This window comes from Populus alba, chromosome 5 (assembly GCF_005239225.2).
Source record: "Populus alba chromosome 5, ASM523922v2, whole genome shotgun sequence".
Classification (NCBI taxonomy): Eukaryota; Viridiplantae; Streptophyta; class Magnoliopsida; order Malpighiales; family Salicaceae; genus Populus; species Populus alba.
This window is the reverse complement of record NC_133288.1, coordinates 17,411,316-17,463,256: the sequence shown is the minus strand read 5'-3', so window position 1 is coordinate 17,463,256 and position 51,941 is coordinate 17,411,316. Positions and strand designations below refer to the sequence as shown.

Genomic DNA, 51,941 nt, shown 5'->3' with positions numbered 1-51,941 from the left:
AATAATCAAAATTGAAATCGTGGGTTGATCATCTTAAACTCTACTCTCTTCTCCAAAACCAAAACCTTCACCTGACGTGATTGTTAAAAAAAAGAAGCCTAGAGGGTGTCTACCTAAGGGTCAGGCACGTGTTTTGCCCAGCAAAAATGAAGTCGGCACGTGATTGAAAATCCATCGTGATGGCCTCCTCCCAACGAACCCCCAATTTTGCTTTGACATGGCCAAGGTGGGTGTTTTTGTAGTGTTCTTAGTCAAACGATTCTCCAATGACACTTCACCCACCCTCCCATACGAGGTTTATGTTTCACATTGAGGGTCGATAACCAATAACTCAGGGAGACATGTAATTTTCTCTTGATACAACGACGCCTCGCGGTCAATTTTAATGTCAAACCTAAAAAAAAAAACCTCAATCCATAAGATAATCCTCAACTTGTTTTTTCTTAATTGAATCTCTGGTATGTCAATGAATTATCAGTAGATCCTTCCAATAATCTTAAATATTAGTTAATATGATTGTTAAGTAATCACTTTAAAAATATTAGTAAATTTATTTTAAAACCATGACTGATAGACGTATTTAATATCGAGTTTACAAATGATTCCATTCTCTTTTAAGGTTAAAATCTTATTAGAAATTATTCTTTTATATAAATTTTTTAACAAAAAATGGTAACATGATCAAAATAAATTGTGGGTGAATAAAAAATTAATTAAAAAAAATCTTGATTGAAATGTTTTTGTGAAGCTTAAAACCTTCACAAGATTATCCTAAAAGTTTATATAATAGAAAGTTGAAGAGTTATTAATGAGCCTAACCAAAATAGTATGAGTTTAATGAATACGCATGCACTTGGCTTGACTTAGGCCATGAGCCTAGGATATATTTATTTTTTTGCTTATTTATTTTGAATTTAAATTTGAGTTTATTACAAAATAATTCTTTGGTGTATAAATTACTTTTTTTATCATCCCACTTATATATATACAACCCATGAATAGAGATTTGGGGTAGTCTTCTTCCTTCAAAATAGTTTATTTTCAAAGAAAAATGTTTGTTAGTTTTTCAAGGCAAAAAGTTATAAGGTTTTTTTTATGATAGGTAATTAAGACAAATAACGGGAATTAATTTTGATAATTACCTAAAATGCATGCTAAGTTTCTTGTTTAATTCTATTTAAAGATCAATTAACTTGGTGAGATATAATTGCATGTTTATCTAAACTAAATGAACTACAAGAAAAGTGCATGTTATATAAACTAAACAATTATTATTTCTAGTCTTATCTATATCTCAAAACAAATAATCCTAAGGCTTTATTATTTTTTTAGTTTATATGTCTAATTATCTTCAACAAGTTTTTTTTTAAGTTGTTAACATAATTAATTTCAAGTTAAGTTTACTTTTAATTTAGTTTGGTATGTTCAATCAATTTTATTAATCTATACGCATACTATATGGATATGATGCATGAATATCTTTTGAACTAAAACTTGTTAAATAGTGATTAATATAATATTGCATAATTATAAGACTTTTGTTTATTAGTTTGTTTAGTATCTTGTGGTTGTTTTTATATATATATATATATATATATATATATGTTTTATACTTGTAATTGATAAGCTAATTTTTAATTATAAAGTTTCCGTTATTATTTATTTAGAAATATACCATGACTTTGTTAAGGAGGACTTCGCCATCATATTTTGTGGTGCATTGTGAAAAACTTGAAAAGTTTAGTGAATTGAACTATAAGAGATAATAGCAAAAGATATTATCCAATTTGATTACCTTTAACTTGGCAAAGTTTGTTATTGAAAAAGTGTTAATGTTGTCAAATAAAGAATATGATCCTATAACTATGGTAGTTGTAGATGCATGGAATTGCAATAATTTCTTGTGTACGAATTACATCTTAAATGGATTGGATAATACATTATATGATGTGTATAGTTTAATCAAGAGCGCATAGATAATATTAGATAAAACTACATATGTTGGCATGAAAAAAATTCGCAATCAATAAATTTATAGGCTTTAAGATGGTCGACTCAAAGACTATTATAAGTCAAGTTTAAGACTTTTAGATCATCTTACATGATATTCATGCTAAAGATATGACTTTGAGTGAATCCTTCTAAATGGCTATAATTGAAAATTTGTCACTATCTTGGAAAAACTTTAAGAATTACTTTAAGCATGCGTAAGGAAATGGAAGTTAAAGACCTCATTTTGAGGTTAAGAACATAAAAGGATAATAAGTTGTCCAAAAATAAAAATTAACTCTTTTGACATGGCCCAAAGATAAATATTATGGAACAAGTGGCAAAGACCTATAATCAAACTAAAAGAAAAAGGCGTGTTGTTAAATGGAAAGGGATTGCTAAAAGGTTTAAATGGCACATGCTTCATTTGCAATAAAACCAAGCACTAAGCCAATAATTACATAAATAAAGGTCAACAAGGAAACTATAAGAAAAATATTACTCAATCCAACATCACCGAGAGGTTGATTACCTAATAAATAAAGATTTATAAATGAATCTATTTGTTGCTATTTATGATGTCAACTTAATCAGTAATTCCAAGTAGTATTGGGTTGATACTTGTGCAATAAGACATATATAAGTCGAGAAGATGATGTTTTTCACATATAAAAAAGTGAATGATGAACACTTGTACATGAGAAACTCTTCAACCTCCAACACACATGAATATGACTTTTAAAAAATTTCTTACCGTCAACAATGTGATCCATGTTGCTAATATGAGGAAGAACTTAGTGTTTAGTTTATTGTTGAGTGAAGATTATTGTAAAATGGTCTTTGAGTGTGATAAATTTGTAATCTAAAACAAGAATATTTGTAGGAAAGGAGTATGTTAGTGATGACCTTTTCAAAATGAATATAATGATCATTCCAATAAGGGATGATGATGATGTCGACGGTGATGTCTATCATCATCATCGTCATAATAATAATAATTTTTTTTCTATTTTCTTGAGTCTTGTTATATGTGGCATAAAAGGTTAGAATATGTAAATTATAATTATATATAAAGGTTAATTAACCTTGAATTATTATCAAGTATGGTTTTTTAGGGAAAAAAAAACATAAGCACAAAGTTTGTGTAGAATTAAAATTCACAAAGCATTCTTTTTAAAAAATTGAAAAAAGGCAGTAAACCTCTAGACTTAATTCACTTGGATATCAGTTATTTAAAATTTATGCAAACTAGATATAGAAAAAAGCATTACATTAGTTTTATAAATGATTGAATAAGGTGTTGTTTTACCTATTTTCTTAGAATAAAAAATGATGCTCTTGGAATGTTTAAACATTACAAGAATAAATTTAAAAACTAACTTAATAAAAAAATAATTGTAATAATAAGTGGTATATGTGAATAATACGAAACTCTTTTTGGTGAATTTTGTTTTTAAAATGGTATTATTCACTAAGTCACTACTCTTTATTAACCTCAATGAAATGTCATTACAGAACATAAAAATAAAAATTTAAAAGAAATAAAGAATATCATGTTGATAAGTTTATAAGCACCTTAAAACTCACGAGGGGAGACAATTATAACTACTAATTATATACTTAATAAATTATACTATAAAAAGTTATAGAATAAACTATATAAATTGTGAAAAGATAGAAGACCTTCCTATAAATATCTCAAAGTGTGAGGGTGTCATGAAAAAATGATTGTACTCGATCCCAAAAAGGTCAAGACATGACTTAAAACTATGGAATGTGTTTTTATTAGATATGTTTATAACAATAGTGCATATCAATTTCTTGAACACAAGTTAAGTATTAATGATATTCATCACAATAATATAAATGAATGCTATATTATTTGAAGATGTATTTCTATTAAAAGAAGAATAAGAAAATTATTAATTTAAGAGAACAATTGGGGTTGACTCAAGTAGTCATCATCATTTGAAAGATAATGAAGTTGAGCCTAGAAGAAGTAAAAAGAAAAAAATAACCAAAATATTCGGTTCTAATTTTCTAGCATACTTGGTAGAAAATGAACTTTGGATATACTTCAAGGCAATGTCATGTCTCGAAGCTTTCTTTCGGAAAAAAATGGTCAATAGTAGAATAAAATCTATTATGAATAATCATAAATGGAAACTAGTGGGTCTTCCACCTATCAATAATTTATTAAGTCATTAGTGGATCTTTAAAAAACAAAAGATGAAAGCTGATGGAACCATTGACAAATATAAAGCAAGACTTATTGTTAAAGGATTCAAATAATAATAAAGTATAAAAAAAATCTGACACACATTCGCCTATGTCAAAAATAATTTTTATATGAATATTAATAGTCAAATAGATGTAAGAATAACTTTCTTAAATGATGACCATAATGATGAGGTTTATATAAAACAACCTGAAGGGTTTGCTGTTAATGAGAAATAAAAGAAAGTCTATAAGTTTGTGAAATTATTATATAGTGTGAAACAAGTAATAAATAATGGTATGAAAATTTTGATGAGGTTATTTTATCAAATGAGTTTTAAATTAATTAAGTTGATAAATATTTGTGTGAAAGACACAAATAAATATTATGATCAAGTTTACTAAGATAATGATAACTAGTAGGTTTGACAAGACATGAGTGTTACAAATATCATACTAGTAGATTTGATGGGTTGATATTGTTTTAATCTCATTATATTGATAAAATTCTTAATAAATTTTCTAAATATGACAATAGCATAATCAAAACACCAATGGACATAAGTGTGTTTCTATCTAAAAATAAAGGAAAAGAAAATAAATCAATTGAAATATTCTTGAACTATTGGTTATTCAAAGGAAAATATTATGGATTTGCCAACTAAAAGTTTGTTGATAGAGCTTATACATAATTCATTAAAGAGAATAGACTTACAACCTTTAAAAATAAAAAAGGTTGATAATTATACCCCTATTTAGTTGATTGAAGATTCCAAGATTTAGGTTCAAAGAAGAAACTAAGTCACACAACATTTTTAAGCACTTGAAAATTAATTAATTTCTTCATTGTTCAAATGATGACATAGGTGTTAGTTGTTGCGTGATGAAGGATAAGTTATGCTCTGAATGATTTTTGTATCTTTGTATACTAAATAAAGTATAACAAAATATTTTTAATAAAAGATCATCTATATGAGTGAAAAAAATATATCAATTTTTATTAGAATTAAAAAAATATAGAATTATCTAAAACACTCATGAATATAAAGTTACTTGGGTTCAAAATAAACACAATCGTGAGAACCATCTAAAATATTTAGGTGAAGAACTATGAAAGTATTGTTGTCATGGTCTACATAGAAAGCTGAATAGTTCCAATATATTATGTTCACAATTTAACTAAATAAATTTGATAGTATTTTATTAAAAAATATTCAAAGCCAAAAACTATTTATCATCATATAGTGATCCATTAAATCACTATCTCTCTATAAATCTTAAAGGTTTTTTTCAACTAGTTAGAAAATTTTCATTTATATAGGGAATTGTTAGTAAATTTGTTTCAAAATCATGGTTAATTGACAAATTTAAGGCTAAATGTCAAGTATTTTTCACCCACTTTTTTTGTTAAAACTTTGTTAAAAATTATTCTTCAACATAAATTTTTTAACAAGAAATATTAACATAATTAAAAAAAATATGGGTGAATGAAAAATTATTCTCAAATAATCTTTGTTTAGCATGTTTTTGTGAAACTAAAAGCTCTCTATCTCAAAAAAAAAGAAAAATACAAGATTGTCTTATATTTTATATAATAGGAAGTTGAAGAGTCATAAATTAGTTTAAGCAAAGTAGTATGAGTTTGTAATAACCCTAATTATATAAACTCAAATTATATGATATATATTCATTGTTACCAATACACACACACACACACAAACACATACTAATGAAATTTCAGTAAAGTTTTCTTGGCATTCTTTCAATACCAAGCTATCGAATCAATTATTTCTCAACCTATAATATCAATCACAATTTTCATCTCATCATTTGGACTTTAAAAGTCAAGCATATATCAATATCTCATTTCATTTTTTCTACAGAACAATTATTTAAAGCTAATTAATTCATAGCATGCATTGTTTGTGTTTGTGTTTTTAAATAATTGTTCTCAAATATGCCAACAACCAACCGTAATTCAACCTAATAATAACAACATCATAAATTATATCATACATAAGTTAAGTTAAACATTACAATTCATAAACATGAAAATGTATTACAACAAAATATTAGTTCTTTCAATTGCATCAATCACTTAACAAAATTATTTATCTATACATCTACTTTTCAATATGAGGGTGCGAAGTATCTAAAAACATGATTACGTTAAACATGATTAAAATTGCACATTTCAACAAATAATTGATGAAAGAATAATTATTCATGTACATTGAAGTAATTATCACATCATTGAATGAATTATCATATCCTTAGTAATTTAATAATTTCATAAATTATTTTCCAAATTAAAAGATAAAATTTAGAAAAAAAATATATTAAGAGTGTTTTCAACAAACCCACATATTTAACTTCAATATAAATCAATTAAATTTTACAATTTATATATTACACCAAATAATTATCCCATTAACCCGAAAGTTAATTCTCTTAACATGTCCATTCATCAGAACATTATTTTCAATAATTAGAAAATAACCTTCTTGACTCACCCATTTAACAGGGCATTATTTTCAGTAATTAGGAAATAATTCTCTTGACTTGTTCATTTAACAGGGCATTATTCCCAGTAACCAGGAAATAATCTCCTCGACTCACCCATTCAACATGACATTATTTTGTCTCTCTCTTTTTTTTTTTTTAACTTTATACTAAAATTACAATCTACAAAAATTTCTTCTACAATCATTTAAAGTAAGCTATTTAATTACTTCAAGGTGTCAAACACCTACCTAGTGTGTGTGCATGTGAAGATGTCCCTTGTTATTGATTAGGTTATGCGGCCTTATCTGTACCAACATAATTTACTATGTCATTATTCATTCATTTGAACCGTTAAAATTCTAAAACCAATTATATATTTATTGATTAAATCCAACACCCTTAATTAAGCTTAATTAAACTTTTTAATTCGAGGAGGATAAAACCCTCCTTTTGAATTATTTATTTATTCATTAAAAAATTCATTATTCAATTTAACCTATCAACATCAATTATCTTCAATTTAGCAAGATTTCTCAATAATATTATCAAGACTCAATTTTCTAATTTTCCTTTTCTTTTAGTTGAAATTAACCTTGCTAAGGAACAAAGTAAAGATTTTTCTTTTCTCTTTGAAAAATTCTTACTCTTTTCATATAATAACACTTATAAACCTATATCTTCCCATATTTTCCAAATAATTGTATTAAAACAATTGAAAAATTACTTATGGATTCATGATCACTCTTTTCAAGATCCTTCAAGCTCCTCACCTTCTCTATCTAATGAATCAAATTTGTAATCTATTTCTCCTTGTCTTTTATCATAATTTTTTAACACCTATTTTCAATTTTGCAATTCATCTCAACATGTTTTCTATCACTAGTTTTTAAATGTCTCTTTCTTGAAAGAAAACCTCTCCATCCCCTCATATATAAGCACATCTTATTTTGCTATTTCTTTCAATCATTGTTATTCAAGCACACAGTAAGCAAATAACATCTGAGATCATTAGGCTCTTATACCAACTGACACAAATAGAAGCAATACAAGAAAACATCAAGCTAGAAAAGGCAAATTGAAGCCGAATAAGGCTATCATATAGAAGCCTAATTTATAATTTTATTATTGAATATTTCTCTTTCAGCAGTCTTCTATTTAAAAGGTTTATACTTCCTTAGATAAAACTAAAACCCAACCTAAACAAATTAGATCCTAGAAGTAAAGGAAAGTAATAAGAGTCCTAAACAATCTAGGAAAAATAAAATTATTATGCATAATATTTAATTTTCTAAACTAATAGGAAAAAAAAATATCTAATAAAACAAATAACTTTTTTTTTCTAAAATATCCTTAGGCATCAATTTCTCTAATGTTGTCACTTCACAATTATTTTTTCAAATGCATTTTAATTTCTTAAACCAAACAAACAATTAATATTCAAATAACATAAAGAGAGTGATTTTTCATAACTAAATTCAAAACTTTTAATTAAAAACCCATAAATCTAGACCATGTCATGCTCTTTGATGTATAATGTATTTGTTGGGATGAAGTTAAGAAATATATCATAAGCATTCTTTTTATTAAAAATTCCATAGATTTATCGAGAATTTTTCCACACTTTTGAAAACTCACTTTTAACAACTTCAATTAATTTTTTTTACATTACTGAAAAAACTAAAAGAGGTAAGACATCTCCTATAAACTATAGACTATGAGAGAGACCATTGTGGATTCATATATTGATTTATTTATTTATCTTATTTCTCATTTTGTTTCCTTAATTCTCTATTCTTTTTATTTAGTCCTCTATCATTGCATTGATTTGAGATTGATCTTGGTGATTTGTCTTTTATACCTATGTTGGGAATCTCATGGTGTTGATAAAATGTTCAGTCGCTTGGTTAATGTTTGGTTTGAAAAAAAAAACTCAATTTCATTCATTTAAAAGAATTATAACTTTATGGACTGAATTTAAAGCTTAAACAAATGTTCAGTGTCTTTTTTTGTTGCTAAAACTAAGAAGAAAAAAAGGATAAAAAATCTCTTGTAGATTGTGAGAGATATCACTATGAATTCACACAATAATTTATCTCTATGTTTTAATCTTATTTATTTTGTCCCTCAATTCTATTTATTTTTTATTTGGTCCTTTAACACTGCTTTGATTTATGATTGATTTTGGTGTTTTGTCTTTTATGCCCATGTATGGGAATCTTGTGGTGTTAAGGAAATATATTGTCATTTGTTTTTGTAAAATAAAATGTAATTTCATTAATTTAAAAGAATTAGAGTTTAAGGGACCAAATTTCGAGCTTAAATAAATGTCAAATCTCTTTGTGTTTTTTTAACTGTAGTTAAGGAATGATTTGCTCATTTCCAGGCAAATTTAATATCCTTTTTTTTTTTGGTTACTCAATCTTTTTTTTAACTCGATCATTTCACATTGTCTTTATTTGAAATTTCACTTGATAGTTTGTTTTAGTTGCTTGGATAAGGGGATCTTGCAATAAAGTGAGGGAATCTTGGCTCTCAGTTAATGCTTGATTTGTAAAAATAGAATAAAATTATGTTGATGTGAAATAATGCCAAAATTAAAACTAAAACTAAAACTAAAACAAATATGACACGTTGAAATCAATGGGTAAGGCAACTTGGCTAGTGCTTGCATTTTATGCACTAGCATATGGAGACAAATTGCCATGTTTTGGCAGCGTTTACAACTTCCTCTAGTGATCAAATAATGATTTTCTTGGTGGTGTTAGAAGCAGCACAATGAGGACTTTTGGGAGAGGCGTAACATATTAGTAGGGCTTTGACGACATTTGTTTCTTCTTCTCTCCATGGGATTCACGCTAACCTACCCAAAATCAAAAGGTATCTTGTTATTTTGTTTTTATATCAAATTTGATCCTCATTCTTTTCATTGCTATTTTTTTTTCTTTGGGTCCTTTTTAAAATTATTTCTTTTCAACTTTATCATTCAATATTGAATTTGTTAGGAATTGATTTTCATGATTTTTTTAAGGGATGATTACGGTCTTATGATCGAGGTCACAAGTTTGAAATGTTAGCCTATATTGACTAAAGTCCCTTTTTATATATCTTTTACACTGATTTTTTTTTTTTTAATTTCATCATTCAATATTCAATCTGTTCTAAATTTGAGCTTCGTGATTTTCTTTATTTTCCTTTCTATAGAGTTATTCATGTCTCATAACCTAAATCATGAGTTTAGCGGGTTAACCCGATTTAAATCATGTCTATATTTTGGGTCACTTTTGTAAGATTTGATATTTTTTTATTTCAGTTTTAACATTGAGTTGATTTAAGAATTGAATTTTATAATTTTACCCGTTTGTCTTCTACTAGATTATCATGTTCAGGGTTTAACAAACTTACCCATGTTTTTAACAATGTGTTTTTTGGTACTTTTTATTATTTTTTTCGGTTTCATCCTCCTATATTTGGATAGTTGGAAATTGGCCATCATATTTTTTATTTGTTTATTTTTTTTATAGAATTATTATGGCCTCACAATCTATGTTATTTCTTCTAGCCCATGGTTTAGCGTAAACCACCTATTTAGTTTATAAACTAATTTTTTATTGGATGGACAAGCACCTCTATATCTATATTTTTTTTTGAAAACTTTTAAATTTTCAAAGATAAATTTATAGGAAATTGAAGTTCACATATGGAATCACTTATATAATTAAATCATGTTCACTTCTAATAAACATGATAAAATAAATAACAAAACTTAGAGTCTATTTGAAGCATGTTTGGCACTACAAGGTGCTCATATTTTTCAAAAAATATTCTTTTGTTTTAAATTAATTATTTTTAATACTTTTAAATTATTTTGATATATTAACATTAAAAATAAATTTTAAATAATAATAAAAAATATCATTTTAAAAAATAACCAGTAGTCAATACTATTGTAATATACGCACCTAATTAATTCTTACATGGAGGGTGTTTGGGAATGCTTTTTAAAAGCGTTTTTAAAAAAATTTGAATTTTTTTTTATTTTTTTTGCTTTAAATTAATATGTTTTTGCTATTTTCAAATTATTTTTATATACTGATTTTAAAAATAATTTTTAAAAAATAAAAAAATATTAATGATATGATTTTTTGAGTGAAAAACATTTTAAAAAATAAGTAACCATGCTATTAAATAAAAGGTGTATGAATTGATCGATCAAGCAAAATGACAAAAAAGCTACTTTCAATGACAAGTGTCGAAAAATCTCCACATAATATCTCATTTGTCACCAAACGCAGGCGAGTAGGGCTGAAACGGTTACTGCCAAGCCATTGCAAAGCCAAGCCATTATAAAAGAGAGAGAGAAAAAAAGGAAAATCGATAACATTTTTTCCTCTCTCTAAGTTTCTCTCTCCGGCTCCCCCATCGCTTTTCCTTCCCGTGCGTCCTATTCCTCCTTTGACATCCCCATTAGCAATTCTCTCTGTTTCTTTCTCTCTCCGAAAAAAAAAAAATTATATTAAATAAAATAAAACAAAAAAACAACCCTTCCCTTTCAGTTCTTCAACGGCCCGATACCTCTCTTCTTCACGCAGAGGTTTTTTTCGCTTCTCTAATAATCCTTGTTTCTGTGCTTCAAAAAAGATATGGATGCTAAATTATTATATATTCGTTAATTGTTTTTTTTATTTTTTTATATCTGCATTATCCTTGGGCTTATTACACAGGCTTTTGCTTTTGCAGAGAAGGTGGATTCTAGGGTTTTTCTCTTCTAGCTTTTGACCAAGGTATTGTTTTGCCGGTTTTTGCTGCTTTTGTTTCGAGGGAGATGGTGAGTGAATGAAACAGAGGCTAGGTTTCTTTTTTTCTTTTTGATTTGGGGGCGATTAGGGTCGTGCATTGTGGTTGGTTGCAATTTGGTGTAATTTTGGTTTATTTTTATTTTTATTGCTGTCTTAGAGATGGGTGCGTCTTAATTGGGTTAAAAGAATTGGTATACTGAGATGGGGGCGTGTGAGAATTCGTTTGAGCCACACGAGCCCTTGACTCATGCTGCCACCGAGCAGCATTCGTGCTTGGAATTTATCAAGGATTCTGAGCAGCTGCCAGTCTTGGAGACTGCTCACAGTCTAATTGATTCTAATGTGGAACCGTCTAGTGCGACTGATGGGTTTGTGGACTTGTCTCAGAAAGATAATGTTGTTTGTGCCAGCCACTGTGATGTTAAGGCTGTGTCAGCTGATATGGGAATTGGGTTGACGGGTGAGGGGGAGAGTGTGGTTGGTTTGACAGCAGGGAAATTATTGGAGGATGAATCTGGGGTTATTGGGGGTTGTTTGGATGGGAGGCAAAGTGGGATAGATGATTGTAATGGGGAAACGGATAGATCACGGGAAGAAAAAGCAGGGCATGGAGTCAAGAATGGTGGACCACTAGACTGTGAACGGTCTTTGGAAATGCTGGAGAGAAATTGTGATCAACAGGATGGCCGAGTGGATGATAAGAAAACGGGTGTTCAAGGTGTTACAGAAGAGGAAAGTGATGGTTTAGTTACTGTAGAGGCTGATACTTCCGATGATGTAGTGCCATCAACCTCATGTGAAACATCTGTAGAATCGATACTTGCGAATGATATGACTAGAAATTGTGATCAACAAGATGACCAGAATGATCATGAGAGTGGCAGTGTTCAAGGGGTTATGGAAGAGAAAAATTATGGTTTAGCTGCAATAAAGATTGTTAATTCTGATGAAATAGTTCTTTCACTGGGCAGTGAGATGCCAACAGAATTAATGCAAGCAGAGGATTGGAGCAGAAATGGTGATCAACAAGATGACCAGAGGGATGATAAGAATGTCAGTGTTCAAGGGGGCATGGAACAATATAGTAGTGGCTTAGCTCCAATAGAGTTTGATGATATACATGATGAAATAGTGCTTTCATCAGGTCAAGGAATGCCTGCAGAACTACTACCAGAAAAAGGTTTGCCTAGCAACGGCAATGAACAGTACAAGCATGATTGTGGTGCCTCTCAAGAAGCAGTTATGGAAGAGAAAATTGACAGTTTAACTGGGCTAGAGAATAGCGACCTTCAAGCTGTGATGGAACGGAAAAGTGATGGTTTGGTGGCAAAAAAGACTGCTGATACTTGTGAAAACATATCGCCTTCATTGGGATATGAAATGCCTGCTGAGCGTTTGCCTAGAAATGGTGTTGAGAAGGGAAAGCAGGACAGGAACACCTCTATGGTGCTGACCATGGAAGAGAGAAACAATGATTTAGCTGGGATAGAGAGTTTTAGTATGGAAGGGTTCATGGAAGAAAAAAGTGATGGTTTAGCTGCAATAGAGACTGCTACTCTTAATGAAATAGGACGTTTGCCAGGCTGTGAAATCCCTGCTGGATTAATTTCAGTGAATGGTTCACCTATAAATGGTGTTGAACTGGACAAGCAGTATGATGGTAAGTCTCCTGCTGTGGTTCCAAAAGAAAGAAGTGTTCTTTTAACTAGGTTAGAGACTGATAATCAAGACCAAATATTGCCTTCACTTAACCATGGAATGCATTTGGAATCAACAACTATTACATGTCCACCAAGCAAGTGTCTGCAGTCGGATGACCAGAAGGGTGATCAGATCATTAGCTGTCTCATTGCAGGAGGGGTTATGGAGGAAACAAGTGATGCTTTAGATGTGACAGATACTACTACTTCCAATTGGTTGTTGTCATCACAGGGCCTCGAGAGGACCTTGAAATTAATGCCCACGACTGGTTTGCCAGAAGAAAGTGTTCATCATGATGAGCAGAAGCTGATACCAAGTGAACTAGATTCTAAGGCTGTCAATGGTCTAGCTATAGAGAGGGTTCCAGAGCAGGAAAGCGATGCCTCAGCCAGGATAGAAGCTGATATATATGCTCAGGTATCACTACATGGTGCTATTGACTCTAACAGTGCAGATGACTGTTCTGGAGAGATGATCAATGAAGGAAAGAATCATGTCAGCATTGACAGTGTTTCTGAAACCAAGTGTCATGACATTGCATCACCATCTTCAAAAAGGAGCAATGGAGCACGTAAATCAAGCCGGAAGGCCCAGATAAAAAGGGCTGCAAGGAAATCTAGAAATACAACCAAAGTCCGAAACCTTCATCCAGGTATTGAGACTGTCTTCAAAAGTGTGACAAGGAAGCGAAGCTGTTTCTCCAAACCAGCTCGGTCTTCTGCTTGGGGATTGTTGGGGAATATTACACATGCTTTTACAATGATTGATGGTCTCAGACTTGATGAAATTGAGAATAATGGATCACAAAAAGCAAGGGGTGGCCGAGGAAGCAGAAAGCGGAATAATCGTGCTGGTGGAAGGTCACAAAGGTCTAGCAAGAAAGGCTGTGCTTCGGCTAGTTGCATTCGTTTGAAAGTTAAAGTGGGAAAAGAAGCTTGTCAAACTGAAGGTAATCCGAAGATTATGATCCCAGAGGTAATTGATACAAAAGCATCTGCTGAACTTGTAAGCAATTATGGGGTTGAGTCATACCAGGAAACCAGTTTTGAAATGTCAAAGTTGGTCCATTATGCTGAAGATAATGTGGCTGAAGAGGGAACTGGGAAACAGCTTCAGTCTTTTGATATTAAGTTGAAAAGGGCAGAGTTACATTGCAATCCTTATGTCATGGATGTAAATCTTGCAAACAAAGACATGGAGGGCATGGCGATTTTTGAAAAGTCACCTGGAGATACTGTGGAAGATTATATTGGGGTTCCTCTCCATACAGAGGTTGAAGCACTGGGAGCAACAACTGAGAAGAGGTATACAGATCCTGGAACTTCACCAGATTCAGAAGTTATCAATTTAGTTGCCGAGGGCCAAGTCGATGCAAGATGTCCAGAAGATTTTCATGATGCTGTTCTGTCTTCTTCTAATTTTGCTACAGATCAAGGGGGTAATGGTAAAAGGAGGGGAAAAAAGAAAGAAAGGCTCCCTCAAGCCGCTAACTGTTCAACTACTGCGGCAAGCTTAAACAAAGTTAAATTGGCAAAGAAACGTGGGGGCAGGCAGAGAAAGGCTGATGGCCTTTCCTCTACCGAGATTCTTACTTCATCCAGCAGTGTGAATGGTTTAATCAACACACCAAGCAGTAAAGAATGTTCCGCAGAACAGGTACCTTTGTCAAGAGAGACTGAACTTGAAGTCTCTGGAGAGGCTTTGAGAGAAGAAATCAGTGTGGAAACCAAAATATGTGTTGGTGGACTGGATGCTGAGCTTAGGTCATCAGGATCACAGATTTCAAAGAATCCTCTTCCTTCAACTAAATCCAGGGGAAATGGAGTGAACAAGGGAAGGTCCAAAGTCTCCAACTCTGCAAAAAGCCGGAGGGCAAATGGTTGCAAGGATAGAGGAAATGATAGGAAGTCAGTTAAAAAGAACAAAGCCAAGGGGAAGAGTGTTTGTGATCATGTTTTTTACAAAGTTGATGATGATCCAGAAATAGGTACTGAATTGTTTATATTGCATGATTTGATTTTTTTATGCTTTTGCAGTCATGCCCTCATGGCACTCAATATACGCTTTTGTTATACCAAAGGTCAAGAAGCATTCTGCTCTGACATGAAGTATCGCTGTAATCACACTGCAGATGAAAATGGAAAAATTGATGCTGGCGAGGATACTGCTGCAGAAGAGGTAGCTGATTTGGACATGCTGTCAAGTGGTGTAATGGAGCAAAATTTATCCTCAGATAATGCTTGGGTTCGCTGTGATGATTGTCTTAAATGGCGGCGTATACCAGTTCGACTTGTAGAATCTATTAGTCAAACACATTGCCAATGGTACTTTATCTTTCACATTACTAGTCATTTTATTTATCTTGTGGTTTTTTTTCTTTTTCTGCTGCATGCACACCCCTTTGCGTATCTATTCCTTTTATTTGCTTAAGAAAAAAAAATATTATTAGCACGAGATTAGGTTCAATAAAGAGGTTAAGAGCTTTTCCAAATTAGCATGAGAATCTTAATCCACAGGAGCCATCAAATCATTCTGAAAAAGAACTAAGTGTATTTAAATGTTCCAGAGCAGAACACCATGCAGAGGGCATGACTACTAGGCGATCCCAAAGACAATTGGTTGAATAATTGAAAAATTCTCTTGTTGACTCTTGCTGATGGTTTTTTTAGCATTTCTCTTCATTTGAGCTTCAATACAAACACTGTACAAGTTCAAAAATCTTGCCATTTCTATCTCTCTCCTCAAACCTAGAAAACATATATATACAACAGCATTTCCATGGTTTTTGGACGTACACATTAATCGCTATTCGCTTTCTCACTGTCTACTTTTTGATTCTCTAACGTTGTCAGCTGTTCTTTTTTCTTTTGATTTCTTAGGATCTGCAAGGACAACATGAATAAAGCCTTTGCTGATTGCTCCTTCCCCCAAGAGAAGTCAAATGCAGAAATTAATGCAGAGTTGGGCATATCAGATGTTGATGAGGATGGTTGCGATGCCCCTTCGAATTATATGGAATCGGAATGTAGACAGACATCAGGTATGAAGCATTTGGCAGACATAGAAGAGAAGCAAGATCAAACACAAACTTGAAGCAGGGCCTGTGCTTTGATTCATAAGGGTTTCACCTTTTCACCTAACATGATATTTTACTTCTTTTATAGTTTCCAAGGAGTATGAATTTACACGCATCACTACCAATCAGTTTCTGCACCGTAGCCGTAAAACTCAAACTATTGATGAGGTCTGAATTTGACTCAATTTTATTTTCGCCTATCAATGTTACAATAATTATGCATTGCTGTGTTCTGAATCACATTAGATTTTGAGAATTGAATCTTTTTGTTAAGTGGTAGCTGGCAGGAAGGACATGTGCTTTATCTTAAGCAGCATGTGTGCACCTGATGTTGAGTTATGGCAAGGCAAACTCTATCTCAGATGGCTATGGGCTTGGTTTCTGGGATGCCTTGATGGCTATCATACATAATGGCTCACATTTAGACCTGGCTGGTTTAGTACTGTAACATGGAAAGTGGTAAAATTAGCAAGAAAATATGTTTATAAACATGGTAGTGTTGGTCCTCATATAGATCTAGATTAGCGTATGTCTCAAGGAATTGTGTTACTCTGGGAAAAATGTCATGAATTAGAAAATATTTTGAAAAATGCCGAGTATGACAGGGTGCTAGTTTGCTGTTGCAATCTGAATAAAAAATGTGTAAATGTTTTCGTGTCATGCAACATATTTGATCAACACATACATTCATCCATTAAGTGTGCTATCCTAGGTCAAAACCACACTCCTTTGAGGATGATTGTTGCTGATGATGATTAATCTTAATCATGGCTTAGGCTATCCACAATCACTAACATGACAATTGTACTATCCTTTTCTTTTAGAAATCTGCTTTATACTTCTAATGCTACAAAGAAACGGTCTTCCTTGATACTTAATTTATTTTCTTATGATGCTGACATCTGTGTGCCTTTGGTTTTGCCCTTGGATGCTGTTGTTGTTCTGTACCTATTTATAATGTGCCAACTTTGCTAGTGCTTCTGCTATTCATGGTGTTTTTTCATCCCTAGTTTTAGTAGGTGTGATTGTGCTGAACTGACTGCATCCATGTATCTTCCCGTGGTTTCCTTCAAGAGTAAATGATATCACTAGTTTTAGGATAAGTGTCAATCCATCGTGTTTTAGATTTTATTTTTTTTGAAGAATAATTGACATGATTCTCTCCCCTTTAAAGTTGTTTTTGTGGTCAGTATTCTTGTTTGCGATTTGTCTGTCATTGTAATTACTCTCCCTCTCTTTGACACGTACACAATGGCAAACTTAAGGCCAAAAATATTTGGACCCTGGGATCAGTCCTTGACTCTTACATTCTAATATACCCAGTGGGCACAGAATGTTTTAAAAATCTTTAACATGTATTTTTGCTCATATGCCCCCCCCCCCCAATTTCCACCATTTCTGATCTTTAAAAATCTAGTTTGTAAATCGAGATATTTCTTTTTTAACACTCATTATGTTGGTAAAAAGAGAAACTTTTTTGGAAAGTTTGTTGAGGCCATGGCCTCTCTAAATTTTATGTTTTGACAAAATTTTCCATATTTTTTAAACAGATCATGGTTTGTTACTGCAAAGCACCTGTGGCTGGTCGGTTAGGTTGTGGAGATGAATGCTTGAATCGAATGCTTAATATTGAGTGTGTTCAAGGAACCTGTCCATGTGGGGACCATTGCTCAAATCAACAGGTTGCATAGCTTACCTTTCGCAGATAGTAATAATTATTTCACTTCTCATAATAGTATTTGTTTTTCTAAAAACATTAGTCTAAGTATCATTTTGCAGTTCCAAAAGCGCAATTATGCCAAAATGACATGGGAGCGATGTGGGAAGAAAGGTTTTGGACTGCGATTGGATGAGGATATATCCAGAGGGCAATTCCTTATTGAATACGTTGGGGAGGTAACTTCTTTTAATTTTTTGTAGGCTGCTGATCGGATGTGAACTTTGTCATGAGTTGGGCTTTGAGCCAATGTTGGAAGTCATAGGCGTACTGGGTTTTTTCTGATGCTAGTTAACTTGCATATAATATGTTTGATGCATGATCATATTAGGTGAGTAGTACTAGATCACTTCAAAACTTTCTATGAATGTATACTTTCCTGGCCAACTCTGATATCAGCTTAACTCAATTCACATTTGGAGTTAACTTTATCCAACTAGTGCTCAATAATTAAAGTTAATATGCCCTTTTGTGATAGTTTGATCTCTCTCGCTCTATCCACATGCATACATGGCTATTCCACCAAAAGAAAGATTTAGTTCAAAATGTGCATGCAAATTTCTTTCTATTTACTTTCCTCCAAATTTCTAATATAGGTTCTCTTTCAGGTGCTTGATGTGCATGCTTATGAAGCAAGGCAAAAAGATTATGCTTCCAAGGGTCACAAACATTTCTACTTCATGACATTGGATGGCAGTGAGGTTTGCTGAAGCTCTTCTTCTCCTTTAATAATATTTCTTTCATTATTTACAAGTTAATTTGCTTTAATCAACACTAAAACACTGGAATTGAAAGCCAATGATCCACGGCATATGCATCTGATTTTGAGGCAGCTTCTAAATGCTGTGATGAAAGTACTGGTGGTAGTTTCTAGGTCTTTAAATCTAACTTGTCACCAGACAGAACTTTTGGCATTATTTAGTATCTACTGCCTTGTCAACTTTTGAGTTTATATGTTTGGTTAAAATTGCCAAGAGGTATCTAATGCACCTGGGCCCTCTAATTGTTAGATTTGTAGAGATTATTTATAAATGTGTTAGGTGTCCTTTGATTGCTGACATCATTGATTGAAGGTTCACTAAAATAGCAATCATTTTATGATTTCAAATATTAACTTCTAACTTATGCTTGTTACTAATGATGCACCTTTAACTAGATGTACCATATAATTTTCTTGCAATGGCTTGTGTTTTATTTTTTGTCTCATTTCTCTATGCTGAATGGATTTATAGTTTTGTTTGATCTCTGCTGTTTTTTTTTTTTTTTTTATCTAATTATCTCGCCACAATTGTTTCATGCTGTTCTGTAATCCACATTTTCCCTTCTTTCAGGTAATCGATGCATGTGCGAAGGGAAATTTGGGGCGTTTCATTAATCATAGTTGTGATCCTAATTGTCGTACTGAAAAGGTGATTAATTTTGATACATGCCTCTCTTCATTTTTTTCTTTTATTTAATGAGATTCTATTTTACACTTTGCTGCACATTGTTATGGTTGGATGATGCACTTTGAATATGCATTCTTGAGCTTTGAGTCATTGATGGAAATTTTTATTTCTTCCATTTCTCATGCACTGTTTCTTCAGGACTATATTCCCAAGTCTACTGCTGAAGTTCTGTTTTTTTTCACTTCTCTCTATTGCACCTCTTTCTCTGGATCTTTTCATCTTTTCCTTATAGCTGGGTTGGCAACAGGCCAAGAAGAGCTTAACTATTTTTTAGTATTTGAAAAATTTTAAGAATTAAAAAATGATTAATGAGTTGACTTTAGTCATGGGGATACATGGCAGCAGCTCACAAAACCTTTTCTTACGAGGCACTTGAATCATGCCAAACAGGATACCTACTAAATTGGAAAAATTGATGTCACAAGTTATTAATTACTTTTATAGTATAATTTGGTTTCAGAAGGCTGGTAGGAAACCACTGAGAGGGCTATTGGCCATGTTTTGGATACATTTCCATGCTTCTTTTGTGCCCGGACTTCCGAGGCTTAGGCTTTGTGCTATAGACATTTTGTAAATTCACTGCCCCCTTGCACTGTCCATTTGGATTGCAGGATTTCCCACAATATACATTAATATATGTAGAAATCAAATTTTGAATTTCGCTCATTTCTCTAAACTATCTTTTTTTCTGATTGGTTCCATATTATATATGTTTTCCAATCAAAAGAACAAGAAAGAATTTACTTTAAATATTGTCTGTGATTAGAGCAATTGGAAAGATTTAAGTCAAATTAATTTTGTCACATTCTTTGTCAACAACAAGGCTTTATTATTATTATTATTATTATTTATCTCTGGGTCTATTTTTATGGGACAATGGAAATAAATTATATTATTTATTTTTAAATGTAAGAGATTATAGTGTTTAGAAACCTTGAACAGAAATCTTTAGAATATTCTTTGTACAACATGTCCTGTTTGTTTGGATCTCAATGGTTTTGGTCCATTTCTTTTTTGTTCAAGTATGTCCCACTTCTGTTTGGGTCCATCTGTGTACATAATCTTTATCACACATAGGGCTTATAACTATGTACCAACAGATAAAAATTTGTGACAAAACTATGACTGGCGACATGTTTCTGTTGGTTAATTTCCTTCAAGTACTCATTGCACTTTGGAGTGACATAGAATTCTTATTTGATCTCCTTGTATGATTTATGTAGTGTTTTGGCATACTCAATGACCTTCTATCCTTGCACAAGTATCCTTTTAATGTTATTATGTATGGTGCCAATTGCATGACCTTTAAATTCCAAACTTTCAAATCCATTATAACATTCTCAATTAATTTATTTTCTTGACTTTGTAAATTTTTGTTTACAGTGGGTGGTCAATGGAGAAATCTGTATTGGATTATTTGCGTTGAGGGACATTAAGAAGGTATGCTCACACCTTATGTTAAATAATCTTGTGCTTTTCCATCTGAGCCACAGTTGTCATAGTTCTTCCTTTTTTCAATCTCCGGTTACTTTCTACTTACCATAGAAGCACATGGAATCATGGTATGCAACTCTTGATGATCAAGGGGATTTTCTGAAAATTGAAAGTTCGCATATGTGCTTTTATTTTCACTTTTCCTTTCTTATTGTTTTATTTTATTAGTGTTTAGGTTTACTTCAGCTGTCCACCACTTGCTCATCTCTGCTAAACATTTAAAGGGATGGAAATGGTTGAGCAGATAATCTATATGAATATTATATTCCATGATTGGCAGGATTGCTACACAAAATTGATTGGTCATTGTGGGAATTTACATATTTATTTTACACTGTAGATTTGTGGGGAGTTCATAAATTGTGGCATTACCAACTTGATTGATCATGTTGTTACCTTTGTGTTTGGCTAATAGAAAATATTGGCTCCTTTAATCATTATGAAACAAGCTTCTTCCTTGAAGGGTGAAATTTGTGTATTTAAACGCCTCCTCTTCTTTTGTTTCCTTTTGAAGATTAAGCAATGTTCCTAGTTTGTTTCTGCTAAATCACTTGCTTGCAAATCAATTGATTGAAGATTGCCCAGCACAACTAGCCTTCAACAATACAATAATTAAACAACAGATGAAAAAAAGAAATTCAGTGATGCTTGGTGGAAGTTTCTGAGAAAGCATCAGAGGATGCAGTGCCTCACTACATGTATACCATAAAAGGCATCATTTGTCGCGGCCACACGCCTGCCTTTTCATTTTCACATACATGCATGATTATCTTATATTTTCATAACCATAGGTTTTTGGCAGGGTGAAGAGGTGACATTTGACTATAACTATGTAAGAGTTGTTGGGGCTGCTGCTAAAAGATGCTATTGTGGCACGCCTCAATGTCGAGGCTATATTGGTGGTGATCCAACTAGCACTGAAGTAGTTGATCAAGTTGATTCGGATGAAGAATTTCCTGAACCTGTAATGCTTGAAGATGGAAGAGTGGGAGGTGGCTTAAAAAATAAAATATCCAAAACCAATTTCTTTGGTTTGTCAAAAGACAGGGAAATACAATTCAAAACATCTGTTGGGAACTTGGAGGTTGCAACTGAAATTAAGGATTTGACAAACCAATTAACCCCTGCCATGTCTCTATCACCCAGTGCATCAGAAATGAATGGTTTACCTGGAGATTTTTCTTCTTCCAGTCAACAAGTAGAAACCTCCCCAAAGGCTGAAGATGTAATGACCCAACCCACACCTGCTGTTCAGCAAGAGATTTCCAAGGAAGAGACTATGAACAAATCCTTGTATTCCAGTCAAAAGTTGAGGACCTCTCCAACTTCAACTCCCACCAAAATATTGTCTGATGATGTTATGATTAACAGGAAGTCTAAGCCTGCCGCAGCTGAAAACAAGAGGGTTTTTGTGAAATCTCGTTTTATTATTAAAACTCCACACCAATCTAGTTTAATCAAGAAAGGAAAGTCTGCTGGTAATCTCATAAACATAAACAAGGTTCAGACAATGGCCAGCAAACCTCAGTTTCCACTTATCAAACCCAAAAAATTAATAGAGAGTGCCTCGAATGGCCATTTTGAAGCAGGTTAGGATCCTCTAACTGATCTTTTTGTCAAGATGGTATTGTCTGCAATACTTAAATGATTAATGCCTTGTAATGTTTTCAGTTCAGGAGAAACTTAATGAGTTGTTGGATTCCGAGGGTGGCATAAGCAAACGGAAAGTAAGTAACTCCTTGAATAGTGTTTTTCAAGTTTTTGGGAGTTTCTTAATGTTGTTTAATAGCCTAAAACACAGTGTAGCCTTCGGAGGTAGCTGATGTTTGCCTTGTGAGCTTTATTAACCCCCCCCCCCCCTAACTCTTTCCTGTTTTATTCTTTTTAGATTTTTAACTGTTAGCTCTTGCATCTGCCATACTTTTTTGTGTAGCTGTGCATTTTCATTGTGTGATGAAACCATGCTTTTTTTTTCATGAGAAAAATGTCTGCTTTTGATTTTCTGTAATAAAGATTCTTCAGTATCCGGATATTTCATTTCTTTATTTACCAAAATTACATGCAATGATGTGGAGTTGTTTCTAAAATTATTGAAAACTTTATCTGTTTTATACATTCCTGCTCAATTGTCCATGTAATTTTATTTTATTTTCTTGACAGGATGCTCCTAAAGGCTACCTGAAACTTCTCCTCCTTACTGCAGCTTCTGGTGCTATTAGAAGTGGTGAAGCAATTCAGAGGTAATTTACATTGTTTTTATATGTTGTTTCTGATAACTATTGTACATCAAGATCACCACCACCCTGTGCTTTAGGTATATAATATTCCTTTTCATATGTGAGATGAATCCTGAAAGGGACTCATGCTAGATGATTTTATGAGGTCTTGATTTAATAATTTAGCTTTTTTGTTTCGCAGTAATCGGGAGCTTTCAATGATACTTGATGCACTCTTGAAAACTAGATCACGAGTGGTACTGATGGATATAATTAACAAAAATGGTAGATTTCCCTCTTCCTTTTGCATGGCATACAAACCAATCTTGCGTAGGAATTAGTAAATTTGTTGATGTTGCACCTTTATTTGCTTAAAGAATAACCGGTGGTTGGTTTCTTTCAGGTTTAAGAATGCTTCACAACATAATGAAGCAGTACAGAAGGGACTTTAAAAAGATTCCGATTCTCAGGAAGCTTTTAAAGGTGCACATGTTGGCAGCTCTGTTATATAGACATACCACACCAGGCACCTTTATTATGCGCCCCAACTTGTGTCAAATTTCATATCCTAGTACTCAGTTGTTTTATCTGCAGAAACAGACTCGTAATAATGTTATACATTTTTTTTTCCAGATAGATACTCTTAGTCCTTCATGGTTCAAAATTGCAAAATTGTTAAAAATAGATGCTTTATTAAGCGTGGTGGCTATTGAAGGAGAAACTATAAACTATAATAGTACAAGTTAATGGTATTCCTTTTGAGTTTTGTGGATAAAATCATTTTTTAACCTCTGAACTCTTTCCATAATTTCTCATCTGCTCATCTTCAGAAATATTATTGCAACTTGATTTATTTCATGTAGACTATCTTGTAGAACATGACAAGCTAAGTTTTCTAGAATTTTGAGACTAAAGCGTTTTATTAACTGACTTTTCTGCAGGTTTTAGAGCACTTGGCAGTCAGGGAGATACTTACATTGGAACATATAAGTGGAGGGCCTCCTTGTCCTGGAATGGAGAGGTTAGATTATTCGTCTGGTTTTTATTTATACATGTATTGTCCTACTTTGCTGATGAAATAGGGGTCGTACCTTTCTTTTCTTCAACAAGGAAATGCATGGTGGATAACTAGTGATATATTTAGTTTACTTTACTTTGGGATCATTTGTGTGGTGGTCATATTTCTTCTCTGGTACATTTTAGCTGTAGGAAATCATCATGAGGGGCTGCTGATTCAATTTTGGTGGTCTGTAACTAATTATATATGGAAGTGAAAAGGTTGATAGGATTTTCTTAGGATGGAATGCTGATTTTGTGAATTGAAAATGAACAGAGGAATAATATTGTTTGATGTAGAGTAAAGAGAAGATAGGGTAGACTCTTTTGATTCACCAAGGGAATTGACCAACATCTGGAAGCAAATAATAAGTTAGAAAGACAAGCTTATTCTGTGGTTCTTTTCCCGAACAAGTGAGTCTATATAAAATGACTAAAAAAGAGAAGCAACCTTGGGATGAAAGAAGCTTGCATTACCCAGGAAAGAGGCCTGTTATACAATTGAAACTTCATAAGGTTCATCATGGAATAAATGTGCAAAGAATTGAATTGAAATTCTCTGTTTTTCACGAGGAGCCTTCATTTTTATTTTTATGTTTCCTAACTGCTGTAGGAATAGGGAATTTGATACTGATAAGAAAAGATAAGTTGGTGATTACATTTTGACAAAAGACCAGTGCTTCTATCCTAGGACTCGAAACCTCTCTTGTTCATTATCTCTATAATTGCCATCTGATCAGATGAAGGTGAGTTTGATTAGAGTGAGTAATTCGTAGGCCTTGTTTTTAAGGTTTATGTTTGGGAGGGTGGACGATAGGTGGAAAGTATTTTTACTTGTTTGGGAGAGGAAACGAGTAGAGGGGGAGAAATCATGTGGAAAGTGGGTTTTTCTTTTTCCTTTATATTTCTCTTTCCTTTCATTTCCTTTTCTTGTTTTTTTTTTTTTTTTCCGGTGCTGGGGGGTTGATTTTAGTTAAAACTTATGTTACTCATCACTGAAATTTATTGTGGTATTAAATTCAAAGGGCATAATTATAATTGCAACACAAATAATATTTTCCTTTGCTTTTGTGTACCAAACAAAGGAAAAAATTCTTTTCCTTTGATTCCATTCATTTTTACTCCTCTCTAACAAATGATGGAAAATACGTTCCTTTCCGATTATTTTCTCCTCTTATATGTTCATTTCCTCCATTTTCTTTCTTCCCCCATTTTACCCCCAGAGATAGCCTAAAGGACATCGCCAACTGGCTACAGTTAACTTTCTGGTTTCCTGTTCTATCTCTCAAGACAGCCAAATTCTTGCAGCTGTTGACTCATTGCATGCAATATGAAAATGCTGGTTTTTCTTGTCATATTTATTTTACTGGCATGTGTTCCCTGATAAGTTTTATTTATGCAGCTTTACAGAATCCATGTTGTCCCTGACAGAGCACGATGACAAACAGGTCTTGTCTCTGACTCTTTACTTCATAACCTGGTTCTAAATTCACATTTAATACTTGTGTTATGTGCCTCTTCTGTACCAAAATTTACTCTTCAGATTGGGGTGATTGCTTTCAACCCCGCAAGGATACATGGTTTAAGACCGTCTCCAAGCTCTCTCTTTAAAGTTTTCTTCAATTCGATGATAATTGAGCTTTGATTTCTTTTACAAGTATTGGAAATGCCAATGCTGACCTTGTATTTTACCATGCTGAGTAAAAAAAGGTTCCAACAATATGATAAGCCTTAATTTTTTTAAAAAAAAACTGTTGTGTGCATTAAATTTTGACGGTGGACAAATACTGCTGGATCAAACCAAAATAGAAAGGACTGACTTTGGACAAAAGGCTTTTTCTGACTTCATGGTTTTGAATGTTGCTTGCAAATTTTTAGGATGGCTTCTTGCAATTTTTATTGTGAGTCTGTATTAGAGATAAAGCAACGTGTAATGACTAATTGCTGTCCTTGGGTGTGGAATTTGAGCTTTAATGATTGTGGTGCATGTGTGCATAGGTTCATCAAATTGCAAGAAGTTTTCGAGATAGATGGATCCCTAGACATATCAGAAAGCATAGCTATATGGATAGGGATGATGGGAGGATGGAGAATCACAGAGGTTCAAACTGCAATAGGGTTTCAGCTTCTCATAATCATTGGCATGATCAGGGTGTAAGACACACAGAAGCACTTAATGGTGTTGTGGAATCAAACCTTGCAATGACTTCAGGGGGCACTGCTGTCCATGAGGACAGCTCTGTGAATCGTGTAGGCAGCGGTACAAGAACTCGCAAGCGTAAAACTAGATGGGATCAACCTGCTGTGGGAAATATAGCTTCCAGCTCTCTTCAGCATGTTAAACAGAATGTTAATTCTGGGTTGGTACAACAATATGAATCTAACCCAGTACTTGAGTTAAGTAAAGAAGTGCCAGTTCATGTGGACAAGGCAGGTGGAGAGTACAGTTATTGCCCTCATTGTGTTCGCAATTATCGCTGGCAAGATGAATCTAGTAGTGCTGATGACAGAAAGCAGAATATTCACGAGGATTTTCCACCTGGATTCTCATCTCCGATTAACTCTGCTCTTGCATCCAATGCTTCTTCCACCGTTGCTGAACCCCCTCAACAAAATGTTTTCCAATTGAAGTTTCCTGTTGGTATGGTTGTCGGTCTTCCACAGAAGAAATTCAATTCCCGCTTTCCTGTCTCGTATGGAATTCCCTTGTCTGTTATGCAGCAATCAGGATCACCCCTGGCTGAAACTGTAGAGAGTTGGGTTATTGCTCCTGGCATGCCTTTCCATCCTTTTCCACCATTACCACCACTTCCCTCCTGTAAGAAAGGGACCCAACCTTCCTGTGATGCGAGCTCTATGGAGGTTGATGGTGATGCAGATCAAGGGCAACAGGACAGCCATGATCCTACCACTTGTCCAAATGAAAATAGTCCAAGCATGAGTGGTGGTAACCAACCAGATGTGAATATTCCTGGTCCAAATGACCACCAAACATTTAAACGTGTGAGGGGATTTTCATATGATTTGGGAAGGAGGTACTTTAAGCAACAGAAGTGGAATAAAGTGTCTCCTCCATGGGTTCGGAATAGGAATGGGTGGGGATGTGTAGGAGACAACTCAAGAGGTGGAATGTGCAGCACTGACATGGGAAGTCTAACAAATGAACAGAGGAACTCATACTGTTGACAGGTTGTAAGCTGTAGACTGGAAAAGGCTGGCAAATACTTGATCAGCATGCACAGCGTCTAAATGAGCATTGATTTTTTAGGAAATGCTCTGAAGAGCTACTGATTATTCACCATACTTTTAATGTATTCTCGATTCTTTTTTCGGGTTTTCATTTTCAATGGGAAATTCATTCATTTCGGAATGTCAATCCTCATACTCAGAGTTGTGATGCTATAGCTGGAGGGAAAGCATTCTTCTTATCCGGCAATGTCTTCTGTTGGATGTTGATCCATTTTCTCACACCTCGAAGAGGTAGGTAGTCTTGTTTATCTAAAATTTTCTCATAGGATTAATATTGTTTATCATTGGAATTGATAACCAATTTATTGGCATCTTGCATTGGAAAAAAGAAATTCTTTGATGATATGGAAGGTGAAAGATGATTGTGTTTCTTCGATGGTTTCTCGATTCTTTTAAATTAGTTTTTGTACTTGGCTGGTGCAATTTCTCCATCGATTAGTTTCACGGATTTTGGAGTTTGGGTCTCGAGCTGAACTGTAGTGGCTACAGTCATTCGTTGATTTAATCAAGTCAATGGCTTGCAGTTACAATCAAGTGAATGCCTCGTTATTACAAAAAATAGCAAATTCTAATTGTTCTTGCCTTGACTTTTGTGATTTTGGAAGAACTTTTATGCACGTCGAGTTTCCACAACACATACGTTCATAGCAAAAGATTAGTGGTGTGCAGTGTGAAACTAACTTCTCTGTTAATTCATGCTGGCTGTCCTTGTCTCCTTTTCATCTTATGCATGAACACCGAGCTCGTAATCCTTAACAAATAAAATCTATTATAATATTTTGCCCCCTAGATTGCACTTCTTTATTAGCAGCAGAAAAGGAAAGCATTAATAGCACAATAAGATTGAAGTCTCTTAAAAGATAATATGTTGATCGGGCACAAATGCTTGACTTTTGATGAAAAGGCCTGCTTATGTCGCTTGGTGTGCATATACTTGTAGCATGCTGTGGTTAACATTTATGGTATGTCGTGATTTATTCTATAAGATTTCCAGTCTCACCAATTGTTTAGGTTTCGTCGGGTGTGATCACCATTTATGGTATTACTGCCATCATGATGTTGGATCTTTATCATGGATTTTGTTGGATCACTAACTAGATTTAATCAACTATGATCCTTGAGATGGTACCAAAACATGGAGAACATGAAATTTGTGTGAAAATGAATTTCCTTTTGCTGGATGTTAGTTTGGGATTTGTCAAGGACAGGCGGCAAGAAAGAACAATTACTTGAAAATTGTATAGTTGCCATGATTGTGATCCTTAACATTTTACTACAAGCAGCTGAATTGGATGACTACATGCAGGAGTAAAATCAGCATGTTTTCTTCGCTTGTTAATAGCCAGTAGGACATTAGGTCGTTCTTGGTCTCTACTGAACTGCTGATTGCCATCCTTCTGCTCCTGTAAAGATTATCTTCCAAAAAATAATCCATACATTTGTCGAGGTGATGGACGTTAAAAAAAATCCGATTTAATTTAATTATAGGAGCCAAAACTCATGTCCATGTTAATTCTACCAGATTGTCTCGTCAGCTTTTCTTGGTCCATTGAGTTGCTTGTAGTTTGGGTTTTTTTTTTTTTTTTGGGTAACAGGAGATATCAATTTCATGACCATAACATAGCATGAACCTTCCTGTTTCCTAGCCAAAGTGCCTGCCCCCACACGCTTTTAGACCTTCTTTCTTGCACATCCACATGAGAATAAATACTATATATATATAAACACAAAGAAAATGATGTTGAAAACTTTAAAATTTTTTATTTTTTATTTTAAATTAATATTTTTTTAATGATTTTATATCATTTTGATACATTAATATTAAAAATAATTTTTTAAAAAATAAAAAAAATATTATTTTAATATATTTCCAGCATATATCCCTCCTTAGATTAGATCCCTCTTTAGATTAGATGAGCTATATAAGAATAATAAAAAATATAATATAAATAAAAAAAAAACAAAAAAATTACAGAATATGGTATTCTATTTATACTATATCTTAAATAAATCTTATATGTTTATAAAAAACACTTTAAAAATCAACAATAACCACATTCTCAATTCAACCTCATTAACATTCAGATCAAAACAAATTCCCATTTCTATGAAAGAAAACAAAACACATTTTCTATTTCATTTTGCTAATACAAAAATCTCTTCCTGATTCACAGACATTACCTTGATATTTACTGCTTCCATGATGTCATTTCCCATCTGTTTTTCTTACTAATACCTCCTCAACAAACTTCTGAAACGAACAAAGCACCAGGTTTTCACTAGTGTTTTGTATCTTCTCCAGCCATTGAAATACTTTCCAATCACCTTTTTATAACTAGGCCTTTGCTGCATCAAAACCCAGTACTCAGCAATATTTGGCCTGCTACTTATGTACTCATCTTCCAGTTTCAAGAGGACTAAGCGAGCCAGCACTGGGATCAGCATTACATCTGCCATTGAGAATTCCTCCCCTGCTAAATATGCTGTTTCTTTTAGCTTGGTCTCAACTTCATCAAGAAGTCTAACAAGATGCTCTTTGCTCCGTTTCAAAACTTCAGGGTTTCCCAGCCTCTCCTCCGTTTCATATGCATCTTTTAGCTTACGGTGGTAAGCACTGGCTAGTTCAGGAGATTCAGCCATCCGAGCTATGATCACTTGTCTAATGAATTTGGAAACAGAGATGCGGTACTTCTCAGGGACGTGGGAAAGTGTGAAGTACTTGGGGTTCCACTCCTGTATCTTGCACATCCATTCAACAGCTTCTCTGCTGCTAAAGGATGAGTCACCACCACCCAAAGAGACGACTACAATTCTTTCGATATACCTACAGAGTAGTGTTCATCGTTTTAACAACTGTCTGAAAATATGGTGTATTTGAAAGAACTTCAAAATAAAAAAAACTAGTGGCCTTTTGGTACACTGAAAATGTTGAAAGCCTATTGATATATCATGATACGTGAGTCAACTCAAACTTGATTTCTTAAATACTTCTGAGCATAAATGCATGCGTTAGGATGAGAAATAACTAAGGGAAAAAAAGACCTCCATGGATTGTGTCAAATTTGACATTGCTTCCAAACACAACTCATACACTCGATAGAACAGTGGTAGAAAATGAATGCGAAGGATGAGACATACTGGATTATTTCAATAGTGTCGAAAATGATGTGAGAACCGTTCTGGAAAACTGGGAGTTTTGCGCTTTGATTTATCCCGAAGAATGAGGCGTCCATGTTCTTGCCCGTTATAGGATTGACATGGTTTGACGTGTAATCAATGCCCTTCTCTTCCAAAGCTAGTCTGACCTTCTGGCTATCCAGGGAGTATGGATGGTGATATAGCTGCATGATTCGATTTACTGGTCGGTTGAAAAGTCGAAAGCTTTAACTTCAGTTTTTATCCTCCAACGATCGTTCAGCAACAGAGAGTTATGCCAAGGTCTGGGCTTGAACTGCATCAAGAGATCAGTTTAACATCATTCACTTTGTGTACTAAAAGAAACTCTAATGGATAAATACCACTCTCATAACCCATTAGAAAACTAAACAACACTCCAGCAATAATATTTTTATCAAGCAATCAAATAACAGGGTTTTTATGACTGTTACTTATAATTCTTATGCGAACCCTGTACTATGGGAATTGGATCCGATAAATTCATTCAAAGGAAGTGAACCGAGACTTGTGGAAAAGATGGAGGCTCAACTTAATTGAGACATTTAGTTGCATGTATACAAGCAGAGAGGCATGTGATAAAGAGGAATATCAGTTATTCATTTTATGAAACCAAACTTTAAATTCAAGAATCAGGGATATGCTCATATGCACAAGCGCAGGCATCCGTAAATTTCTGAATAAATTGAAAATCATATATAATCCATGTTCTTCAAGCAACCCAGATATGTATTGTTTACTGTTGATGATTCAAAAGAAGAACCCATGGCTTGAGTTTCCCACGACAGGGATTACCATAGGAAACCTGTAGAAAAAAGAACGTTTTTGGCCGGATTGATATGCTAAAAACTGTAACTGTCCCCTCCAACCTAACTTAGCACTCGCAGTTTTTCCAACCAAATTCGTCAGCCAGCAAACAACCCATATCAAGTATACCATGCAAAGTCCAAGGAATCGCAGTATAGAGGTTTTACAGTGGAAAAATAATAAAAAACAAACTAGAAGAAGAAGGAAACTCAGAGCTCAAATAGTAATAAAGGATGAGTCAAGGCTTAAGGCCAAAAAAAGAGAAAAAAAAAAAAACAATTAAAACCAAGAAACTGAAAGAATAGACCTAACAAGGAAGAATTAATGACAAGTGAGAAAGAAAGAAGAAACGGTTGACTGAGACCGACTTACCGAGAAGAGAAGACTGTCAGAGTTATTGGGTTTTTTGAGATTTGCGTGTGTGGTGGTGTGGGCACATGTTGATGTAAGAAGAATCCCTCCCTCTCTCTCTCTCTCTCTCTCTCTCTATCTATCTATCTCTATCTCTCTCTCTCTCTCTCTCTCTGCTTTCTCAATTTTGGTGGACTAGAAGAATAAAACTAGAACCAAGAAGAAGCTTAAAAGGCTAGAGGGGGAATAAGAAAAGAATATTAACAGCTGCCATTGAGAGAAGATGGCTTGGTGCTTTCCAACTTCCATTCGGTAACCGTCCATAACAGGACCTCTTCCACTCTACTCGCTTGGGAGTTTGCAGAACCACCGGACACGCGCTGGAGCGAGCGAGCCATGTACTTTATAAAAAAAAGCGATGCCATCCTTCATAATGCCATATAAAATACATACAAATAGAACATTCACCGAGTTTCTCCCTGCTTCCTACATGTCGAATGAGTTCTTGATAAAAGATTTAATCTTGTGTTTATGATTGAATAAAAAATGTTTCTCGTAATAATCATTATTTATTTATGAAATATGAGTCTTTATGTCTATCATTTCTCTGTTAATATTTAATATTAATAAATAATTTGTTTGTGAAGCATTCGGCACCTAGTAGATTTTACTAGATTTTTGCTTGTGCTACTATGCAGGTTGAGTTAGATATTTTTTAATTGTAAAAATAATATTCAAGTGATGCTAGTAATTTTTTAAAAGATAAAAAAAAAAAATTATGGTTATTGACTTCAACTAAATTCAATAAATTTGGCTAATTTAATAAGAAATTAAAAAAAATAATGATAGTAAATAAATTGAACTAAACTGAAAATTGACAATAATCAACTTAAAAAATAAGCGTTTGTCAATATTACAGAAATATATACTCTTAGTATTTTTTAAAAGGTTTCAATAATCTTATTTAATAACAAAATAGAAATCAAATGAGAATATGATAGCTCCATAAAAAAATAAAATAAAAAACATTTGAATCTTAATTCTCATCAAATTAAATATTTAAGGAAGAAAAAAAAACATGTAATAAAACTTGACCGAGCTAGCTTGCTAAATCCATAACTTGGTTGTGAGATTGAGATAATCTCATAGAAAACAAATTGAATAAATATACAAAGCTCAATTCTCAAACAACTCGATGTTTAAAAAGTAAAACTAAAAAAAATCAAATTTATAAAATAAAAAAAAATCCGAGTCAACTTGAGTTCACTTACCAAGGCAGCAACTCAAGACATGAGATCGAGATAACTCTCATAAATTAAAAATTATAAAAAATCATCAAGCTCAATTTCCTACTAACTCAATGTTGAATGATAAAATTAAAAAAATAATCAATTTAAAAAAAAACCCTAAAAAAACATAAGTCAACTTAAGTTAATTTATGAAACTCATGACCTAAATCATGAAGATGAGACTAATATCATAAAAGACAAATCTAAAAAAAATCACAAAGTCAAATTCCAAATCAACCAAATATTGATAGATAAGATTGAAGAAAAAATTCAACCAAACAAGGATATAAAACAAAACAAATAAAATTTTAAAAAATAAGATTAAATTTAACATAAAAAAATTGAAACCAAATGTTAAGGGGTGTGATAAAAAATTCAATTAACAAAAGGATAAAACAAGAAAAATCAAGATAAAATTTGATGTAAAAATTAAATGAAATATCAAGGAATGAATTGATAAAAAAAAAAAAAAAATAATAATTAAAAAAATAAAAATCAAATCAATCCTTGATGTTAGGAAAAAAGATATAATATTTATCTAAACTTCAAAGTCAATGATTGAATCTCTAATTATTTTAAATCAATAAAATTAAGTTTTTTTTTTCAAATTAAAAATTAACTGAGTGAAAAATGGTTCCTCGACACCTTGAGATATCTATAAACATGCATGAAAAATAAATCACCAAAAACAATTGGAAATCAAATAAAGTTTAAAGGACCAAATAAGAAGATAAAGAAACTAAAGGACCAAAGTGTAAAAAAATTCTAGGAGGAAAAAAAAAAGAAACACAATTAAAAAAAAATAATAATTCTCCTCACAATCTGCAGTAAAATATAAAAAAAAAAACTACGCACCCTTAGTTTTTTTATAATAAAATAATTGTTTTGACAACAAGTTTTAAAAGATATTGAAAGGTTTACCGGCATAAAATAAAAGAGAATTATTGTGAAGAATGACAAAATGTGATTTTATATTTTAATCACTTTTTTTATTTAAATAATAAGAGAAAATTATTAATAATTAATTTTTTAAAAGGTGAGAAACACTTTGATTATTAATTTTTTATAAATTATATTTTTACATACCCATTGTATTAAATTGGCTTAACATTTCATACTGAATCATTAATCTTGTCAACCTGATGATTAATGAAAAATTAAAAACATAATATATTTGCTATTTTGATTTTTTTTTAATACCCATAATTCTTTTATAATAAATACTTATCATCTTCATATTTTTCTTATAACAAAATACACTGAAACAATTATATAAATACTAGTAAAAAATGAAACCAAATTCCATTCCAATGAGCTTAATAATTATAACAAAATAAAATTCTTAATTTTTTTATATGCAGTATTCTATTATATTCCAATAAATACTAAAAATTAAAGATGTTCAATATAAACATAAAAAAAAAAACAAAAAAACTCTAAACTAAATCATCCTCAATTATCTTTTATAAAATAGTACTCATCCATAATAATATATGTTATGAAGCTCATAACAATTTTTTTTCTACGTAGACAATTAAATTATTAGCAAGAAAGTTATCATTCATTTTAATAATGAGCCTTGTTTTCACAAATTTCTTTTGAGAGAAAGCTTTCGTTTGTAATTGTTATAAATGCATAAAGAGTTAAGATTAGTCAAATTAATCTATCAATTAAATGATAGATTTTTTTTTTTTTTTTTTAGAAGTTGTCATTGCTCTACACAACTAAAAAATAATAGTAAATTTATGAAATTTTTGTACATTAAACTTATAATGTTGCAATTAAAATCTTAAATGAAGTCTTTATTGCTCATCAAAATCTACGGGGTAAGTGTTTTTAGCCAAATTACAAGCATCATCAACATTAAATGAGCTATAACAATCTTGAGTACATAATGTTGAACTTAAGCTAAATAATCATTAGTAAATACCTTTTTCTAGGGTTAGAAATGAAAATTTTAATTTTCATATAAAAGAACATGATATATTTCATTCTATTAATATCTTCTATATATACATATAAAAATAAATCACAAGTGAATTAATTAATTTCACATCATATAGCTCTAAAGAAAAAGGAATATTTAACTCATACCATCAAAACTCTAATACAAAAATTACAAAATATAAAATTTGAAACACAAAATGAGAAGTACCTTTAATTATTGTTTGGTTATGTTCTTATCAATGAGAAAGTGTTAAAAATATTGGGTTGGTGTAGGAGAGGTTGGTGTGATCATAGGTAAAATGATGAGATGCTCTAATATCCAGAATCCATGTTAAAGAGAGAGATGATTTGGTGGAGGAGTGGAGTTGGTGGTGGTCGAGGAAATAAGAACTAGCCGGAATAAGGGACACCTTTTGGCAGCATGGCCTTGAATTCTGCAGATTTAGCAGTATCTCAGGTATGGACGAGAAGGGCGATTGTCAAGGGAAAAAGGTGGTCTGCTAGTCGGTGGTGTTGAATACCGATTGACATTGTGATTGAAGGGACGCCATATCTCGGTGGAGGAGTTGTTTCTAGAGCCCCCGTGAGAGTGCCGACTTTATATATTGTGACTGGTTAGATTTGTAGTGGCTGGGAAGGGAGATGATTATGGCTTTGGTAATTTTAAGGATGCTTCAAATTTCAGCAATTTTTTATTTTGGTATGTTTGTTTTTGTATTTTAATTTTTTTTAAAATAATAATTAAAATTTATTTATTTTAAATTAATATAATTATAATATTTTTAAATTATTTTAATATATTGATGTAAATTGTTTTTGTTCTACATGTTTAGAAAACTCAGTCCGTGATATCGTGACGGGATGTCTTGCGCAAACTGAATCAAAAGATAAAAGCCCAAATTGAACTCTCTCTCTCTTTAATTTTTATTTTCATATCAGGGAGCCCAAATAAAATAAAGGCCCGGGTGAATTTCTCTTATGGGCCTCGTTTAAGTTGATAAACAGAGAACGAAATGCCCTTAAATGTAAGTAAAAATTACGTATATAGCAGTACCAGATTCGTTCATCTCCTCTTCCGTTGAGAGCGATACAGTGGCGGAAATGAAACAACAGCTAGCTTAGCAGCAGTCACAGAGCTTTAGCTGTCACGGTAAATCTTATCGTTTTCTAAATTCATTATTACTTACGTTAATTATTGTTTCCTCTCTTAATTTCTTGTTTAAAAATCCTTTCTTACCCATAAAAACATATGCTTACACTCCATTGAATGACAGATGTATCAGATAAAGAAAAAAAATTAATTACAGTTTTGTGGGTGTTTGCTTCAGGTAGATTTTGGGTTTAACAGAGATGAGCAGAATTTATAATAACTCGAATAAATTATATTCGGGATTTAATAAAATGATAAAGAGAAGATACATGTCAAGTGAAACAAGTGATACAACGAAAACAATATGTAAAATTATGATGTCTTCGTCGGTAGTCACACTTGATACTGCCCTTGATCAAAGTGGGGTTAGGGTTTCAGAACAGATAGTGGAGGATGTCCTTAAGAAGTTTGAAAATGCTGGGATGGTGGCTTATCGATTCTTCGAATGGGCCGAGAAACAACGGCATTATAACCATAGTGTTAAGGCTTTCCATACTGTGATTGATTCTCTAGCTAAGATAAGGCAGTATCAGCTAATGTGGGATGTTGTGAAGGTTATGAAGAGTAAGAGAATGGTAAATGTTGAGACCTTTTGTATTATTATGAGAAAGTATGCTAGAGCTCAGAAGGTGGAGGAGGCTGTTTACACGTTTAATATCATGGATAAGTATGACGTGCCTCCAAATTTAGCGGCGTTTAATGGGTTGCTTAGTGCTTTATGTAAGTCTAAGAATGTGAGGAAGGCTCAGGAGATCTTTGACAGTATGAAGGACCAGTTTGTTCCGGACTCAAAAACTTATAGTATATTGCTTGAAGGATGGGGAAAGGATCCAAATCTGCCTAAAGCAAGGGAGATTTTCAGAGAAATGGTCAGCAATGGTTGTAGACCTGATATCGTGACTTATGGTATCATGGTAGATGTGCTTTGCAAGGCTGGGAGGGTTGATGAAGCCCTTGGAATTGTCAGTGAAATGGACTCTACAGTTTGCAAGCCAACTCCTTTCATTTATAGTGTTCTGGTTCATACATACGGAATAGAGAATCGGATTGAGGATGCTGTCAGCACCTTCCTAGAGATGGAAAATAATGGAATCGAGGCTGATGTTGCAGTTTATAATGCTTTGATCGGTGCTTTTTGTAAAGCAAACAGGCTTAAAAACGTTTACAGAGTCTTAAATGAGATGGATTGCAAGGGTGTGATGCCAAATTCAAGGACCTTCAATATCATTCTGAGCAGTTTGATTGGCCTTGGAGAGACTGATGAGGCTTATAGGGTATTTCTCAGGATGATCAAGGTATGCGAGCCAGATGCAGATACATATACTATGATGATAAAAATGTTTTGTGAGAGGGATGAGCTAAAAAAGGCACTTAAAGTGTGGAAGTACATGAAGTTGAAGCGGTTTATGCCGAACATGCACACTTTTCAAGTTCTTATAAATGGACTCTGCGTGAAGGGTGATGTCACTCAGGCTTGTATCTTATTGGAAGAGATGATAGAAAAGGGAATTCGGCCTTCGGGTGTGACATTTGGGAGGTTAAGACAATTGCTTATAAAAGAAGGAAGAGAAGATGTACTAAAATTTCTTCAGAAGAAAATAAATGTCCTCGTCAATGACCCTTTATGGGAGTGGTGAACCATTTTGGATGAGCTTAAATCTGTTTGTTATGTTTATTCATCAACAATGAGATTCAGAGTTGAAATGCCTGTATACTGCTTGATATCAAATGCATAGGTCAGTTTTCGCAGATGGGTTTACTCTTTTCCTTTCTTTCTTTTTTCTTTTCTTTTCCTTTTCCTTTTTTTTTTTTTTTTTTTTTTTGTGGCAATGCTGCAGTTCTTCATGTTATTAATGTCCTGTTTTTGCTTCTTTATATTTTTTTGCCCCCTAAAATTTTCTGAGTACAACTGAACCTTCTTTAGCGGAACTGGACTCAGTAACATCAGCAACGCCTGTAAAGAGAGAATGAGAACAAATGCCCGCGGAGGGCTCAATCACTAAAAATTGAGAGAGAGAAGAGGATTGTAACTGCTGCTCAAAAATGGAAACAGTAGAAAGCCATTAGATAGATTGACAATCTTTGTTCTCCATGACTTGGGCAGTTGAGATCAATTTAATGTTTAAACCCAAGTGCCTTGAGATAGAAGGGAATTTTCCTATTAGACAATCTCTGCGTTGAATTTCACATGCATCTACTGCATCCCTATCTATCGGCAGCTCTACTTTAGAACTTCTTTAAAGTTCTTTGGTATTGGTTAATTTCATGCATTTTTTTGGAAGCAGACTATTTATCTAAACAATGTCAAAATGCTCACAATTTGGGACATGCTCAAGTAAAGTATAACAACATTGAGATGGGTCACTGTTGTCCGGCACTTATGGAATGCCTTGAGATTTTTTTAAGGCTTTGGTAAAAGGCATGCCTCTTGGTTTGCTTGAATGCTGGAACTAATGTTAAATTATTTTCCATGCATCCATGACCAACAATGTTTTGTTACAGCCTGTTTTTTGTCATTTGCACACGCAAGTGAAAGTTGTTTAAGATTTATGCTATTGCTTGTTAATGACAGATTGTATGGTTTTGTTTCTGGTTATATGACCATGGGATCAGAACCTATATGATTTTTATTCCATTTGGGCCTAACATGATGTTATTAGTCAGCACTCTGAGCTGCTGAAATTTGATGGGGACACCGAATCCGAAATATTATTTATGCACGCGAATGATCATAGATGATAGCCCAAATAATTGAGAAATTAGGTTTTAACTTATGTTTTGGGTTTAATATATATAAACTTTTAGATGAGTTTTATTAATTTAGCTTTATTTGTTGGGTTTGATTTAATTATTGTTGGGTATTTTATTTAGCGAGTCATAAGCCTAATCATTTATTATAGTTAGGGTTTTAGTATTAATATTTAAATGTTAAGGGACTTTTGATGATTAATGAAAATATTGCAGCTTTTGTATATCTCTAATCTCCTTTTTTCTCTTCTTTAGCTTCAATCTTTTATTGCTTTAATTTTTATTATTTATTGTCTCGCATTGAATTTAGTATCAGAGTATGACTTTTAATTGTTCTTACAAATAAACGATCTATATGTTTATGTTTAACCCTAATTTGATCTTAAAAAAAAAGAAAAAAAAAACCCTACTGTTCTTAAAAAATAAATAAATAAAAGGAAACACTGTTCATCTTCTCCACCAGCAAACAGCCGCCGCAATCAACATTGGTCACTGTTCATCATCAAAAACTGCCGTTGCAGGGCACACCATCCTCACGAGAAAGCAGATTGGGCATCCCAATAGCCACCAAAACCCACGACAGCTCTTTACAACATCCACGGCGACAGATCGCATCACCTCCTACAGCAGGCCACTCTCAACGCCATCGACAGATCTGCCATCCAGCTACCATCTCGCACCACCAGTAAACTCCCACAGCGCCTCCTCACAGCAGATCCATTAGTGACAACAGCCACCAACCAACCCAGGCACCAGCCACGCCACAACCTCTGCCTCGACTATCTATCTACTGCTATTCAACTTGACAGATCCCCATAGAAGACAACAACCAATCATCTCTTCCAATTTGTGCATCCACACCAAAAAATCCTCTAGCATACATCAATTGCAGAGTACGTTACCCTCGCCAGAGAGCAGTTGGCTTCTCCTAACAGCCACCAAGATCCACAACAGTTCTCACATGGCAGTCCAACACCTTTGTCTTTTCATCTGCATCGGGTCATCGGGATTAATTCATTGAATCAGTCCTAGGAGTAGATCTGTGTGGAGGCGGCGGCAAGAGCAACAGTGAAACAAGGAATTCAGTGTAGGCTTTCAAGGCAAATTAATTAACCTTTTCCACGTCAGCCCATTGCTACCAAATCAGTCAGTGAAGCCACATCATCTCCACATCAATTAATTAACCATAAGGCTGTTTGGCACTGTGGTCCAAACAACTTTTTGCAAAATTTTAATTTTTTTTTTTTTGCTAAAATTGAGTTCGGTTTATACTTTCTGAATCGTTTTGATGTGTTGATATTAAAAGTGATTTTTAAAAAATAAAAAAACATTATTGGCATGCTTTTCGGCACGAAAAGCTATTTGAAAAGCAACCACTACCGCACTCCCAAACACCCTTGAAGGAAACCAGGAAACCGAAGAAAACTCTCAACGCAAAATTAATTAGCCCTACCACGTCATCAGCCATGCCACCACTGCCACGCCAGACATGATCATCCACGTCACTCGCCACGTAAGCAAACTGGCTATGTCATCTGCCGTATCAGCAGTCAATTCATCTAGTTTGCAACATCAGCTCCAACAAATTCTAGCTTCCTCCCAGCACTCTAGTCAATGAATCACTCTCCCATATTTGTTGAAGTTTATTTTTCTTGGTTTTTCACTTGTCATTTAAGTTATTATTAATATTACTTTTGTGCCTAGAAAATTCCTAAAAAAAATAATAATAATAATCTCACTTAGTGTTTTTTTAATTGTTAATTTTGTTCATCAACCTCTTTCATCAATAATAGCTAATATCTTATTCTATTTGATAATTATGAGTTCTTGCTTGTGACATCGTGTTTGATTAATTATTTACACTTAAGAATCTAGTATTACATGCTTATAATTTTATGAGTGTAATTTGTTCTTGATTAATCTCCACATTTAAAAAAAAAAAGATAAAAAAATTAACTTTATTTTTGTATTGTGATTTTACATGCAAAAATCATTTGTGATCTCAATTCCATTTATAAGTTAGTGTTGCATGCATTTGTGTCACGATCATCTAGTGTCCAATCTTAAGTTTACACTTATTGTAGACTAAACCTTTAGTGATACTCTTATGATCATTTAAAGGAAACTGCAAACTTAGGCGATCAATATGTTTAAGAGAATTGAGCCCCAAGAGAGTTTTCGAATACGACATTCAAAGACTAATGAATATCACAAGAACAATCATTACGGACAAGTTCACTCTGAGTGTCACTAGTATGACTATCATTTAGGTCACTTTAAACATGATGACTTTGATGAGCGAGTCTTAAGTCCTAACACAATAGAAGCCCCCACTTTTAACGGTCACTATGACCTTTTGGATATTTGATATGTGGATTCGTGATATGGATAGATTCTTTGAGTGGCATAACTTGTCTGATAATAGAAAAGTTAGATTTGCTGAGATTAAACTCATTGATGAAGCCAAAATTTATTGGAGAGATGTTGAGGATTGTTTAGAGATGAGAGGTAAACCTCCTATAATTGATTGGATCAAAATGAAACAAAAACTTCAGGAAAAGTACCTACCCCAGTCTTATAGGAATAAACTCTGAGACCAATGGAACAATCTAAGACAAGGGAATAAGTCTATCAATGAGTATTTAACGCAGTTTAACGATTACATGATTAGATGTGCCATAAGAGAGAATGAAGCCATGACTTTGCGTAGATTTTGTAAAGGCTTAAATGATGATCTTAGAAGAGAAGTTGTATTTCAAGGTGTATATATCCTTAACCAAGCTTATACCTTAGTTAAAGACTACAAGTTGGTCACAAAGAATCAGTGAAAAAATCGTCAAGACTCTTATAGTATCCCTAATAGGTTCCAATTCAGAAGTAATGATTCTTTGTTAGATGCTCCACCCCACATAACTAATCCTAGTAACTCCCAACTTTATAAGAAAGATAAAGGCAAACAAGTTGTTAAAGGAGTGTCTAAGGTGAGTTCAATGGTTAAGTGTACTAATTGTCTAGGTTTTGGTCATATCTCTTTAGATTGTACCTTTAAACCTTTAGTCATCCAAAAATATAAGGATATAGGTAAAGAGGAATATTGTAGTGTTGAAGTGTATGAGCTTAATCTTGAGGATTTTAGTGACCTAGATGACGAGGATATGCAAGAAAAAGGATTTAACACAATAAGCTCACATGAGCTTGATGCTGAGGTTAAGAAAGAGTCTAATATGTCTGCTTTAATGGTGGAGGAAATTTTAGGGAACTCTTTAGTGGAACCGCCTATAGAGATAAATATGGTCTTAGAAGAGTCTCGTGATATTAGTCCTCTTGAATTACCTGATTCCTCATCCCACATGCTTGGTGTCCAACACATCTTAAGTTTAGAGCAACATGTTGAGCTTTTTGACCCCTTACCACATGCACATTATGAGGAAGATGAAGATAATCCTAGTTTACTTGATTGTGTCCATACCATATCTACACAGGTTTCAAACAATGTTTGTCTTATTCCACACCCTCAATCATTTAGTGTTCATAGTTACAAGCCTGAAAAGCCTATAGAACACCTTCCCCTATCTCCTCATGATAGGATGTCTAAGTTAGCTGAGTCATTACCATGTAGAGTTCATAATTTGCATATTAAGATCATGAAATAAATTCAAGCAAGTAATGAACAATACAAATTTCGAGCTGATTTACTTAAGTATCATGATGCACTTAATGTTGGAAATTATTTCATGATATAGATTAGACCTGAACGGTATCTTTTGGAAACCGATCATAAATTACAAGTAAGTAGTGTTAGACAATTCAAAGTGTTAAAAATGATTAAATCAAATAATTATGTCATTAAATTGCCATTAAACTTTGATATTAGCTCTACTTTTAACATGAAAGACCTCAATATTTATAAAATACAGTCTATCCCTGATGCTCCTTTTGATACCCCTACCTTATTATCCATATCTTTGGCACAAAAGGAACATATTAATTCTACTTTGAATGCACAAGTTGTTTTTACTAGGGATGGTGAACTTCAGCAAATCCCATTATATGGGCTTGACAACCAGATTCAGACTATACTTGGATTATCAGAGAGACATCACAACAGCTTGATCTTTATTTTTAAGAGCGTTATCGGAGTCGCTTTGGCCTATACTCGAAGGGGTCGAGTTCTTCCAACCTCGGGAGAATTGATGAGAACACCGAACTCGAAATATTATTTATGCACGCAAATGATCATAGACGATGGAGGATAGCCCAAACAATTGAGAGATTTGGCTTTAACTTATGTTTTGGGTTTAATTTATATGAACTTTTAGATGAGTTTTTAATTTGGTTTTATTTGTTGAGCTTGATTTAATTATTGTTGGATATTTTATTTAGCGGGCCATAAGCTCAATCGCTTAATATAGTTAGGGTTTTATTATTAATACCATACTTTTCTAAATATTAAGGGACTTTTGATGATTAATGAAAATATTGCAGCTTTTGTATATCTCCAATCCTATTTTTTCTTTTCTTTAGTTTTTTTCTTTCTCCAAAACTTTTTTCTTTACTTGCTTTAATTCTTATTATTTATTATCCCCGCATCAAAATTTTAATCGATAGTCTCTAGTAGTTCTCTAAATGTGGCATGACTTTGCAGAGCCAAGGAAGGAAACTGGTGAAATGAAGCAGGTGAGTCAAAAAGTTATACTCTGATCTTCAGTCACGGAACATGCTGCTGGTGGAAGTTTTGTGAGGAAAGCTCTTAGGCTGCTGTTTGGAGTGGCAGGGATCAAGCTCAACCCTCGCCATGACAACTATCAGGAACACAAAATGAGACGTTAATTTTTCTTTGATAGAGCGAAGGTATATTGCAACAAGTAATGTAGAACGCACGCATAAGGTTGGAAAAAAGAAGCATTTCCCCAGTACTTATTTTCCCCCATAAGGGAAAAGGGAAAGGGATCGATAAATGAAACTACATTCTGTTTTGATATAGAAAAAAGAAATGTTTTAATTACATTGGTAGTGATGTAAAATTAAGTAGAATGATACTGTATTCAAAGATGCAAAAGAGCAGCCACATTTGAAGGGCCTGAGTTGAAAATTCCAAGGTTGGCGGGGATTAAAAAACAATGTCCTTGCTGACCTAACCAATGTAGGAAAAATCTACATTACTCCCTGCTTGAGCTGCTGGTTCTTGATCTCTCGGTTGTATACGAACTTTCCTTGCATAAATGTCTGAATGACTCGTGACCGAGTGGCAATGGCCTTCCTGGTAATCTGGGGATGTCAATGTCGCCCTCTAACATTCTTAGAGCATCAGCAATGGTAGGTCTGAAAGCTACCATCACGTGAGCACAGAGAATTCCAACAAGAACAAATCTCTCCATTACCCCTTTTGGTCCCTGATCCCTTATCGACTCATCGAGAATTTCCTGAAACTTTCCCGATTTCGCTAGTGTCCATGCCCAATCTGTAATCAAAAGGAATGATGAGTTTGATGTATCAATCACCTTCCTGCCGCTCATGATTTCAAGAATCACAATTCCAAAACTGTAAACATCACTTTTCTCTGTCAGTTGCCCGTATAGAGCATATTCAGGCGCCAGGTAACCATGTGTGCCGGCTACTCTTGTGGTGAGATGAGACTGGCCATCCAAACTTTGCTTAGCTAACCCGAAATCTGCAACTTTTGCTTTCATTTCCAAGTCTAAGAGTATGTTAGTGGCCTTGATGTCACGGTGATAAATGGCAGGTTTGATACCATAGTGCAAGTAAGCAAGTCCTTTGGCCACGTCCAGAATGATATTCTTACGCTGAGGCCAAGTTAATTGCTTCCTGCTATGGTCATTGGATAAATGGTCACCGAGGCTACCATTAGACATGAAATCATAAACAAGGTATCTCCTTTTACCTTTCGAGTTATCACTCGTAACACAGCATCCTCGCAGAGAGAGAAGATTCCTGTGCCTTATTTTGCTTATGATCTCAACCTCATTGGAGAAGTCTTCATCACCCTGTGAATCCAAATCATGCATTTGTTTCACTGCAACCAAGGTGCCATCTGCTAGAGTTCCTTTGTACACAACCCCATAAGCTCCTTGGCCGATGAAATTCCTTTGAGAGAACCCTTGTGTGGCTCTTTCAAGTTCTGATAAATGAAACCATTTTGCACCAGAGTTAGGCAGCATGCTGGCCTTGAAACTGCTGACAAATCTTTCATGTGAAGCACTGACCTTCCTCTTCCTGTCCCATTTTCTATACATGGTGATCAGCCCAAAAGCAAGCAAGACACCAATCAGAGAGCCCAATAGCCCAAATACGAGCTTGAGTAACTTATCTTTGCTCTTGGCTGGCTTTTCATTGACCAATGGCAAGGCTAGGGTGCAGGCAGCTGTTTTGGCATCCAGGGGACCAAGCTCGCTCACAATCCCAGCAGCATATAAACAAGTATAGTAGAAGCACTTGGAGGTGGCATTTGGGTCTAGACTCGTTAACTGAGAATTTATCTTCTGCCCTGCATCAAGACATGAGCTGCACCTCGTTAGTTCTGAAAAATCGCCTCTGCAAGCCGTGTTTAACGGGGTCATTGGACCAACCTTCGCAATCCAATCCTGTGTAGTGACGATTCCAACACAACTAGAATTGCTACTAACAAATTGACTCGAGTTCTTGAAGCAAGAAGGGACTAATGATGGGTCTATCGACAAGGTGGCAAGTTGGGCTTGAAAATCAGACAAACAAGCAGATGAAGCATTTGAATTAGGAAATTGAAACATGGAGGTCTCTCTCAAGTGTTGGGCAAGTCCCATGCCCAAGACACTGAGAAGAGTCTGGCAGCAATGTTCTAATCCATCAGGTTGACGGCACAGCGATGTGTCCCACGGCACAGTTTGGACGTAGCTGAGATCTACGGGACATGAAGAGGCGGCTGAAACTGGATGAATGGATAAAATGGTGAAGAAGAAGAAGAAGAAGAAGCAGGGGCAGAGAGAGGAAGAGAAGAGCAGGTTGTTTCCCATTTTTGTGTGCGACTTTCAAAACCACCTTTGTTCAATCACATGTTGGACTTATATAGAGTTTGTTATTTGTCGTGCTTTGAACAGAACAATCAATCAATGTTGGCTGGCTGTGGCTGTGGTCGTGGTCAAAACTCACGTTTTGGTTTTGGACACGGAATACACGCACGTGCGGAAACACACAAATATAGGTACTTTATTCTTACTTTTAAGTCTTTTATTACTCGGCAGGTATGTGAAAGATCTTCTTTTCTTTTCATTTCAAAAAATATTTTAAAATAAATCTAAAAAGAATTAAATTTTTTATTTCAGATTATTATTTTTTATATATTTTCAAATCATTTTGATACAATGATATTAAAAATAAATTTTAAAAATCTAAAAATATTTTGAAACATTGCCAAAAAACAACACTACAAGTTTTAGAACAATAACATAAATTAAAAAAATATTTGAAAAATAGTATACCTTGAATATAATTGTATTTAAAAACATCATTTTTATATATAACCGTTGTTTAAAATAACAGGCAAGTTTCAAAAATATATTTTTGCACGTATTTACTTTTTAAAATAACTGTTATTTAGTCATGTTTCAAGATATGTTTTTTTTTTTACAAATTAATTAACCTAAATAAAAATAAATTCAAAATCCTATAAAGATCTAATAGTTAAAAGATAAGATTCAATATTTAATGGTCAAGAAAGAAAGATGATATAAGATGATGTTGTAGGAGAGAGAAATGAAAGAAGAAGAAAAAAAAAAATAGGTCATCAAAGACACATTAGACTTCATTTTCAACACACCTAAAACCATTATAAAAAATTTGACGAGATAATTTTAACTACATATTGGAAGAATACCAAATAAGATCATAATTAACATTGAACAAAGTGCTTAATAAATTATGATCATGTTTGGTGGTCTTTTAATATATATAATTAAAATCGTTTCATTAAAATCTTTCTAACGGTACTAAATATGTTAAAAATAAAGTTTTAATGTGTCTCCGATGACCTATTTTTTATTTATCATTTAATCTTGAATTTCATTTTGTATCCATTAAATTTTCATTAGTTTTTAGATTATTTTTTAATATTAATTAATTAAATTAAATTAAGAGTGACATGATTTTTAAAAACAACTACTATTCTCGATAATAGTTGTATTCAAATTGTCTTACATTCCATAGACTTTTATCAAATTACCTTAGAATTCTAAAATACCCCTTATTGATTTAATTTCATCTCATACGTCTCATAAACCTCCCGTCCGCCGCCCCCTCAATTAGACCACCGTAATGTCTTTGGTTTGCATTAAAAATATTGTTGTTGGATTGATAAAATTATAAAGTATTGCATATAGGCAAATTTATTTAGAAAACACAACTAATAACGTCCAATTGAAGTGGTTGTAGTCGACTGCATGTAGCTTATTAAAATTAAATTAAAAATGAATTTAAATGAGCTCTTGATTTTACTATTGATCATGAGATAGATTACTATAGATTAACATCAGTTATTTAGTTTTTTTATTTATTATTATTTTTAATTTCATCCTTTAAAATTATTTTATTAAGAATTAAATTTTAAATTTATTTTGATTTATTTTTATGAAGTTCTTGTCTTCTAAAAAAATCTTGACATTGAAGAAGTGCTTAATTTTGCAAAAAAAAAAAAAAAGAAAGCACAATAATTTCATTATTTTTAATAGATTGAAAATTAAAAGATCAAAATTTAAAACAAGAAGAAATGACAACCCTTTTGTTCTCCCTTTTAAAAAAAAAAACAATACACTATAGTCTTAGCGTTTTTTAGAGAGTCTAGCCTTAGGATTTTTTCAAGTTTTTTTAGTTTTAATCTTTTTAGTTTAGCTATGAAATATTTTAGTCTAAAAAATTATTTTATTCACATTTCAACTTTTAAATTAAAAAAGAAAAGAAAAAGAATTGTTAAAAAACAACAACGAAAAAGAGATAAATTTATTGGTTAGACACATCCAATAATGAACATGATGATTTTTTTTTGTATCAATGAGTTTGTGTTCTTGAGAGAAATTTAATAAGAGGGGGTTTTTTTTATAAACATGTTGGAAAAAATAAATTGGGATTCTTTTAGGGTTTTTTTTTTAATTCAATTGGTTATTTTTTTTAGAGTGATTTTGATGTGGGAGGGGGGGGATTGAGAATGAGTCTATTAAGTTTTTCATAGTGTTTTTAAAGTATTTTCAAGTAAAAATAAGTTGGTATTTGGGATTAAAAAACTTAGACCTCATTATTCAATTAGGTGACTTGTTATGAAAAAAAAAACATTTAGAGCAGATGACTCCTTTAGAAAAATAAACAAAAACAAAAGCTAGTAACATGATCCTAGCTTTATTTTTGATGGACTAGGTGTGCTAAGCACCTATGATTGCATATTTGGCTAGTTTTTTGTTTTTTTTTTAAATTGTTTTTTCTTGAATTTAAATTTAATGTATTTTAAATTAATTTATTTAAAATATATTACATGTATATTATTTTATTAAAAATTTAAATTAATTAATAATATATTTCAAAAATTATTTTATTAAATACCATTCAATTTTTATTTTGTTTTTTAAAAAGAATGTAACATTTTTTTAAGAACATCAATAAACATTATTTTTGTACAACCAACCACGATCTTTTTTTTTTTTTTATCAGGTTCCTTTCATGTGAGTGTTAATTTTTATTATCATATAATTAAATAAAAAAAAGTTATTAAACTTAGCGTCGGCTAAAGGCATTCGAGGGGATGACCGGGACAAATGAATGATTAGCTTCGGCTAATGGTATCCGAATGGATGACCAGGACAAACGATTGATTAGCGTTGACTAATGGCATCCGAGGGGATGACCAGGACAAATGATTGATTAGCTTCGGCTAAAGACATCCGAATGGATGATCGGGACAATGGTTGATGAACTTTGGGTCCGACAAGCATCTATACTTGTAGGGAACTAGCAGACATACACACTACCATGTGTTGGTTGATGATCCTAGAAAAGAGACTAGAGTTCTTCTGAGTTTTGACCTAAAGGAGGTCGGTTATTATCTTGGGTTTGGCTGTGTTAAATCCCAATGTCTTGGGTCTGAAATGCCTGTCGGACCCAATACACTTGGACTTGACTAACTGCCAAGTCCAAGTATACTGGGTCCGGCATTCATACGGGACTCACACTGCCTTGGACTTGGCTGACCGCCAAGTCTAAGTGTATTGGGTCCGGGACGGTTGCGGGACCTACCATACTTTGGACATGGTCCACTGCCATGTCCCATACGTTTATAAAAAATAAATAACCTAATAAAAAAACCGCTCAGATCATATTGTAATAACTCCTTAAGATGGGTTTGGCTATTGAAAAATGGAAAAGCTGCAACGATGGTGATTGGATAAAAGCTGCAGTAAAATGAAAGCGATGATATTTTTGGGTTACTCTAAAATTTTTAGTGAGATGATATTTTTTTTGTAACTTTCTCATAGTGATTTTTTTTTTTTATCATATCTCTCATGGAATTAGCTTAAGTTACTAAACCATTTAAATTTCATGTGTACTCTTGTATGATTGAATTTACTTGTCTTTTATATTATTCTCTTGTCAATTAATTTAAAATTTAATTTTGTTTATTCTACACAAGACATGTAATTGCCCAACAGGCTGTATAGTCCTCAAGCCATACAATTGATGTCATACTCAATATGGAGGTCGGATAACACGCGATAAACCCCCTCCTTCTCTGGGGACAAGAGGGGTTTTTCATTTACACCCTCGGGAGGTGTCATCCAAAAATAGGTAGAGCTCCAAATTGGGCTATACCCATCTTGAAGTCTGGTAGAGCCAATATACCTCACCACTACCCATTGTGCCTTCCACTTTTTCAATCGACGGGCCATTCCCATCATGGCAATTTTCATTGGTCCGTTCCATCTGTTGATGAAGGAAAAGAAACAAGGGATTGAAGGCCCCCCATCAACACTAATGATCAGGGAAAAACAATATCAAAATACCCTGACCGAAGGATCCTTCTTAAAAATCCTCAAAAACTTTATCTAGGCTGAAGGACAGATTCAGACTTCTCCGTTGTTTCTATAATTTGGACTTGAAAACAGCGTTTTTAAATCTTGGACTCCCATTAAAGTTGTGGGCTTATGTCGTACCTTTCCATCCATATAAAGAAGACCTAAATTCGAGACCTACAGCTCCAGATATGACCCAATTACCGAATAGTGTTCCAGTTTGGAATGCACCAACATCTTTTTTCTAAGTTTGGCCCTCTCTTTGTCCTTTCAATTTTAGTATGTAAACTCATCAATCAATCCTTTTATTTATGTGATAGGCCTGCATTTAAGATGAACATTTATCATAAATTAAAGGTATCTTATATTATTAGATATGTTATTATAAAACATGCTTTAGTTAAAGAGTTAATGATACTTCAACTGTAAAATGATGATATAAAATCTTGATAAAAATACACTTTTAAGTACTAATCACACCCCCCAAACAGCTTGTTACTAGTCCTTAGTAATCAAAGATTTAAAATAGAAAAACAATTTGTAAATTCTACAAAGCAAGTCATTCATCATTCAACATCCATTAATCTATCCAGATAAATAAATTCTTTTTAAATTTATATATATGCTCAATACCTCTTAAACAAGATATTAATAAACCTTTTCTTTGTGCTCAATATATCAACACATAGTTATGGGGCTTTACTTGGAAGAAAATAAAATTTTTGTTCTAATATTTAAGGTTAACTTCCTTGGGTTAGGATTATTATCTTGTTTTTTTTTTTTAATACACACACACACACATATACATATAACTTAAAATACAATGCATCTTTAACCCATGTAACGAGCTTTTGGCTAATGACTCCTAGACCAGTTGGTTTTAGGATATTAGGTGTTGAGACACCCTTACGGGCTTAGTAACTCAGGTTGCAGATATTGATATGTAGATTGTGCAATGTTTGATTCCTTTAAGCTTTTCTCCTCAACCCATGTAACAAGCGTTGGGCCAATAGCTCCAAAGTTAGTTGACTTTATGGTATTAAGTGTTAAAACACCCATTTGGGCTTAATTGCTTAGGTTAGGGAGGCTACGAAACCAAACTTATCTACGTTTTTATTATCGTTAATTTTTTTGTTTTTTGCAAATTATATACTATCTATTTTTCTTAGTTGTTATCTTTAACAAAAGAACATAAATAATGTAATAATCCAATGTGCAACCCACAATCATATGTTAAAGTGTGTGTGTGAATGAAGGTTTAAGAAGACTTGTTAAATGAGTATATGAGCAGAATTAAGTGATAACAATGTGAGAGTTTGTAAACCTGAATATTTCAAGAAGTATTCTGATAGACCTTGTTAAGAATGTTTACTAAGATGCGTCTCAAAAGTCACTTTAACAAAAGAACTCCTTTACTCTGCCATCCTAGTAACAATAGTTTTTGTAAATGGTTTATGAAATAGAAAACACAGTTAGTTAAATTTTGTTTTTTTATATCAACTACTACCCTTTCCCCCCAACTAAACCAAGACATTGTCCTCAATGACCTAAGGTAGAAAGATAGAGTATATAAGACATCACTTGAAACAACGAACACTGACAAACCTGAAACACACTTAAACAAATATAAGAAACAACAAAACACAATAATAAAACCAAAAGACACAAATTTTTTACAAACGAAGGCTCAAATCCAATCTAAGCTTTTTACGGCTTTCCCTAGTTGACCAATTTATGTGACTCATTGAGAGATTAATTACAGGGATGAAAGATTGTAGTTGGTCAATCAATTGTTCATCAGTAACAGCAGAGATTATGATTTGTCGTACCGAAGATGTTAGAAATTTCTATTCCACAACATGATTAAGAAAAGACAACAACTTATCATAAAAACCATTAACATTTAATAGACCTATGGGTTTACAGTGAATGTGCAGTTGGGCCCAAAAGGAAATATGAAAGATCT

At 33.2% G+C, this 51,941-nt stretch overlaps 4 protein-coding genes across 9 annotated transcripts; 2 read left to right on the top strand and 2 right to left on the bottom strand.

Annotated features, from left to right (window-relative positions):
- Window positions 1-11,041: 11,041 nt before the first annotated feature.
- LOC118029282 (histone-lysine N-methyltransferase ASHH2) lies at window positions 11,042-27,835 on the top strand. Its single transcript, XM_035033134.2, has 18 exons — window positions 11,042-11,302; window positions 11,449-15,195; window positions 15,340-15,532; window positions 16,088-16,248; window positions 16,373-16,452; window positions 17,835-17,966; window positions 18,064-18,180; window positions 18,610-18,702; window positions 19,333-19,410; window positions 20,833-20,889; window positions 21,746-22,532; window positions 22,615-22,670; window positions 23,104-23,183; window positions 23,362-23,444; window positions 23,563-23,642; window positions 24,101-24,180; window positions 25,618-25,663; window positions 26,214-27,835. Exons 2-18 carry the CDS (start codon window positions 11,709-11,711, stop codon window positions 27,399-27,401), a joined length of 6,798 nt encoding a protein of 2,265 aa, XP_034889025.1. The 5' UTR covers window positions 11,042-11,302; window positions 11,449-11,708; the 3' UTR covers window positions 27,402-27,835.
- A 1,678-nt stretch (window positions 27,836-29,513) lies between these two features.
- LOC118029281 (glutathione S-transferase TCHQD) lies at window positions 29,514-32,310 on the bottom strand. 2 transcript variants are annotated; one of them, XM_035033132.2, is made up of 3 exons: window positions 31,818-32,310; window positions 30,603-30,915; window positions 29,514-30,288 (listed from the first exon to the last, which is right to left on the bottom strand). In XM_035033132.2, the coding sequence occupies exons 2-3, from the start codon at window positions 30,809-30,811 to the stop codon at window positions 29,694-29,696; spliced, it is 804 nt and encodes a 267-aa protein (XP_034889023.1). In that variant the 5' UTR covers window positions 30,812-30,915; window positions 31,818-32,310; the 3' UTR covers window positions 29,514-29,693. The 2 variants fall into 2 exon arrangements, with proteins under 2 accessions (XP_034889023.1, XP_034889024.1); XM_035033133.2 differs by lacking the exon at window positions 31,818-32,310 and adding an exon at window positions 31,434-31,786.
- A 3,739-nt stretch (window positions 32,311-36,049) lies between these two features.
- LOC118029226 (pentatricopeptide repeat-containing protein At1g77360, mitochondrial) lies at window positions 36,050-43,855 on the top strand. 5 transcript variants are annotated; one of them, XR_004684146.2, is made up of 3 exons: window positions 36,050-36,182; window positions 36,361-37,918; window positions 43,576-43,855. XR_004684146.2 is itself a non-coding variant. In XM_035033057.2 (2 exons), exon 2 carries the CDS (start codon window positions 36,383-36,385, stop codon window positions 37,817-37,819), a length of 1,437 nt encoding a protein of 478 aa, XP_034888948.1. In that variant the 5' UTR covers window positions 36,050-36,182; window positions 36,361-36,382; the 3' UTR covers window positions 37,820-37,931. The 5 variants fall into 5 exon arrangements, 2 of the variants coding, with proteins under 2 accessions (XP_034888948.1, XP_073265666.1); XR_012169982.1 differs by lacking the exon at window positions 43,576-43,855 and adding an exon at window positions 38,107-40,129; XR_004684147.2 differs by lacking the exon at window positions 43,576-43,855 and adding an exon at window positions 39,452-40,125.
- Window positions 43,856-43,884: 29 nt separating this feature from the next.
- Window positions 43,885-45,945, bottom strand: LOC118029225 (probable receptor-like protein kinase At1g11050). Its single transcript, XM_035033056.2, has one exon. It carries the CDS (start codon window positions 45,938-45,940, stop codon window positions 44,090-44,092), a length of 1,851 nt encoding a protein of 616 aa, XP_034888947.1. The 5' UTR covers window positions 45,941-45,945; the 3' UTR covers window positions 43,885-44,089.
- Between the last annotated feature and the right edge of the window lie 5,996 nt (window positions 45,946-51,941).

Excerpts from the sequence above, each read along its gene's own strand:
- LOC118029226 (XM_035033057.2), top strand. The coding sequence starts at position 36,383 with ATGAGCAGAATTTATAATAACTCGAATAAATTATATTCGGGATTTAAT.
- LOC118029281 (XM_035033132.2), bottom strand. The coding sequence starts at position 30,811 with ATGCAGCTATATCACCATCCATACTCCCTGGATAGCCAGAAGGTCAGA. Across the intron at positions 30,289-30,602 it reads GACACTATTGAAATAATCCA|GTATATCGAAAGAATTGTAG; the intron begins GTATGTCTCATC and ends ACTACTCTGTAG.
- LOC118029282 (XM_035033134.2), top strand. The coding sequence starts at position 11,709 with ATGGGGGCGTGTGAGAATTCGTTTGAGCCACACGAGCCCTTGACTCAT. Across the intron at positions 16,453-17,834 it reads AAACTCAAACTATTGATGAG|ATCATGGTTTGTTACTGCAA; the intron begins GTCTGAATTTGA and ends TTTTTTAAACAG. Across the intron at positions 23,184-23,361 it reads AGTGGTGAAGCAATTCAGAG|TAATCGGGAGCTTTCAATGA; the intron begins GTAATTTACATT and ends TTTGTTTCGCAG.
- LOC118029225 (XM_035033056.2), bottom strand. The coding sequence starts at position 45,940 with ATGGGAAACAACCTGCTCTTCTCTTCCTCTCTCTGCCCCTGCTTCTTC.